We start from the raw sequence: 69,071 nt of genomic DNA, 5'->3' as shown, positions 1-69,071 counted from the left end.
TTGACTCCAAGACTTGAACCCAAGATAGGAATGTTGCCTGGCCAAATATGATCAAAGATGTAAAGAACTATGTAAAAACATGTGAAATCTGCCAAGCAAATAAAGCATCAAATCACAAATCATATGGGCTTCTGCAACCACTGCCAATTCCACAACAGGCTTGGGAAGATATCTCCATGGACTTTGTTACCCATTTACCTCCATCCAATGGGAAGACCACAATTTGGGTCATAGTTGACCGTTTCTCCAAATCAGCTCATTTCATTCCCTTGCCTACCCATTATACGGCCATGTCTTTAGCACCACTGTTTCTCACCGAAATCTATCGCCTACATGGAATGCCAAAAACAATTGTCAGTGATAGAGATCGAATCTTTGTTAGTAAATTCTGGAAAGAGATTTTTAGACTCAGTGGAACCACACTAGCTTTCAGCAGCGCGTATCACCCAGAGTCGGATGGACAAACTGAGGTTGTAAATCGTATATTGCAGACATACTTGAGGTGTTTCGCTTATGACGCACCTAATCGTTGGTTGAACTATCTTCATCTTGCTGAGTTTTGGTACAATTCTTCGTACCAATCTTCCATCCGTATGTCCCCGTTTCAGGCTGTATATGGACGCGCGCCAATGTCTGTTGCAACCTATATTCGAGGTTCAGCCCAGATTGCAACGGTGGATGAAGCTTTAACTCGACGCATGCAACTCTCGAGGTTACTTAAGGAGAACTTGGGAATGGGAATGGGTGTGATGAATATGTAAAGCTGAGGAATGTTTTCACAATGATCACTTTTAAAAGCAATGAATTACTGTATTTGTTTCCTGCATTCATTTTCACGGTGGCTATGTCACTAGATATATTTTGCTGCGCACTTTCCCTACATTACAAGATATAAAAATTATGCAAGCTGGTCTGGATTTTTTGATCTCAGTTGCTTAGATTTTGTAAATAAACATTTAAATTTAAGTTTAACCTAACCCTACCATTCTTCATTATCACCATGCACCTAACCCTCTTAAATCTATACACTTGTTCAATTCACCTTCCATGCCAAGCTTGTCAAGATACCATCATTAGATCTTACCTACATTGCATCAAACTCAATTGGTTCACTTGTTTCATAACGAGTGAAAATTGAGAACACCACTTTTAGGTGTCATTGTCAATCTTCAAGTTTAAGAAGGATACATATTCATATGGACCGGTGGAATGGCAGTGATATTCAATGGGTACAGTCTTTTTAGAGGATATTCTCTCCATTTCCTAATAAATACAATGTGATGTTTTCTATAAAAAAATAGATTTAGGTCATTGTTTTCCAAAAACTAGCGAAGGTATACACCACCATACCGTTCTCATGAGCACTGATTAATAGGTGGAATCTCACAAACAAGTGCGTCAACCAATTTTCTCCTTTTATCCAACACCTACATTATGGACTCAAGAGCCCTTCATTAAACCTTACTTTTCACCCTCATAAACGATGCAATGGACCCTAATTAGGGCATTTGATAATAAATTTAAATTAAGAAAAAAAATATATTGAAATTTATGAATTGGACACATTTTCTTTTATAAGCAAGGAGAGATGACAGACATCAAGAGGCATCATCGACATCTCAACTAGGTTGGAACCCCGAGAGACCTCCATCCTATGCCGCCAAACTCTAAAATTTTTATTCAATACATTGAAATATAAAAATAAAAATAAAAAACAACTTATTTACATAAAAGTTATCGATTTTTTTCATTTTTCAATCATTAACAAGTGTCTTAAGCACACTTGTTAGCAAGACTCATCGATTATCTCAAAGGATTAAAATCCCACTTTAAATCGTTGAGTGTGTGTCTTTTCAATGCAATTCTACATGGGAATCCAAGCATGCCAATAATAGTTGAGAAACATGCATTTAAATCTTTGGGTAGTGTTAACTTACAAGTTAAGAATCTAAAAATGGAATTAAATCACAAATTATGTCTTGAAAAGATAAGATTTTAAATTTCTAGAATATTGAATGCACAATTTCCATCAAAATGTTTCTATCTTTGGTTCAACTCCCACAAAGGAATTTTTTTTTTTCCATAAAGCTTTTTTAAGCTAATCAAAAAGGGCGGGATTAGGGTTGCTTGCAACACTGTTTAACATTTACATATGTAAAGATTTATATGTTTTTGTGTTTACAACATTTTTCACTTTAGGCAACAACACAATTCCATGGTTAAAAGCACCAAAACCGTTGCCTAAACATTCATGACACGTTTATAGGCGTGGAGTATGCGGTCGTTGCCTAAAGGTTTATGCCACGGATTTTGTACTTCCTGCCATGGAATTGAATAATCGTGCCTGAAAGCATTGATACGCTACGGTGTTTGTGTCAGATTTAGGCCATGCTTTTATCTTTGCCACGCTTGCAAATCCGATGCCTATTCTTTAGACCACGGCTGTTTTTATCAGTTTTTGACCACGACACTCTCCCTTCCTTTCGTTCAGATCTGGGCTACGTCGCTCCCTCCACCTTCCTCCTCTGCGAAACTGTTTATCTCCGCCGCTCCCTCCTCCGTTCTCCTCTCACATCACCACCACTTCGTCACTGGTCTTCTCTCTCCCGCTTCTCTCTTCTCTTAAAACTCCGCCGTCATCAGACCACAAACCTTCTTTCGTTGTCCTCTCTCCCACAGATTCGCGGGTCACCGTCTCACCGGAATTGATCTGCCGTTTGGATCTCGTCGGTTTCTGACCAGACCATTTTGAATCTCGACGATGTCATTGTTACCGTCGCGAATCACGGCCTCGTCGCCTTTCCATTTTGATTCGCTTAATCTTGTTTATGTTTTGGATTGCCCTTTATTTGGATTTGAGAATGGGAGATCAGAAACAGGGAGGGAGGAGGGAGAGAGGATGGTTAGAAGAGGGTTTGTGGCTGGTCACCCACCGTGACAGAAGGCAACGGAAGGGAGAAGGAGGAGAGGAACAAACAATTGAGGGAAAGTTTCAGAGAGAGAGAGAGAATGGTCTGGTGAATGAATGAATTAAAAAATAAAAAAAATAAAAAGGTGTATAAATTTACTAAACTATCCCTGCCACAAGGGGGGGTGTATGAGTGGTACAAGGAAAAAGGTGTACATGTATCTTTACTCTTAAATTAAATAGGGTTAATATAGTAAAATTAAGCAGAGAAATTAAGTTAAATCTAGGAAATTTTTTGCTTACAGGTTAACTTTAAGTAATAAAAGATAAGAGATACAGATAAAGATTTATATGTTTTAGTGTTTCTTAAGATTCTTGATCTTAATTAGTCATATGAAGATGTTTCCTTTTTGTATTCTTAAATTTGAAGCAAATAGTTTAGAAAAATAAGAATTACCCTATGAGCGAATGATGAATTTTATTGTTAAATCATCCAAAATGGCTTTGGGCATCGAAGTCTAAATTATAGAATTCCTCGTAAGACTTGTTACTTAATTATACCTAACTTAAGAATGTACCATGAATTGAATTGTGTTTAAACACTGATAGTGTTTTGAAACTAGAGATTGTCCTAGATTGGTGTCTTTCACACATGAAGGATTTCATACACCAAACCTACATAACTTCACCCTTTCCAATTGAAAAAATCTTCACAAATTCCCCAATTTTATTGCCTCTCTCACATCTCTCCTCACATTATTTGTACTTAGATGTCCACATATTGAATGTTTTCCACATGGTGGTTTGCCTTCAAGCTTAATTCTACTCTCTATTGCATATTGTGACAAACTTACATCACAAAAGGAATGGGGACTGAAAAATCTCAAATCTCTGACTACATTTAATATTGAAGGTACCTGTATAGGCGTGGAGTCATTTCCAGAGGAGAACCTACTTCCCAGAAAGAATATCTCTCTACATCAGCAAATTTAAGAGTCTCAAAAAGCTCGACGAAAAGGGGTTTCAACAACTTAATGCTCTTCGTACACTTGAAAATTAATCGTTGCGACGTGTTGCGGTACTTTCCAGAACAGGGGCTTCCTTCTTCCCTAAATCAGCTATGTATCAGGGAATGCCCAATGTTGACTCCAAGACTTGAACCCAAGACAGGAAAGTACTGGCACAAGGTGGCTCATATCTAACATATAGAAATTGAAGACAAGAGAGTTTGGGAACCTTCTTATAGATATTAATGAGCAAAAAGCTAGGTGTGACTTATTTACTCTAAAGTTCATTTTCTCTACACAACTTTGTAGACTAACATTCTCTTCACTTTTTACCAATAGCTCTAATATTTTTGTGCAATTATATAGCATAAAAAAGAAGGATATGAGTTAAACTTATCACTTACTATATAACAAGAATTGATTTGTATAGTTGTATCTAACATTTTCTTCATATTCCATTATGAGATTTTGTGTATGTCAGGTATATAATGTTATGTGTTCATTCTGATGGAAAAGAAAATTGTTAGAAAGCCATAAAACTAAATTGCTACAAAAATTAATGTTGTGCCTAGCTTAGAAACTGATAAATTGTAGCGAGGAGGTACCTTTGTTAATAAACAGTAATACTAACGTTTTGCAAAGGCAGAAGCATATAATAGAAGATATAGTGAGAGTAGCAGCACCGTATCAAGAAGTAACAAATTTAATTCAAGCTGCATTGAAGGTTTCAGAAAATTGCGCTGAAATGTCAATATTTGGGGAGGAACTTGATCAGTATAGTCCGATACCACAATGCCATTTATATTTATTCGTGTTGATGGGATAAAACCACAAGTGCACGGTTCTATCGAAGTAGTTAAAGTAGAGTATCCGACAGGGAGTTATGAATTCAATTAACTTTAAATAATGAGTAGATTGAAAGTTTAGAAGGTAGAAAATTGTATTTTTGTTTGAAAGAAAATAACAATAATAATAAAAGAGGTGTCTTGGGATTATTGGTTCGTCATAATGACAAACCCTTCACAAACCAAACTATTAAACCTAGAACCTTATGTTAGACCTAACTTCTAAAGAAAAGTTTCTTTTATGTTCCTCTAGCAATGAAGTCTATTTCGCTGACTTGATTACTATTAGATTTTGGTTCCTCTAGCAACCAAGCCTATTTCGCTGACTTGACTACTATTAGAATCCTTGAAGTTAGAAACTTATATGTCTCAAGGATTGCAAAGACTATTTCGTTGCCTTTGCAATCCTTGTCTAAATTCACTTGTTCAAATATCAAAACTCCATTTTCGTTTTATGAATTGATATTTGAGATGATGGATTCACAATTATCAAACCCTCCACTTTCGTTTCCACAGTTTGATAATTGTTAATTCTTGTTAAAACGGTGAATTTGATTAGAAATTAGGGTTACATAAGATTAGGGTTAAAATTTTGTTTGATTAGGATTATGTCATTAGACTTATCCAACAATCCCAAGACAGGAGAAGTCCACTCACAAACGTTCATTATAGACATAGAAGAGAAGAAAAAGAAGAAGAAGAAGAAGAAGAAGAAGAAGAAGAAGAAGAAGAACATAAAATAAAGGTTGAACTTTTATTCAAAAGATGGATATTTGTGATGGCTAGCTACTCTATTTATAGTTTACATTCGACTTAGAATCTAAGCAATTACATCACTAGAATGTTCCACAAGCAACTGCGGGCTTTTTGGTAAAACTAAAATAGAGTAGCTTAAAATCTAAGCAAAAGCAGCAAAAGGCTGTCCTGGGAGGTGGCACGACCGTGCCAAGCATCTGACTTGGGGGAGACATATTTTTGTATCTGAATCTTCGTATTTTTGCTCCGAATCAGCTCCAAAACCTCTTTCTTTCGCTCCAAGACTCAATCCATCAAATATATATTCCTGAAATATAATAATATGCAATTGAAGTAAAATAGCTCTAAAAAAAATAATATTTAAATAAAATAAATTTAAATTTAAATAAAACGAAACTAAATATTATACTAAAATATATAATTAATGACTCATCATCACGTATGATTGACCATAAGAAACACACGATTCTTCAAGGTAGAAGACAATAACATTAAACTCTTAACGGGACTTGATGAACAATATCAAGCGATGAGATCATAGGTTCTTCTTATAAAACCACTTTGGACCATAAATGAAGTTATTTCAATGGTAGTGCAAGAGAAAAGGCAACAATAGTATTGATTACCTAAATCAACAAGTAAGGAATCCCGTGTATTGGTAGATACATCATATGTAATGGTGCATTGTTAGCGGCCAACATTCGGTGGGATTTCGTCTCACATGGATATATAAGATTTTTTAGAAGAGTTCATAAAGATGAGACACTCTTCATCGTACAATCTGATTTTGTAAGGATGAGTTAGGTCTCGATATTTCTTACATGGTATCAGAGCCTATTAGGTCCATCGCTGGGCTTCCTGCATTGTCCACGCTTCAGGCCCATTGGACCGGGCTGAAGCGTGAGGGTGTGTGTTATTGTCCTCACTTTTTCATATTCTCGATGCAAAAAATATAAACTTTTATCATATTTAATTATATTGTTTTCATAAATGTTCTTTTCCAAAGGAATTTTCAATGCAAAGTGCATTCAATTTGCTTTCTCTTTCATTTTTTCAATAACTAATAACCAATGAAAATTGTTTTTACATCTTCCTATAAAACTTATTTCAAGGATAACACAAGAAACTGTTGGAACAAAATGTGTTTTACATTACCCTTTAGAGTTTTGATGATAACAAGGTATTAAAAATTGTCAATTGGATATGCTAATATTTTTTCAAGTGTACAGGACCATAGACAAAAATTTGGTATCTTTATTAGGTTCCGGAAGAACAAAAGAGAGCATTGGAATCAACAAAAATGAAGCTTGAAGCATCTGAAGAAAAGTGCTCCTGAAGTGATGTGATGACATCATCATAAGCAATATCACCCGAAGTTGAAGTCATCAGAAGATGAGAGACTTAAAGCTTCAAAGGTTGTTCAAAGGATTTAATCATGCCTATCACTGCAGAAGACCAGGAGAGTGTATCAACGACTATTTTGAAAGGATTTGAAGGCATTGGATGCTTGTTCTTTGAAGAGCATTGACAAAGTACAATTGTACGAAGTGTACAACCACTACCTCCACTACTCTGTTTTTGTCTCTGCTACATGACAACAATAACAACTATGCCTGCAACGATGTTCCTTCATACTTGAAATGGATTTGAAATTGATCCTTCATAGGACAATGACCATATCAGGCAAAAAATCATTGGTGATTTGAAAGTGAAGACTTAGAGAATGACAATGACTCTACAACAATTTACAAGTGCCAAAACACTGTCAAAATTGTTCTGCATGAAAAATTCACTTAGAATTTCTTAACAAAGTTCATATCTTAGAAATTTTAGAGTCTTAAGAGTTTGTATCTGATTTGTATTGTGAACACCACTGATTGTATATCAAGTGTTCAACCTCAAACAATTTTCTTTGTAATTCTGTTTGAATAGAAGTCTCTTGCAGTTGTGCTTGAGCATAGGAAGTCTCTTGATTGTGTTCAGGAGCATAGGAAATCTCTTGCACTTGTGCTTGAGTAATTTGAAGTCTCTTGCTAGTTTTAGCAGTGAGCAGTTGTAATTAGATATTACATTTTTAGTGAACTCTTCTTAGAAGTGCAAGGGGACAAGACTACTTTCGGTTTGTGGAAGGAACCTGTATAATTGATTTATGTCTTTCTTCTTCTTCTTCTTCTTCTTCTTCTTCTTCTTCTTCTTCTTCTTCTTCTCTCTCTCTCTCTCTCTCTCTCTCTCTCTCTCTCTCTCTCTCTCTCTCTCTCTCTCTCTCTGTTTTATCCACTGCAATTAGATCCTGAACATTACTTCAGAAGTGGAACTCTATTTGCTTCTGATCAGTAATTTCAGCTTAGGAGAAAAAGAAGAAAAAGAAATCACAATTCAACCTCTCTTCTTGTGTTTTTCTCACCTTCGATTGGTATCTAGGGCCTTGGTCTGTTGTCTTAACACTTAACGGTGTAACATAAAAAAGATATGAGAAAAACATGTCTGGTGATGAACCTCGTTCCAATCAGAACAACAACAATGCTGTTCCATATGATTATGGTAACAACAAGAAATCTCACTCTGGTAAAGTTCCTAAGTTCAATGGAGATCCTGAAGAATTCTCTTGGTGGAAAACCAACTTCTACAGCTAGGTCATTGGTTTAGATGAAGAACTATGGGACATTATAGAAGATGGTGTTGGTGACTTAGTCTTTGATGAAGAAGGCAATGACAAGAAGAAACTCTACAAGAAGCATCATACATTCAGAGGATCACTTGTCACTGCTATACCTAAAGCAGAGTTGTCATACCCCAATTTTTGACCTAAGGCCCCACTGACACATGTCACTTGACTCTGATCGATCTCTGATTGATTCCGAGTCGGGCCCTCTTTTCTCTTTTTATTTTCTTTCCATCTTTTATTAATTTTAATTTTAAGATTAGTTACTATTTTTATATTTAATAATTTTTATTTTCCATCTTTTAATTTTATTTTTCTTTACATAATTTAGTTTAATTTGTTTTTATTTTATTTCGTATTAGATTTATTTTATTTCTTTTTAATTAATTAGTGTCCAAAAAAAACAAAGTGTCAATAGGTCCAAAAATAAAATGTACAAGGTCTAAAAAATTTTCAAGTCAAGTGTCAACTTTAACATTCCTTTTTCAAAATTCATCATAATTGTCCATCATTTCCATTAAACCAATTTTCCTTTTTTCATCAAACTCCTCACCTATAAATAGAGCCCTCATTTCACAAAATTTTACACACCAAAAGTTCACTTGAGTTGTCAAAGAACTTTTCTCTCTTCTCCCTATTTAGCTTGTGTTGACGAGCTATTCTTTTCTTCTCCCTCTTTTTTCTGTCCCTTCGGAATTTTGTCCCTTCGGTTGTCCATTTCTTTTATTTTCTTGCATTTTGTTTCTTTTTAGCATTTTTGCATTTTTATTTTATTCTATTTAGCATTTTAATTATTGTTATTTATTTTCCAGCAATTAGAATGTATTTAGGTCCAATGTAAATATATATGAGAAAAGTGTGTGGGTGTGTGTGTCCTTTTATTTCTTTACCGCCTTATATATATCCAAAAATGCAAAAAAATTAGATTAGGGATTTTGTGGTGATCCAACGTCACTACAAAAATCCACGCGCTTTTATTTTTATTGTTTCGTTAGTTTAATTTTCATTTAATATTCTAAAAAACAACAAAAACATGCAAATAATCAAAATCACAAAAATATTTTCATAATAAACCTTGATCCAAATCAAGTGACCGCATTTTTATTTTCTTTTCTTAATCAAACTTCAATCAATTTGACTTTACTTTAAGTCTTTTTTTTTCAATATTAAAAAACACAAACAAATACTCATTTGCCACTTGACTTTTCATTTTAAAACCTTTTTTAAAACTAATAAAAAACACTCAACAAATCAAACGTCAATTTTTACCCCGAACTACGAGGTTTTGATCCCTCATGGGTACGTAGGCAGAGGACCATGTCCTTCCAAATCAATAAAAAATGTAGATAATTAGGTCTTTATTTTTCCACTTTAATTCCCTATTTTCAAAAATAAAAAGCAAGTTATAGCACATTAATTAAATAAAATCAAGAGGTTCCCGTAGAGTACTACGGACATAAAGGGTGCTAATACCTTCCCTTTATGTAACTAACCCCCGAACCCTAAATATTTTCAAATGGGTTAGTTTGAACTTTTTTCCCCTTTTTCTTAAAAAAATTAAATGTTCAGTCGTGAAATAATTAGTGAGTCAAAAGCTAATCAAATAGCCCTGATCTCCGAAAAATGACGCGACAAGAGTATATGAAGATGAGTGACAAATCTAATGCTAAGGCAATGTTTGCTTCTCTATGTGTATACTATGAAGGCAACAAGAAATTCAGAGAAGCAAAGGCTCTCGTGCTTGTTCATCAGTATGAGTTGTTGAAGATGAATGATGAAAGTATTGAGGAAATGTACTCAAGATTTCAAACCTTAGTCTCTAGACTACAAATACTGAAAATAAGCTATGTTGCTTCTGATCATGTGAGGAAGATACTAAGAAGCTTGCATGCTAGATGGAGACCTAAGGTTACTGCTATTGATGAAGCTAAAGATTTAAACACTTTAAGTGTTGAAGATCTTGTCAGCTCTCTCAAGATTCATGAGGTAAGTCTAAATGAACATGAACCTGCTAAGAAGAGTAAATCCATTGCTCTACCATCTAAAGGGAAGTCATCAAAAGCGCTTAAAGTTATTGAATCTGAAGAAGAGTCACCTGATGGAGATTCTGATGAAGATCCAACTAAGAAGATGGCTATGCTCTCCAACAAGCTTGAGTATTTGGCAAAGAAGAATAGGAAGTTTATGAGTAAGAGAGGTGGTTACAAAAGCTCCAAGAAAGAAGATCAGAAGGGATGCTTCAACTGTAAAAAGCCTGGACATTTTATTGTTGATTGCCCTGATCTTCAGATGGAGAAATTAAAGTACAAGTCAAAGAAATCAAGCTTCAACTCAAGAAAATTCAGGAAGCAGATTAAGAAGAGTTTAATGGCAACCTGGGAAGATTTAGATAGTGAATCTGGGTCTGAAAAGGAAGAAGCAGAAGATGAAGCAAATGTAGCTAGAGGGTTAGTGGCTACAGTGACATCAGAAGCTGAACCTAACTTAGAATCTGAAGATGAAAATGAGGTATACTCTAAAAATTTCCACAGAAGAACTTATTGAGTCTCTTAAAGAACTCCTTACACACTTTGAACATAGAATCAATGAAAAGATTAAAAAGAAATATATGTTGATTTAATGAAACAACAAGAATCAACATTATTGGATCTAAAAGCTTCTGAAGAAGGACTTAGAGGCTTAGACTTCATTTGTAAAACTTATGAAGAGAAACTCAAGTTTCTTTGTCAGAAGCTACAAGAAAAGTGCAATGGAAAATCTTTAAGTAAACATAAAATTGCTCTTGAAGATTTTATTATATCTAGTATTGACATAAGCAAAGTTGCTTTAATGATTTATAGCATTTACAGAAACAATGGTAAAGAGATTGGATTTTCAGAAGAGAAACCTAATGAAATCAGTCTTAAAGCATGTTGTGAATGCATCAAGGAGGGATTGAAAACCTTCTTTGTACCTGAAGGTGCTAAGTGTGGAACTGTAGTTCAGTCAGAACCTAAAGTTTGTTGCTCTAAGACTGAGAATATTTCAAAGTCAAAGAACACTAAGCCTAAGGCAATCACAAACTCTGATTCTAAGACTTCGAAGATCAAGATTCTGAAGAGATTAGAACCTGTTCCTCAGTGTCTGTTGAAATAAGAGTCTGGTATCTTAAAGTCTAAGTTTCAGAAGAACAAGACAATTACTGCTTCTGGTGAATCAAAACCAAAAGGTGTTGAACCCAAGGTGGTGATTAAACAGAAGCTGTCAAACTTACAGCAGAATGTATAAGAAGTAAAGAGTAAAACTAAAAGTACTAACCTCAAAGGACCTATAAAACAATGGGTACCTAAATATGAAATTGTCAATGCTGCAGATATGTCTAAGAGCAAGATAAAAACAAAAATCATGGTACCTAGACAGCGGTTGCTCAAGGCATATGACAGGAGAGAAGTCTATGTTCCTCACCCTCATAATGAAAGAAGGAGGAAATGTGAAGTTTGGAGGCAATTAATAATGTGTGGTTGGTAGATGGTCTTGAACATAACCTTTTGAGTATCAGACAATTTTGTGATAATGGTTATGATGTGATGTTTGAAAAGACCAACTGCACAGTAATCATCAAAGATAACAAGTCCATAGTATTCAAGGAAAATAGGATAGAGAATGTCTATAAAATTAACTTCGCTGAACTAGTTGATCAGAAGGTAATTTTCTATCAGTGAATGATAAGAAATGGATGTGGCACAGAAGGTTGGGACATGCTAACTGGAGATTAATCTCTAAGCTTAGTAAGTTACAACTTGTTAAAGGCTTACCTAACATTGACTATCATTCAGATGCACTTTGTGGTGCATGCTAGAAAGGGAAGATTGTGAAATCATCTTTTAAAACAAAAGACATTGTCTCAACCTCCATACCCTTAGAACTACTTCATATTGATTTATTTGGACCAGTTAGCACTGCATCCTTATATGGAAGTAAATATGGATTAGTCATTGTTGATGATTACAGCAGATGGACTTGGGTAAAATTCCTGAAAAGTAAGGATAATGCTTATGATGTATTCAATAACTTCTGCACTTAAATACAGTCTGAAAAAGAAATGAAAATTTTAAAAGTCAGAAGTGATCATTGTGGAGAATTTGAAAATGAGCCATTTGAAACTTTTTGTGAAAAACATGGAATTGTCCATTAATTCTGTTCTCCTAGAACTCCACAGCAAAATGGGGTTGTAGAAAGAAAAAATAAAACTTTACAGGAAATGGCAAGAACCATGATTCCTGAAAAAAATTTGGCTAAACATTTCTAAGCAGGAGCAATGAATACAACATGTTATGTCCAAAATAGAATCTATATCAGACCTATCTTGGAGAAAACAACATATGAACTCTTTAAGGGAAGAAGACCCAATATATCTCACTTTCATCAATGTGGATGTACATGTTACATTCTAAATAGCAAGATCTACATAAAGAAATTTGATGTCAAGGCCCAAAGAGAAATCTTTTTAGGTTACAAAAGATTTGATGCCAAGGCCCAACAACAACTTCAGTGCCAATTAGTACTTAGTACTTAAGGTTACAAAAACCTAACAAAACCTAAAGTTGGTATTCACGTGTTAAAAGATTTACATTTGATGCCAAGGCCCTAAAGTTTTGTCATTGGTCTAGACTAACTACATTATTTTCCATGCTTTGGAGCATCTTAAAAAGTTATCAGCAGTTTAAATAGTTTAGTTAGGGTCAAGGAATTTATCTGAAACCACTCCTTTCAAGCTCTTTGCAAAAATTGTGTTCCCTCCAGACAAAGGAAACATGAGAAGTCTAGAATCTTTGATTGAAGATATGCTCAACTCATCAGCCCAAAAATTAATATTGCTTTCAAAATCAAACTAAAGATGAAATGAACAATGAAATTATAAAATAATATCATGCAATGAAGTCTTCTAAACAAGATGTGTAAAATATCATTGTTTTCTCAAAGTATTTCAATATCTTGCATCTTCTTTAAAAGTCCCTATGATCAAATGTATTACTTGGATAAATTCATAAAACTTTTTTATGTACAGCATGAATGAAGTGAATTTATCATAGTTATTATACTCATCACTGTGAATGTGAATGTGAATGTATATCTTATTGAACTGTTGTATTTAAAATATTAACTATAATACAAGGCTCTTATTTTACGAATTGGCAAGCATTTCAAGGATTTATTGAGTTGTATCTGATGCTTTATTGTAAATACATCTTGATAGGTCCTAGATATAAAAAAAATTGAGAAAAAAAAGCTGGAAAAATCATAGGGCTATTATTATACTCTTATTAACAAAATTAAAAGAAGTACTTTGTGTTATACTCACACATGGATTATATATATCCATAACAGTACTATTTTCATCATACATGCATATCTATTAGAAGAAAGGTTTCCTATTTATCTAATGGCAATCGAATAAGATCACTCAACAAAAGGATTGAGTACTTGCCCTACAAAGAGGATTGTTTCGGTTAAATCTTCTCTAATTAGAAATAAGAAAGGGTGGTCAGCTACAAAATCTACTCGAGGACTTACACCCTTGACTCCGAATACAGCAGCAGTGACTGCAGCAACTTCAGTTCCTTCTTCATTTACTTCGATGAAAGATTTGTGAAATATGCGAGAAACAAAGAGGTCTTGATGTTCAAGAAAGTCCACCATTTTTGTCAAACCTCCAGGAGAGAAAGGTAAAACTACTCCAAGCTCCTTCAGCATATCAGAAGTTTCAAACCCAAATGAAACCTTGAACCTTGGAATTCTGAAATCACCTACTCTCTTTTGAGAAAAACGCCGAAGATTTTGGTGTAGTACCTCGGATTGAGAAGCCACCCTCTCAATCAAAGCAGACAGTCCATCTCTTTCATTTGGAAGAAAAAAATACATTCAAAATTGACGCTTATCTTCACCTTGTCTGTATGGAAGACGAAGTACTTTGAAATCATCGAAAGCACAAATAAATTGATCCTCGTTGCTGGTCATGAAGGGAACTTTGATTACGTTGCCATTCAGAATGTGAAAATCATAGTCTTTTGTTTCCGAAGCATCAAACTGTTGATCCCACACCCCTTTAAAGTAAAGTGCATTAGCAAATATGAGTTTCGTTAAGTTGTTGACAGAATCTGAAGGTAGAATTTCCTCAATAAGACCATTTGTCTCCTTTTTAGCCCATAAATTCACATCATTTGTCACTTCAACTGCCTAAAATTAAAAATAAATTATACTTCATCGAATCTTAACATAAACTATGCAAGTAGAAACGGATCAGTAAAATTGCTCTATAAGTTGCTCTATAATTTTCTTAAACTATGCAAATAGAAGAATTGAACTTTTTGTTAGTATAGCCGTATGCTAAAGGATCATTAAAGTTGTTTTCTTTTTAGAACTATAAAATTTGAAGAGGTTTCTATTCAATTTTCTTAAACTATGCAAATAGAAGAATTGAACTTTTTGTTATAGCCGTATGCTAAAGGATCATTAAAGTTGTTTTCTTTTTAGAACTATAAAATTTGAAGAGGTGTCTATTCAATTTTTTTTAGGGTTAAATAAGTTATTCGTCCCTATAAATATATCAAATTTTGATTTTAGTCCCTAAAAAATAAAATGAGATGTTTTCATCCTCACATATTTTTTTATTTTATTTTTGGTCTCTAATGAATATAACTTTGACATGTTTTAAACATAGTATGAATATATGAAGGCCGAACATAATATGATACAATTTGATACACAATATGATACAATTTGAACATAAAAGTGTTATAATTTTGAGATTCACAAAAAATTAAAATGACCATTAAGGACTAAAAATAAAATCATTTTTTTGTGAAGATGAAAACATTCAGTTTAATTTTTTAGGGATTAAAATCAAAATTCGCTATATTTATTGAGACGAAAAACTTATTTAACCCTTTTTATTTTTATTTTTATAACCTACTTTTTTACACTCTTTATTGATTGATATCCTTCTAGAAGAACAGATTAACATGTATAGGGTAATGCGTTTGAATAACACAAAGGTTCACCACATACATGGATTTTAAAGCGTGTTAAAGCTGTGTTGTTATCATAATACAAAGCAAATACTTGGAAGAAACAAAGGTTATAAAACAACATGTCCTCCAAATTATAGGTTATGAAATAAAATAAAATAAATTGTTTAAAAAAGGGCATAGATATACAATACATACCTTGTTCTGAAAATCAACAGAATCTAAAGTAGCCTTGTAATCATTGGACACAATTTGTTCGAAGGAGGGTTTAAGAGAAAGGGCTTGATCAAACCACAAACCATTAAAGAATGAGAGGCGAGGACCACCAGCAGGAGCGGCATCAGAGAGGGTTATGGAAACGAGTTTAGCCACAAAGGAGTTGAGATTATTGGTAGATTCGGAGCGGAGGAAGTGGAGAAGCTGTTGTTGTGTCGGTCCCTCGGATCCAGCAGCGATAAGGCTGAGAACAACTTGAAGTGATAGCGGAGAAAACATGATGTTATTGTCTGATTGTTTTGAAAAGAGATGTTTGACGATGTTGAGGGATACGTTGGTTTGGTTGGTAATGGTGACTGATTCTTCTTCTTGAGGTATGTATTGAAACTTCATTCTTTTTCTTTTTCTTCGTGACGGGGTTGCTTTCTTCTCCATTCTTCTTCAAGTAATTGCGGCAAAAAAAGATATCGCTACTGAGAAAGTTTCAAGTAACTACCGAAAACCTAATTTGAGTTGCTTTCTTTTCCAATTCTATGCTATTCTATCCTATATGTAATACTTTTTGAGGCGACTTTTTATATTTCAATTATATCTTTCAACAAATTTGCCTAATGGTATATTGTTATGTTAATTAAAAAAGATAAGAATTGTGGTTATATTGTTTATCAAAAATGTCAGATGAAATATTTTTTTTTTTTTTTTTAAGAATATTTAGTACTCAAAATAGATGATTTTGATTATTTTTTTTTAAATAAAATGTAAAAAAAATAGGATGATTATTAGAAAATGTTTTCTTAGTCCCTGAGTTTTTTGCTAAAATATTTTGGAACGCAATCTGAAATATTTTGGTCCAGAATCTGAAATATACTTGTATGCAATCTAATATATTTTTGTACTCTATAATATATTTTTGTATGCAATATGATTTATTTTGGTACTTAATTTGAGATATTGTTGTACTAGATCTAATATGTGAATTACTTGTTCCCAAAGTTTGTCACATATTAGTTGTGAATTTTCTCTATAAATAGAATTCACATAGTGCATTCTACACAACAAAAAGTATTATGAAACATTGAATTCTTTTCGTCTCTCTCTCTTGGACTTGTGTTGACGAGTCTTTCTTGTAACACCCTAACCCCGAATGCAATAAATCAATTATTTGAAAGAGTTTAGATGGTACGTCATCATTTTCTCAAAGCATGCATAACCTGATTTTTACAAAAACTCGCAGTGGAAAACAACATCATAAAATATCTCAGCAACATATAACAAATCTCAACAACCATGTCTTAGGTCTCATAATACAACACCAACAATATCTCAAATCTTAAACATAATAGACAACAAGTCTTGTGATGTGATCCTAATATTATATCTTTTGACAAGAATAATAAAGTCATTGTGGAATAAAAGAACCAAATTAATTTTGGGTCCAAAGTTTTATTTTCGTAGGTCATGATATGTCTGTCTTGTTTTGGCTATATCTGAAGCTCTGGATGTCCGTTTGAGGTGGTCTTTAACTCGTTGGAAAGCTTACGAAGTTCTCTACATTTCGTCTGTTTGACTCAAGATCAAATTCGGAATATTTAGTGGTGTAGAATGAGCAATAAGTAGAATTTTGATAAAAAATAAAAATAAAAAAATACACTTTGTGTGTTGTGAAGCTTTGGTTCTTTATGGTTCTGGATTGAACCAAGTTTATCGAATCTTATCAATGGCTTCCTTACCATTGTGGTGATTCCTCAAGGCTTAGCATTCCTTCTTGGATTGGAAGTGAATGTGACGCATTCTTTCACCATTTCTTTCCCCAAATCCATCTTTTTATTTTACTTTTATTCATATACAAATTCTGTCATTCATCAAGTGGTAATCAGAGCAAGGTTCTTAAAAGGGCCAAACTTTGGTAAAGTGTCTTTCTTCTTGTTCCTTATTGTTTTTTTTTTCTTTTGTCCAATATTGATATTCATAAAAAAAAAAACGAAACAAAAATATATTAGAAATAAAAAAGTGCTCCTTTTTGTGTTTTTGCCACACTCTAATTTTTTTTTTCTTTATTTCTTTCGTTTCTAGTTAACCTTTATCTTTTGTTTCTTGTTTTAGTGTCTTTCTTTGTGTTAAGTCTTTGGGATTGTTGATTGTTTTTGGTTTCTTTAAAGAACTAAAAGAGCAATTTGAGTGGTAAGGACCATTTTAAACACTTGTCACTAATTTCACAAAATTTCACAATCATGTCTGATCCACCTTCACCTAGAACAGCAGCTATGACGATTCAAATGAGAGCAATGCGTGAGCATTTTGAGAGGCTGTTAAGAGAACAAGCTGAACATTTCCAACAAAGAGTTGATGAGTTAGAAAGAAGGTCTCAAAAGTCTAATGATGGTAGTGGTGATGAGGATGAGAGGATGCATAGAAGGAGACCAAGGGAAAATCATTTAAGAGGCATAAAAATTAAAGTCCCATCTTTTGTTGGAAAGAGTGACCCGGAAGCATACCTAGAACGGGAGACTAAAATTGAACAAATTTTTAATTGCCATAATTACTCTACTGTTGAAAAGGTGCAGGTTGCTTCCATTGAGTTCAAGGAGTATGCTTTAGTATGGTGGGATCAATTGATCAAAGAAAGAAGGAGGTATGGAGAACAACCGATTGATACTTGGGATGAGATGAAGAGAATCATGAGGAGAAGGTTTGTGCCTTCCTATTACCATAGAGACTTGCACAACAAATTGCAAAGACTTACTCAAGGTTCGAAAAGTGTTGAAGAATATTTCAAGGAGATGGAGATTGCGAAAATTAGAGCTAATGTGGAGGAAGACAATGAAGCAGCCATGGCTAGATTTCTTCATGGTCTAAATCGTGACATTAGTGACATAGTTGAACTTCATCACTATGTTGAAATGGATGACTTGGTACATCAAGCTACCAAAGTAGAACAACAACTCAAAAGAAAAGCCCAAGTTAGAAGAAACACTTCTTCTTTTAACTCTTCAAGTTGGAAGGATAAAATAGAGAAGGAGGGAGCCTCGTCTTCAATTCCAAAGGAGTCCATGGCTGATCCTAAAGGTATACAAACAAACCCTTCTCAAAGTACTTCTACTAACAAAAGTGTTAAGTGTTTCAAATGTCAAGGTCAAGGTCACATAGCTTCTCATTGTACAACAAAGAGAACTATGATGATTTAGGAGAATGAAACGTTGAGGTAGAGAATCATGAGGGGTATGTTGAAGAGGAAGCTGAAGAAATACCAAGTGGAGACCTTTTCATGATCAGGAGGTTTTTGGGAAATCAAGCTAAGGAGGAGGAATCAAATCAAAGGGAAACTCTTTTCCACACAAGATGCCTTGTTCAAGGGAAGGTATGCTTTTTAATTATTGATGGAGGTAGCCGTACTAATGTTGCTAGTACACGCTTGGTGTCTAAAATGGAATTAGAAACAAAACCTCACCCAAAGCCTTACAAACTTCAATGGCTTAATGAAAATGTAGAAATACTTGTTGATAAACAAGTAGAGGTCTGTTTTAAAATTGGTAAGTATGAAGATGATGTTTTGTGTGATGTAGTACCAATGGAGGCTAGTCATTTGTTGTTAGGGAGACCTTAGCAGTTTGATAGAAGTGTTCTTCACGATGGTCGAACCAACAAGTACTCTTTTATGCATTCTGGTCAAAAGATTAGTCTGGCACCATTGAGTCCTAGTGAGGTTAGAGATGATCAAAAGAAAAGGAAAGAAAAATATGAGAAAGAAAAAAGAAAAATCAAAAGAAAAGAAAGAGAGTTTGCTTGAAAGAAAAAAAAAAGGAGAGTTTCAAGAAATAGTCATGAACAAACAGCCCCTATATTTACTACTTTGCAAAAAAGTGGCTTTGTTGACTAACACTCAAAATTTTCCAAGTTGTACTAAATTTCTTTTGCAGGAATGTGAAGATGTATTCCCAAAGAAGGTACCACAAAAATTTGAAACAATTGTGTTTGAACCTGGAGGTTGTATAGCTTCAAATTCGAGGACGAATTCTTTCGAAGAGGGAGAGTATGATGAGGGCCACAATGGAATGGAGGGAGGGCTTGCTTGCTGCCCATTTTGATGTTTTTTATTTTTATGTTGTAATAAAAGTGTAAGGGACCAATTCTGGCCAAAAACACTAATTTTGAATTTCTAGTGTGTTTTATCCATTTTAAAGCTTTCAACAGCTTTAAATGGTGTGCTTGCTTTATTTTAGAAAGAAAATAATACGTTGAATCAAGTACAGCGAAAAGAAATCAAGAACATTAATGGGAGGGAGAAAAATAGCACATGACATGAAAGGAAAGAATGAAGTGGTGCTGCCACACATTAAAGCACAATGAATTGTTTTCTTTCAGCCCACACATTGAGGAAATCAGATGGACACGTTTTGAGCATCTTGAGAGCCGCCCCAACATCAATTATAACTGCACAAATTCATTCTAAATCAATTTGTAACCATTTTTGCAATTATTCAGCACTAGGCATTGATGTTAGAATAATGGTTGAATTCTAACAGTTTTCATGAGTTATTTTCTTTGATATTCCTTGTATTACAGCATGTGACCTCTTTCATATATATAAGGGGCGAAAATTATCAATAAAAGAAGACTATTTTTGAGTGAAAAACTACACTATCTGTATTTTTGAGCAATTGCTCTTTGGTTCTGGATTTGACCAATTTTGATCATATCAAGAATCCTTTCTTGTGGTGATCCTCAATCCCAGAGACTTATCACTTTCTTGGATTAGAAAGTGTAGTGTCCCTTTCTTTCCATTCCATTTCTCCATTTTATCCATAAAATCTGTTTGGGTCAAAATTCTGTCATTTATCCATTTTAGCCCAAATATCCATTTCCCATTCTGTTTTATTACATTTTGAATCGCAAGAATTTTAAAGTTCAAATTATCAAAGCAATTTCGTGAGTTTGGAGGAAAAATGACCATTTTTGGAATATTGGACTCATCATCTCGACAATAATATAAATACATAACATAAAATGCAAAAGTCCCGACACTCCTAGTCAGAGCCCTATTTATACTCCTACCAAAAGATAAAGAGGTAGCTCCAACTAATCCTCGAGCACTCACAAACAACAAGAACTCAAACATGCACGTCGTCCACACCATTTATACAAATGGGTAGGTGGTCAACCAAATGACCATTGTGGTTTATATAATATTCCATATAATAAAACATGCATAAAATAGCATTCAAGGATTTCAAGTAATACATGTGTACATACTTATCATTCCTAGAATACAAACATCATGTGCATATTAAACTAACAACATCAATTCAAGTGTACAAGCATCACCAAATCGAATATATCGCAAAAACACACTTCACATTAATCACCAATCACATAAATCATTGAGTCACATAATTCACCAAATCACAAATTTCACAAATTCACCAAGTGACATAATCACGTATGACACTTTTCACATAACTCATATGCATGCAATGTTCTAGGAACGCTCTACATGCATGTGGTACCATTTTAGATTCCGGAGATAATCATACCGAGTGATCCACCAACGTAATCCTCACCAATTACGTTCTTCACAAACTAATGTAAACCCTTATGAATTTTGTTCTTCACCAAAGACTCAACATGATGGACTTTTAAGTAAAAACTCAACAATGCACAAATCACAATTCTATATTATATAAATTACACCATCATATAATATCTTCACCAAAATCCACCATTTGCATTATCAAGTATTTACATCCACACATAAACAAGTCATCATCACCAAAATCATCATCAAAAATCATCATCAATAATCATCATCATAATAATCTCAACAAAGAAGCAATGTCACTTCATAAGCATAAATTGCATAATAGACGAACAATCATCCACATCATGGTAACCAACAAATTGAACACTCATCAATCATTGCTTCATTCTTAATTCAACTTACTATCATGATTACGAAGTCATTTATAAGTTATCAAATCATAATTACTCATTTTATCCAAGTTTGTATATTTTCACAAAAATCGTCAATTTTAACATCTTCACACAAACCATCATATCTCATGCATATTAATCCTCAATTCAATCATAATCTAACATATTATCATGAGCATAAAGTCATTTGCAAGTTACCAAGTCATATTTAAACATTTCACCAAAGTTCGTTAGTAAAATCCAAAGTTCATCTATTTCTCGCCTTTTTACCAAAAACTAAGTTACATGCTTTTATAGTTCTTTATCAATCCCACATGCTTTATCTAAGTCCATTATCTCATAAAGAAATTCATAACATCATCATTTCACTTAAAAAAATCATTATTCGTTTATTCCAATTTCAAGTTCGTCTCTTATTTCAAAGTCAGTCTCCATTTAACAAGACCAATATAAGTCCAAGCAAATTATGTTCCAGCAACTATTTTAATCAAAACAGCAAATTCTTGCACTGTCAGGGGCGCCGAGTGCCAGGGCGTGCAGGGCCAAGCGCTGGCTCTCTGTAACTGGGGGCCTAGCGCTCCAGTGCAGGTGCTAACGCTGCGAAAAGGGTCTTTTATGTGTGTTTGGCCTCAAATTTTCATCAAAAATGGCCCAAACGTGCTTATTTACATTCCTCATTCATCCAAAGTGCTTAAAATAATTTCCCTAGGCTCAAATACATTAATTAAACTCTTTTCACAACAACAACAACAACAACTTAATTCATCCTGTCATACCACAATTTTTGACCTAAGACCCCACATTCATACGCCATTTGACCCTGGGTCAGTCTCTGACTTTTCAATTGTTGGTTTCAAGTCGGGCCCTCTTCTCTCTTTATTTTTCTTTAAATTCCATCTTTTCATTTTTTGTTTATTGCTGTTTTTTATTATTAGCATTATTGTTATTTGTATCCTTTTTCATTATTATTATTTATTATTCCTTTTTTTATTATTATTTTTGTCCAATAATTGGTGCAACTGGTCTCAAATTACTCTCAAGCCAAATTTTTGCTCAAACACCCACTGCTATATTACAACAGCAGCACCACACGCAAAGGGGAGGGGAATTTTTCAACACAGAAATTCATCAATCAAAACCTGCAATTCTCCAATACGAAAAATTCAATCGCAAGAAAAACCAGAAAATAACAACATCAAAGTATCCAATTTCTCAACAAAACAAAATCCAATTTCAAATAAAGCAAACACCATCATCCAAAACCGTACATATCATTCACAAACTGAATCCAGCAATCACAACCAATCTCAAACAATCTAAACCATATTCACAACTAACAGTCCCACACCATCAAAAATCAAGACCGATCCACAACAAACCCCAATCGGCCAGCAAGCTACAAAAACCGGCCGAAACCCTTTCAAACCCATAAAAACCAATCTCCAGAGCAGTCTGGTCCTTGTTAATTAAATTAATCCAGAGTGCTCTGGTCCTAAATTAACTGTTAATATTATCTTTTTGTTTAATTTAATCATTCTCCAGAGTGCTCTGGTCCTATGCTTTTAATTTCATTACTCCATTAGTTTAATTTTCATCTATCATTCAAAAACATTCAAATATAAAAAAAAATCACAAAAAATATTTTTATAACATAACTTTCATCTATTATTCAAAAACAACAAAAACATTTAAATATCAAAAAATCACAAAAAAATATTTTTATAACAAACCTTGACTTTCAATCAAGTGATCGTTATTTTTATTTTCTTTCTTAATCAAACTTTCGAATCAATTCTAATTCAACTTTGAATCAATTTTCTTCAATCTAAAAAACACAAACAAATTCCAATTTGCCACTTGGCTTTTTATTTCAAACCTTTTTCAAAACTAATAAAAAACACAAAAACAAATCAAACGTCAATTTCTACCCCAAACTATGAGATTTTGATCCCTCACGGGTACGTAGGCAGAGGACCTTGTCCTTCCAAATCAACTAAAAAACAATTTTCTTTTTTCTCTTCAATTAAAATCAATTTTCTTTTTCTTTTCAACTCATCATTCAATTCTATTTTCATCTCTTCAAATGCAAGCAAGTTTAAGAACAAAAAGTTAAATAAAATCAAGAGGTTCTCGTAGAGTACTACTATTATTTAGGGTGCTAATACCTTCCCTAAATATAACCAACCCCCGAACCCTAAATCTCTTCAAAATGGGTTGTTTGGAACTTTTTCCCCTAAAAAAAAATTTGTTCAATCGTGAAAAGAAAAGCGAGTCAAAAGTTAATCAAATTGCCTTGACCTCCGAAAAATGGTGTGACACACCCAAACACAACACAAAACAACAACAACTTGTACTTATCATTATCATAAACCCTATCACTCGACTAGAACATACATAATGAATTCAACAACATTCAATAAGAACATCACCATTTTCACCAATTTAAGCTAGAATCTCAAAGTCATCGACTCATCTTATATCAACAATAAAATTCATGCATCAACAACAAGTTTTCAACAATTTTCACATACCCAAAATCACCACTTAATTTCAAGCACGAAAATTAACATCCAAAATCATCAATTTCACAATTTAACATAAACAAACATGACCCAAAAGCTGAAACATGATTATAGCTTATTATGAAAGAACCTATCCCCTTACCTCAATTCTCCTTAAGCTTAAGCTACTTCACAAAAATCTTCACTCCCTTTGTGAATCCTAGCTTTGCTCTTCTGTTTTCTTCACTTTGTTCCTCCCTTTTCTTCTATCTTCTTTTTTCTCTCTATTCTCTATATTTTTCTCTAGCGACCTTTTTCCACTAGTGTTATCCTAATATACTCCAACTAATGGGCTAAGTCATCTTATCTCATATTGGGCCTAGTAACTCTTACCAACTAATATACTCCAACTAATTACCTCAAGTTACTACTAATCCTTATTTATTAGTTTTGTTAGGTCTACGGAAATTTAACCTAATTTTTTCCCGCTCATTTGCTTTATTAGGTTAACAATTATTTAACCTAACAAATTCTATCTAAAAAAATGCATTGCACGTTTGGATCACCACAAAGACCTTCAACCTAAACTATAGAGCATAAAAATAAGACATACACACACACACACACACATGCACCTAAAGCTATTACATTAAACCTATTATATATTCTAAAATCTGCGGAAAATAAATGGCAAGAAAAATAAATATGCATGATTTACATTAATCCTATATTTACATTCTACATCCCATGAAAAAAAAAATGACACAGAGAAAGAAATAGGTAAACAAAATACAGAATAATGAATCTAATCCTAAAATATGCATGAGAAAAAGAAATAAAATGCTAGAAAAAATAAAAATGCATGAAGAAGAAATTAAAAAAAAAATGCGAAGGGACCACAAGTTCTCTTTATGATGGAATCTCTTTAAGTTTGGAGAGCAGATACGACCTTGCAATTGGAATGGAATAGAACAGCCACAACACACACATGTTAAAATTTGCTACAAAAGAATTAAACAAACAATAACAAGGTGCAAACACAGCAGGGTGTCTGCAACTTCAGTAGCAGGAGCTGAAAACAGAAATTAGTAAAAGAAATAGGAACATGTATACAAAGAAAACAGACAGAACAAAACAGTGTTGTTATGCGCCAATTGTGTTATGTAGGTTTCAATTTATAGTGAAGGGATTTGGGTTTAGGGTTTGTTAAAGGAGCATAAAAATTGGTGGCTTGGTGAAGAGAATAAGCAGTGTTGTTGCTGGATTGATAAGGCTGAGAATTGGATTCGAATATAGAAAGAAAAGAAAACCTGTGACAGAATGTTTCTTTGGATGAGGACCATTTTTTTTTATCAGATAATAACAATTAAAATAAAAAAGAAAAATAATAAAAGAAAAGATTATACAGACTTGATCTTTTGGACTTATCTAAAATAAATGAAATAATTAAATAAATAGATAAAGACTTAACATAATAAAATTAAAATTAAATGATTTAAAAAAAGAATAAAAGATGGAAATTTTTACTAAAAACAAAAAATAAAATTAAAGAGAGAAGAGGGCTCGACTCGGAACCTAAATTGAGGTATTTTAAAATACCCCTCTGCCGAATTTTTCACTGAAACAACAAAGTTCGATCAGGGTCAAAGGGCGTATGAATGTAGTCCTTAGGTCAAAAATTGGAGTATGACAAGTATGATCTTAAAAGTATAGTTCCTTTTGATATTTTCTTCCCTTGGAGAATTTATAATTAGAATGGTGATAACAATATATTTGAGTGGTTGAAACTTGAAATACCATATTAACGTTTGCAGATGTTAAAATTTAGAATGGTGGTAACATCATATTTGAATGGTCACAATACCATAATAGAGTGGTCATAGTACCATAATTGATTGGTTTCAATATTAAAATATGGTGTTACTACCATATTGGAGGTGTAATTCTCGAATGATTTTCAATAGTGCATCTACACAATTGTAGATGAGCTTATTTTATCCTGGAGGCGGCGTGGTGGATAGTCTATCTTGCACAATTTTTAGATAGTGTCACGAAACGTCTTAAAGAGAGTGACTTCGGTAGATGAAAATTCTTTTTCGAAATAGACTTTGGAAATCCAAATACAACAGTTTGGAAATCCAAAACCAACAATTTTAAGAAGGAGCAATTGCTAAAGCAACATATCTTTTGGTGATATTTTTCCTAAATCTTTCTTAATCAATAATTCCTTGTCATCTAAATAATTTACTTTAATCATTCATCCATTGTTCTCTCTGATCTAAAATACACTAATGCCATCAATGTCCCCAAAGACAATATCACCCAATTGAAACTCGTTATTTCCAAAGTATTAAAAAACATACTGGTGAATGAACCAGTGATACTACTGGGTCAATGAGCAATCGGTTGAAATAGAGATATGCATAATTAAATATGAGGGTTAAGTATGTTTTTGGTCCCTATAAATATACCAACTTTTTGTCCTTATAAAATTTTCAATCACTACTTTTGGTCCCTATTTTTAAGTTAATTTTAGTTTTTTTTTTTAATGAAACTGTGCAAAAAAATGTAGAATATTGTAAAAATATTTCCCCAAAAAAATTAAATTTTTTAACAGAACATAAGTTAAATATGAATTTTAACCGTCAAAAATATAAAAATTCATAATAAATTTATGTTTTATAAAAAAAAAAAATCTATTTTTTTAAATTCTTATAATATTATGAATTTTTCTGCAAATTTTTCTTTAAAAATATGAATTCTACATATGAGTTTACTTTAAAATAGGGACCAAAAGTGAAGAAAAATTTTTGGGGGACTAAAAGTTGAAGGAAAATTTTAGAGGGACTAAAACCAAAAATTGATATATTTATAGGGACCAAAAACATATTTAACCCTAAAAATAAAAATAAATACATATTTAGATTAGGCCAAGCCCATGAGTAACATACACAAATATTTTGAGAAATTGCTCTTACTTGAATAATAAACTATTTCTTTTTTAGTTTTAGACGACTCTCTGCATCATGCGTAATATTTGGGCTAATTAAGGCTAAAAATGAGTCGAGTTGAGTCGAACTTGATTCAGCTCAGTTCGACTTGATAAAGATTTGTTCGACCTGAAACTCGATTTGAATTAAATTCGAACATGTTGATTAACTCGAACTCGATTCGATTCAAGTTCATGAACAACCCAGTTCGACCTGTTGGCCCGAGTCACATAATTCAAAGGTAAAAAGGGATAACATAATGATCAAAAGCAAAACAATATAATAAATACCATTACTAACATTGTAAGTAAGAACAATTTAGAAAACCAATGCACATAATTCCCTTAAAATGATGTTACAATGAAAAAAGAAAGGAAATAGAGCTTTGTTTTTCATTACCACCATGTAAGATTCATTGAGAAAAATCACAGAAATAAATAGTGAGAACCAATATCAATAACCAATTAAAAACTAGAAGTCTTTTCTATATATCAAATATGAGCTAGGTCTTACGGAAAATAACACTTGGATTTTGATATAATAATATTGAGTTTGCATATTGCCATATTTTGGGAATGAACCCAACCCAATATGGTTTTTTGTATTCTATTTCTTTGTCTCAACCCTGTATAAATTGACAAAGCTTTCTGTTAGAAACTAGCTAGATGAGAAAATTAAAATCCTAATAATTAATTTTAGGAATTAAGTTAATAAGGACATGATTTATAGATAAAAATAAAGGATGAACTATCATAATAATCTTATTCTTAATTTTCTTTGTTGAAACTAAGATCAATAATGCAGTGTCAATCACTATCACATTAAAAATCTATCACTGTAAAATAACATACTTTTTTATTGCATCCGAGATCCACTTTGGAGGTGGCCATAAGAATAAGTTAACATAATCTGGATAATCAGACAAAGGTGAAATCCGACCTTGATCCAAGTGAAAAACACTCATATCACCTGCACAAAAGATTACACAATTCCCATTCGCTACACCCAAATCCGAAGCAGAAGCAGAAAACGAACAACCTTCCCCTAAATTAGGCAATTTAACCCAATTCTTCTCCTTCTCATCGAGCCCAAACACATCAATCCTTACATTACCACTACTACCATCACTTTCATATCTATCCACATGCAACAACCGACACTTACTCTCTACCAAGAATTTAGTATCGCCACCAAAACAAGGTTCAGCCGCCAAATGAACAGTCAAGTCTGATTCGATCATCATAGTCCGACCGGTTCTATCTATTACACAAGGCCTCCCTTTAAAATTGCAAATATCTCCATGTGATTTTTCCACATTTGGGACATCGGGCATATTTGTCCAATGATCATCCCCGCAACGGAAAATAATTAGCTCACCAGAGTACTCGCATGTGACAATAGCTAGAGGTTGTTCCCCGACACCGATAACCTTTCTAGGATAGACATAGCTACCAGGACCACTGTCGTGGATGTAAAACACATGTCCGAGATCGATGATGGAGAGTTTGTTTAAGTCGAGGGCCAAATTTAAATGTATTTGTAAATAAAAAGGTAATGTGTAGTAAATGTCTCTAGGGTCCCAGAGATGAGTTTTGCCGTTTAATTTTGGACCGACTCTAATCAACCAAGGGATTGAGTTTGTAGGTGATTTGATGAGAAACATATTGTGTTTAATGAGGTAGTTGTTTTCGATGTTTGAGAATTCTGGAAGCTTTAAGGGTAAATGGTTTTGATGGTAGTTAGGGCTTGAAGAAGAGCGCCACGAGGAACAAACTGAACGAAAGCGAAGGCGATAGAGTTCACTGTCTAGTCTTTCGGATATTAGTTGAAGAAGTTCCTTTGCAAGTTGAGACCAATCTGGTTTTTTAGCCTTTTTCTTTATTTTTAGCTTGTCGAGAATAGAAACAAGAACCTGGATGAAGGAATTTGAGACCAATCTAACCATGGATGTTGCGGGGTTTAGAGTGTTGTGCAAGAAAAGAATGAATGAAAAAAAACTTTCATGATAAAAAAGTCTTTTAAAATCCCTTAGAATTATGATCCAATACACCCCCCTAAAAAAAGAATCAATTATAATCATAAGGTAACTTTTAATACTTTTAATTTTTATTTAACTATAGACATGATTACATTAGAGATCCTTTATCTTATTTATTTATTACACTTGGGTCTTTTATCTTTATTTTTTTCCGTTTAGGTTTTTATCTCTTATAAAAGCACATATACATCATTTTTCTCATTTTTTTTATTAAAAAAATACATAATTTTATTTTTTAAAATATATTTTTTTTAAAAATGAAACAAATCCATAAATATGCATGAAGATGTTCATCATCTTCATCTTCTTCCTTTAAATCTTCATCATCTTCATTGAATCAAAAAAATTTCTACACAAATATATCTCCAAATATCATGAATTAATGTTATATTCACCTCAAATCTTTTTTTAAACACAAAAATCAAACCCATATAGAGAAAGAGATTTAGTTTCATCACAAAAACAAAATAGTTATATAAATTGTCACGCTGTATATTATTATTATTATTATTATTATTATTATTATTATTTAACTCAATATTCAAGCCCGGCATAAAAATAACCCCAAAATTGATAGCAACTTTACACATCAATTTTGTTGTTTCTAGAACAATCTTAACTTTCGTAAAGCCTAAGCCTTCCGCCAGTGACTAAGCCTCCACCATCCGCCTTGCAACATTTGTGAAATTAAGGTTTTGATTTTTGTGTTTAAAATAAGATTTGAGGTGAATATAACATTAATTCACGATATTTAAAGATATATTTTAGTAGAATTTTTTTTTATTTAAAGAAGATGATGAAGATTCAAAGGAAGAAGATGAAGATGATGAACATCTTCATCATATTTTTGGATTTTTTTCAGTTTTAATAAAAATATATTTTTCAAAAATAAAATTATGTATATTTTAATAAAAAAAAATGCGAAAAAAGATGTATATGTGCTTTTAAGAGAGATAAATGACCTAAACGGGAAAAAATAAAGACAAAGGACCAAAGTGTTACAAATAAATAAGATAAAGGACCCATAATGTAATATCGCCTTAATTATATTTAGATGTTCAATCTTAATTAATTTACACTACAGGACTGGCTTAGAACAATTAAAATTTTACATCAAATTTCTTTCATCTGAATGTCCTTAAATTTATCAGTTATATTCATAAAATTTATTCTTCCCATTTTGATTGTTCAATTTTGTCATTCCCAACTGCCGCATTTTTCAATTTTTGAGAGAATCGTCATGATTTTAAATATCGTGAGAATTGTTGTTATTTCTAGTACAACGTCAGGTATGATGACTTGATTTTTCTTTTTGATTTGATTTTTCTTGGTTGTGAGGTAGTTAATTATAACAATTGAGTAAAACATCCATTGTACTTTGAGGGCTGCTAGCAGGTGTTGCCGCTGTGATGTTGTGGGTGTTTGCTAATATTTTTTTGGTTGTTGGTGAAATGGTTATGTGATGAGGCTTTTGTTCTTTTATTTGGACTTAAAGGCTTTTGCTGATAGTGAGACATGTCTATGCGTGTTAACAGATTTTATTAGGTTGGCTGCTTAAATAAAAAAAAAAAAGTCACGATACCTGACACGGTTCTAGAAACAACGAAAATTCTCACGATAATTGGAAATTACGGCAATTTGGAACGACAAAATTGAACAATCAAAATGGAAAGAAGAATGGAAAAGAAACAAAAATTGATCAATATGGAAGAATAAAGAAGAAGAAATTTGAAAGAAGGAGATGTTTTTGTTCTCACGTTCGGGGTTCTGGAATGGAAGAAATTTTATGAATGTAAATGATGAATTTAAGGACATCCAGATGAAAGAAATTTGATGTAAAATTTTATTTGTTATAAGTCTTGTAGTGTAAATTAATTAAGATTGAACACCTTAATATAATAAAAAATTAAATCATTTGTTGTTTCAAAAAAAAAAATTAAATAAAAATTAAAAGTATTAAAAGTTACCTTATGATTAAGATTAACTCTCCTTAAAAAAATAATAATTAAGATTAACTCTTTTATTTTTAGAAAAAATCAACTCATTTATTTGACATTTAATGTTACCTATATATATTACATTTTGATTGGATCATGAGAGGGTAACGTAGGCTTCACCTTTCTTTTAAGATTTTATTATCTCTCTCTCCTCCCTTATCTCTTACTCTCTCTTTTCCTCTCCTCTCCTCTCTCTCTCCCCTTCCTTCTCTCTCTCTCTCTCTCTCTCTCTCTCTCTCTCTCTCTCTCTCTCTCTCTAGCTCTCCCGGTAAAAACCTCTTTCTCTGATTCCTTCACTCTCTCTCTCTCTCTAGCTTTAGCTCTCCCGTAAAAATTAAAATAAAATAAATTAAAGAGTCTTTATTGAGATTTTGTAGCTCTAGCTCTCCCGTAAAAAATAAAATAAAATAAATAAAAGAGTCTTTATTGAGATTTTGTGAAAGAGAGTGTGTTATGATATTTTTTTCAATTATTTCTTAAAATTCATAAAATCTGTTGAAATCTCTTGAAATCCATAAAATCATTTCAAATCCTTTAAAATCTTGTGAATTAAATCCATTGAAATCCTTAATTGTCTTTTAAAATCATCAAAATCTTGCAAAGTCTTTTAAAATCCTCAAGACTTTTTTAAACAAAAATTGACCTTTAAAATCCTAATCCAATACGCCCCCCTAAAATTATTTTCTAGAACTTATTAAGTGATATTTGATTGAAATTATTGTATTTTTTTTTTCCGAAAAAAATAGAGCGTGAGTATTTTGAATTTTTTCTTCTCATTGAGAATCTATAATTTATAATCAGTATTCCTTAGTTTCTTTCAAAAAAAATAAAAATAGTACTCCTTAGTTTTTATTTAACCGTTGTTTGAATATCAATTAATTTGAAATACGAAAAATCAATTAATTTTGTTATTTAGTTTTATAGAAGTGAGGAGGGAGTGGAAAACGGTGTTATGCTGGTCGAAGGGGAAATGGTATTGTTGAGGATTTTCTATTAGCTATAGCTCCCTAGTCGTCAACCACAGCAATGATCTAACCCAACGTTCTTCATCACCGCTCAGATCGTCCATATGTTACTTAATTTTATCAAGTTTATGCCTTCAAACTTTTGAAAATGTATCGTTTTCTATGCTCAAATCGATGAAGATTTCATCGGTTCGGACATTTTTTTGATTGGAATCCAATCCAAACCGAACCGTTACACCCCTACGACCACCTACACTTAAGGTTTCAAATGAAGGTGCGCACTACGGGTGGTATAATTATCAACCAGTCTAAGGCTAAGTGGACCAATGAAGATGCAATTTTCAGTAAGAATTTAAATGTACATCCGGTTAAAACATAAGGTTTGTCGTATATCAGAATTCAGAACAAGGTTACAGTTAATAGTGGCTTACAATTTAAGTTTAACTTGTGTAGGAAATGGCATCTCTAAGTACATTAGTTGAAAAGGGTAAGGACTCAAAGTCTGATACACAGGTAAACATTTAAGTATTTTTCTCTTTATATTTATCTGCAGTTTTTGAAAATATACTGATGATGCTGCTACTGATTTTCTGTGTCTAATATATAACCTTTATTCTTAGGAAATTGATACTCTAAGTGGAAGCCTTTCACAAGGAAAAGAGAAGATTATTGAGGGATCAACAGATACAATTTTGATGATCTAAAATCTCAAACTCTGATTCTGATCACAATCACATTTAATTCAACCTCATGATGTTATTGTGAATCTGGATGAAGTTGAAATCCCAGTTTAAGGAAGGGGAAAGGGTCTTATGGCTGAAGTTGAAGGCAAGGAAGGGGCATAATGGCTGAAGTTGAAGGTTTAGGTTTAATGAATTATAATTATATTTTTATTGGTTAATTAATTGTAACTCATAGCACTTGTGGCAGATGTGGATTTTGAGTTATCCTTAATGAATTATTATATTATTATTAAGTTTTTATTTGTCGATTAATTGTCTCAACATCTCAATCCAAAAAATTTTTTGTCAGAATTCACCTTTTTTCAATGTGAATAGATGGGATGTTTGGGGTTCGAACCTCGACCCCCTACATATAATAATGCATGTCCCTTCCAACTGAACTATGTTTATGGGGACAACATCTCAATCCAATCTATTAATTAATATATTGTAATATAATATGTATAAAATATAGTCCCGTGAGCATAACTCAGTTGGTAGAACAATGCATTATAATATGCAAGAGTCGGGGTTCGAACCCCAGACACCCCACTTATTCACCTTATAAGGTGAATTCTAACCACTAAACTATCTGGAAAAAAATATATATATATATAAGTATGGCCGACTTGACCCGCCAGGGATATCTAATATTCAGAGTTTGCCTCGATTTGGAACCGCTCCCGCGGCCCGTGCCGAAACAATGCTTTACCCCTAAATGTCCAGTCAACTGCTGCGCCTCAACGCATTTCAGGGAGAACCAGCTAGCTCTGGGTTCGAGTGGCATTTCACCGCTAACCACAACTCATCCGCTGATTTTTCAACATCAGTCGGTTCGGACCTCCATTATGTGGTCAAATGTTATTCAACTTACATATGTTCCTAACAAAATAAAAAATAAAAAAGCATACATATGTTAAAATTGGAAGTGCACGTGTAATCAATTTTTAAGAAATTTCAAAGTCAACTGAACCTTGGTTAATTAATTGGAAGTATTAAACAATAAGGTAATTTTGTCCCACTTAAACACAAAAAATGGGTTCACAATCATACTTGAACTAACCATCACATTCACCATATCACCTGAGCAATACACATATGGACCAAACCATGAGTACCAAAATCAAAGGGAAATACTACTATTCAACACTTTCTATGTAGCCTGCACAAATATCTCTTGGGAAAGAAACTAAAGTAAAGTCATGGCAAAAATATCAAATCAAACTTCATCTTGTTCAGCCTCCAGATTCTGTGCAACTTCTTCAGCTTGTTCTACCTCAATATCATCAACCTGTGCATTTTCTTCTGCCTCAAGATTTTCTACAACTTCTTGTGCTTGATTTGCCCCAACAACATGTGCAATCTGTGCATTTTCATCTTGAGCAAGTTGACCAGCTGCTAACCCATCATGCATTCCTCGCATTATTTCATAAGCACCCTCATATGGAACTGCATTTAGGCCAGCATCGAAACCAGCATGATATGAATCAATGTAACCATTCACATACACTTTAGAAGAGATGGCACACCCTTGTGCAACACGGGGAAGAACTTCATCGCCTAAAATTCAAGGGGAATAACAAAATCATAAATCGTAAAATCGCAATCAAAATCATGAATTTTGGGATTTAAGTTGGGATAGTTAAAACCTAATATGCAAAAATCAAAGTACCTCTTCCAAAAGCTTTTGCATAACCGATTTCATATCCTTCTTCATAAGCAGCATCGTTTCTTTGAGAAGTGGTATTAAGTCCATCTTGGTAACCAATCAAGAACACATTTTGTTGATGATCATTCATCTTGAAACAAAATTTTTAGTTAGATCAAGAACTAACAAGAATTGAAATGAAACACAGAAGTTTTACAAAAACTAACAAGAATTAAAATGAAACACAAAAATTTTACAAAAACTAACAAGAATTAAAATGAAGCAGAGAATTTTAACAAAAATTATTAACGTACCTTTGGTTGAGGGGAATGTGTGTGTGTGTGTGTGTGTGAGAGAGAGAGAGAGAGAGAGAGAGAGAGAGAGAGAGAGAGAGAGAATGAGAGAGAAATTGAGATCAGCAGCGGGAAAATAGTTTCGGAGGGAAGAGTGATTTGGTTTCGTTTTATATACGAAGTTCTATAGCTCTCGTCTATTGAAGCGTAGTGTTTAGCTAATTAATGTGGATTCACTTCATCTAAAAAATTTAATCATCGGTATTTAAGAACGATTTTTTTTATTAAAATAAAGCTATATATATATATATATATATATATATATATATATATATATATATATATATATATATATATAACAATTATATATAACAATTAAAGATTTAGTGTGTTTGGTTATGCGGTATTAGAAATGTTAAAACAAATGCATCTTACATAATCTCATACAAATTCACCATACCATAAAACATAGAAAATTCACGATTCTTACCTAATCCAGACAAATTCTTGAAGTAATATGTTCATGAACAGTAGTTGCCTTGACTAAAGCCAATCCTAGCCAAGTATAATTTCGTACCAAATTTGACCCAAAAAATCACAATGCGAAAAAAATTGATCAATGTTCTCTTCAAAACCACAGCCGCATGAACAAAGAGATGTATTCAGTTGCAGTACCTTTCTCCTAATTAAGTCGTCTGTTGTTGGAAGTCGGTTATGCAATAAACACCATGCAAAAAAGAGGATTTTTAGAGGAATCTCCTTGTGTCAAATGATTGAAGCATGATCATTATTGAAAGTTTGATATCTTGATGTTGTAAAGTTGTAAACACTAGCAACATTGTATCTTGGAGAGGCATGCAGTTGCAAAACAATTGGTAATAAAAACGCACAACATTCACTTCCCAATTCTTCCTCCCAAGCTATTAACCTACGCCGATATTTCCACGCCTCACCGCCCTCTCCCTAGCCTAAAGAAAACATGTCTACCACATTTGCCATTTTATTATTTGAAAGATAAAAAAAAGACGACTTAATCTATCCTTCAAAATCCCTCCGTCTAACCAAAGGATCCCACCAAAATAAAGTTCTTGCACCATCTCCCACCTCATGTCGTATGTGATCAGAAAACTAATCTCCAACCACCTCTCCAGCGCCCCTCTGAATGCTAAGTAAATTATTCTACCACACGGATGCTAATGTCCCTCCATTGCCTATAGTTCCTCCTTCCTCACCATACCTCACAACTAAGACTTTATAGACAAGCAACTTTTTTCCTCCATTAACCTCCAACACCATTTGTAGTAACGACATATTGAATTCCCTAATCCTCCTGACCTCCAAACCTCCATCCTCCTTTTTGAGAAAGATGGTGTACCAATTAATCTAAGAAATTATCCTAGATTCCTCAATTCAAAAAAAAAAAAAAAAAAAACAAGTGCCCTCAAGGCACTTGATAAGAAGTTTAAAGTGGAATGTTTATACTGGAAGTTTTTTCGTCGTCCTCATCATCATCGTCGTCTCAGACCTATTATATTAATTAGGACTAACAAACGACAAATACCCCAAAAGCTTACTGCAAATCCAACTCCTATGCCTAAATACAACAATTCTCTAATAGAGTCGCCATCTTCGTTCTCCATAGACGGATTTGTACGCTTAGAATTTTCATCTTTTGTAATGCACTTTTTAAGCGGAGCTCTACATAGTTCTCGATTTCCAATATAGCTAGATGCATCAAAGCTTTGAAGATGAGTCTATAATGGAATTTTCCGAGTAAAGTCATTGCAAGATAGGTTCAAAAAAACTTAGGAATGTTAAGAATGCCATGCTTTGAGAAATTTCACCAGAAAACATATTATTGGAGAGGTCAAAAGATTCTAGATTTTTCATGTCTTTAATCATCTCTAGTATTGTTCTACTTAAATTATTATGAGATAAATTGAATGCTTGAATTTGAATAAGGAGAAATATTTCTAATAGAATTTCTCCAAACAAGTTGTTTGCTAATAGGTAAGAGTTTGCCTCAAGAAATAGGATTCAAAGTCACATTCTTCGCCTTTTGTAAATAAATTAAGTTGGAAACCTGCAACATAACCGGTAAATACCTGTAATCATCGGAGTCATGTTACAGAGACTCCGAGGTATAGATCAAGAAAGGTTATTGTGGGCAAGATCGAAGTGAAAAAGAGAAGATAGATTGAACAATTGTGGTGGAATTTCGCCTTCAAATTGGTTATCTCTTAATACAATCACTTCTAACTTTTGAGGCAAATATCAAACACATTAGAGAAGAAGATAAATTGGTGAAAATTGAATTATCGATCTTTTTTAGAAGGAAAATTGAATTATCGATTGAATTAGGAAGCGATACAATAATTTTGCCTTCAAATTGGTTATCTCTTAAATACGATCACTTCTAACTTTTGAGGCAAATCTCAAACACATTAGAGAAGAAGATAAATTGGTGAAAATTGAATTATCAATCTTTTTTAGAAGGAAAATTGAATTATCGATTGAATTAGGAAGCGATACAATGTGAGAAGACAACTCATCATAACTGCTCTAACTAACTACATGAGCACGAATGAAATGCAAATTACAAAATGAAATGTAAATGTGGAAGTTAACTTCCACTCCAAGCTAAGTGAAGCAAACCTATACTATGTTCCTTATATCTCTTCTGTGTTTAATGCCAATGACTTGTTTCTTTTGTTGTGCTTAATATTCCTTCTACAAAATAAAGTCCTAAAATTTTTTTATATGTGAAGGAGACAAAACAAAAGCTAGCATGCAATGTGTAGAATGGCACAAATGCACGCATATAATAGGAAAATAAGCCAAAATTTCTGAAACATAATGTTATCTCCTCTGTTGCTGCTTGAAGAAAAGCCTAGTTTCAAAGGCTAGCATGATGAAATACATTGAATATAAATCAGTTGAACAAATAAATGAAAATCAAGGAGTCAATAAAATAGAACAAATAATTATTTTAACACAAGAATTAACCAAAAATCAGTTGATTAAGTATCAGTTGATATAACCAACTGATTTTTTAGTATATCAAATTATTAATGAATTGAACTCTCTCTTGTGTGTTAACTAAAATGTCACTCTTGAGCTCCACCTGAGCAGAAGCTTCCATTTTGATACATCATAGAAACAGATTAATAACAAGATTCTGCAAATGGGGAATAAAACTACTAGAAAACCTATGACAGATCCATATCCGACAGAAAACTTTAAACATAAGATCAGACAGTAAGTAGATTAATAGGGATAAACGTAGTGTTGTTACACATATGATGCAGTAATGCCAAAATGTATGGCTCATCGCTCGAACTTGGAAATCAAATCAAGCATGTACTTGCTCTCTGCAGAGTAATTCACCTTATCTGCCTTAACTACTATAATCTTCACCTTCTGTTCTTCACCACATAATTCCTTTTGGATTTTCAGCCTAAACACAAACTGATTGAAGAGTATACTCTTGATTATATCTCTGAACCTCTCATCATCCTCCTGCTCATACTTTAACACATACAAATCTTTTGCAGAGTACCCCATAATGTCTTCCCCAGCTTCATTGAAAGCAGTTACACATGTTAATCCTGTATGATCCACGATTTGAGCTTGGAGAATGTACCGATATTCACAAACATCAAACTCCTGGTTGCATGTATCGCACTTCCATCTTGTGTTTACTGTCTTGGTCACTTTCTTAGAGCAACGTTCACCGGACCTAGTCACTTTCTTATTGCACCGTCGATCTCCAATCATGACAGGGCAAGCTGTGTAACAAAATACATCAGTCTTCATGAATGATATGGTTGCCCTCGTTGTTATCCAGTCTGGCTTGTCTGTGCACCCCAAACCTTCATCTTTGATTTGAGATACAGTTTTGCGTAGCTCATTCTTTGGTCCTCCATAAGAAATGTCTTTAGAAATGGACGAAGAAGCAGAATCTTTCCCGTCTTGATCAAACCAGAGCCTTAAGCTCTGAGCCTCAGGGAAATCTGGATTTACAAAAAGCCGTGAAATAGGAATAGCGTTTATAGACTTTCCACGGAATTCAATAACCTTCCCAGCCTTTACTGCCAAAACAGGAAAACCCCCAGCATCCACAATATCTTTCAGCTCTTGTCCTTCCCTGTTGCATAGCTCACCCCAAAGTGTTAGCTCAACACTCCTGCCAGAATTGTCCTTTAGATTCAAAATCCTTTTACGCATTTCCAATGCATTTTCCCTTGACATAAGAACTGAAGAATTCACAGATGTCACAACCCCAATAACATCAAGGATAGTGTTACTCTCTATATTCTCAATGTCACTGATAGACCTGAAGGAGAATTTATGCATAGGTATAGAACCATCCTCATCTGGGCAAAGCTCAACGGTTGAATTTGAATTCAGCATGATTTCCCAATCAATCTTCAAATGTTTCAAATCTTTTGAGCCAACAGGTATCAAGCCAGCTTTGGATATCAAGTAAACTTTACCAACCTCGATCACTTCATAGAAACTGTCAATTACATCATTTAAACAAGTTACCTGTACTTCACCTCCATCAGAATCAAGTACATCAAACGAGAAGGCCTTTAGATATCCTTCAGGACTGTTATAGTGGCGCAAATGCCCTTTTGAAGTAACCCTTGCCTTGATGGCCCACTTACCCTTATAGGGATGTAAAGCAGCTATAGGTATTGGTTCTTCATTTTCTACCATTGGTAATTCTGGATCCACAAATGACTTTGGATTCCCAATGATTTGAGAATCAAGGACAATGGTTTCCATTTTATGCACTATAATAATCCTGTACAAGGAAAAACAAACTCAGAAGCACATAAATCTTTTGACTCTTCAACATCCACATGCTAAGAACTTAGATTCTATCAATTATTATGCTTTATTTCCCAATTTTCACACTAAAAATTAAACCAAGGGATACAAAGAAACTAAAACTCAAGTATCATTATAGTCCATAACCAAAGTTAAGTTTTAACTTCAAATTTATGAAGCACGGATACGGACACGGACACCGAACACGACACAGACACTGACACGCCGACACAACTAATAATTTAAAAAAATAACATAATTCAGTGTAACTACAAGTGTCGGTGTCGGACACGTACACGACACGTGTCCGACACCGGGACACGCCTAATCCAAGGAGTGTCCGTGCATCATATAAAACTTAAGTTTTAATTTCTTGTAATCTGTGTTATTATCAAGATTCAACAGTAAAAGAAAGATTACATAATCGATTACCAAAATTTAAAACTTCTGTAAAATAATCATCAAAAGGACACAAAACTTAAATGCATATAAAATTCAAATCGCAACAATCATAATAAACTATGACAAGAAAAGACGATTAAAAATTACAACATGGATTTCAAGAAGTAAAGAATTACAACACTTGAAAACTGAATCAACTATCACATTTCATTTTTACAAATGCAACAAAATTGAAATAGAAACAATCATAACAAGAGTATAATCAATTAATCACATAAATAACGTACTTTTGAAATGCAACAAAATAAGAGTATAATCATAATAAGAGTACAATCAATCAATTAATCAAGAAATACAACACTTGAAGAAACTGAATCAACTATCACATTTCATTTTTACAAATGCAAGAAAATTGAAATAGAAGCAATCATAATACATAGAAATTACGTACGTACTTTCGAATCACGATAGTAGGGCAAACGTAATCGAGAAGCTTAACGATGGAACCTTCCTTAACTCGTCCGGTTCCGACTCCGTCGTTGAGTTGAGCAGCGATTGTGGCGGAGTGAGAATAAACTCCGTCGGAAAGTTTCAGATAATATTTTCGCAGCAGAGAGTCGTCGCTGTCTACGAGTAATGTAATGCTGATAACTTGAACCAACGGTTTTGCATCAACGTCGCCGCTGGTTATCGCCGGAATAGCGTTCTCCGTCAGCTTAATAGACATGGTGGTTGTTACGTTACGAGTGTATGAAAGAAATTTAATACAGTTAATGGAAAGAGAAATTGTATATATAGCAAATACTCTGCGTCCCAAATTGTACCTCACTTTAGAAAAAATATTTGTCCCAAATTATATGTCGCTTTACAATACCAATGAAAAATTATGCTACTTTTCCTATTATATCCTTAATCATTTATTACTCTCTCTTCTTTCAATTCCTTCATTTATCTTTCTCATATCATTTATTGAGTACAATTTTGTAAAACAACTCATAATATCTTTTTCCCACACAATATTAATTACATTTCCTAATATATGTGAAATGCTCAAAACGTGATACAATTTAGGACAAAGGGAGTATATATTGTTTCAAAATATATAAATAAATATATATATATATATATATTAAAATCCACGGTGTGGATGGGTTGGGTCGATCCGGATAACCCGGTCAAAACCACCTAAGAAATTTTAAAAAGTGGGTTTAATTGGTAATCGGGTGGGTATAGTTTTGAAGAAAAAGAAAACATGTTTTAGGTAAAATGACGCTCAAACTCTATAAACCAACTTACGCAATAATATGAGCAGGGTCGTCCTATGAAATAGGATGATCGACTCTCTTTCTAAAATAGGCTCTCAGTAAAATAAAAACGCAATTATTTTTGTGTAACTAAACTTCATTAAAAAAATCATAAGAACTTCTAAACATGAAACGAAACAGAAAAATTAAGTGAAAGAGATGTGAAATTTACCTAACGGTGTGTTAGCCCGTATTTGCTATTTCGCGGGGCAATCCACATCGATGTAATGAAAGTGATGGACCTACGACAATAACAAAACGCCCCGAATAATCAACTCGTTTTCCAAGCAGAGTCTCTCGAAATCTTCCCTCTTTGCCCTCAATTATATCTGAAAACGATTTGTAAACATTATTATGACCGTCCCTCATTGGTTGTCCGTGGATTCCATTATCAAGGAGTGTATCCACGGCTTCTTGTACCAATTTTTCTTGACACATTACTAATTCCCCTGGTGTAGATCTGCTTGTTGTTAATAGGTCAATAAGAGTACTATTCTGATAGATAACTCTTCTATAGAGTTCATTAATATCCGAACTCATTAGTTTCCCTCCATCTATTTGAATAATCGGTCTCAATTTGGAAGGAAGAACTGGTAAGAGATATTAAACCATCCATTCTGACGTCAGAGTGCGTAGTGAAAACATCGTGTTTTATTTTAGTTGACGTCAGATGTTTTATTCGATTCTTAAATTTGATGATTTTTGGTTATTTTTCTGAATGATTACATTACATTAATTTTACATCTTTTGAAAATCATTTTAAAATACTTTGGCCGAATTTTTTTTTAAAGGGTTGACTGGTTTTTTGTTTTTAATGCCTATCCTAATCCTAATAGCTTAATTACTATTATCTAGTTTCGGGGCGAAACTAATTTCTGGCAGGGTTTAATGTAATACCCACAAAAAATTATCTTGATATGTAGATAAATACTTCATTCTATTCTTTTGTTAGAACATTTGACTTCATCTTTTAAAACGTGATTTTGACTACCCTAAGATTTTATATAAATAAGGGAGATCAACCCTAGTTTGTTTTAGGACTTTCGAGGACGAAACTATTTTAAGAGGGGAATAATGTAACGCCCTAATATTTTATATACGTATTTTTTTTAAATTATTTCTTGACTTGTCACTTAGTTGTTAAGCAATTTATTTTATAAGTGAGAAATTTCACAACATCTTGGTATTCCTTACTTTAGTTTATTAATTGAATTTGATTCCATCTATTTCATTTTTATTAATCAATTTGGTGTGACAAAATAAATTATCATTCTTTACATAATTTATTTTATTCTAGTTCTAATCATTTAATGGTGTATTTTTATTTGTAATTTATTTTAAAGTTCATTTTGTGTTATATTAATTATTGAGGAACTTCTACGGTACACTCATAAGATGAGGTGTACCGGTACTCTCGCATCTTAATTTTATAAATTAACGATTATTTTTTATATAGTAAATAGCTATTTGTCAATATTTATATTTTATAGAACATTTCATAAGAAAAAACACCATTTTACTGTTTATAAGAATCATAGTAACTTTTTTTACATATTATCGTAAAAAATAATAAATATTCTCAATTATGAGTGATAGAAATTAAAAAAAAAAAAAAAAAATTATTTCGTTGACACTTTTGATGAATAAAATTTAATTATTATAATTATAAATGATAAAAAATAATATTTTTCTTCAAAAAACAACTCATTTAACTATTAATTTAAAAAATAGATGTACCGGTACACTTAAATATATTGGGTGTACCATAGAATTTGCTTAATTATTGTACTACCTCCGTCCCTAATTATAAGACCCTTTTGAAAAAAAAATTTGTCCCTTTTTATAAGACCCCTTTGCTATTTCCAACTACATTAATTATTTCTTTACATACATGCCCCTATTAAATATACATATTTTTCTTCAATCAACAATAAATAACATGTTGAAAACATAAATCATCTCTCTCTTAAAGGATAAAATTGTAAAAACAATACTAATTACAAACATATTTAATACAAATATCCACTATCTTAATTCCCGTTATTTTTTCAAAAGGGCCCTATAATTAGGGACGGAGGTAGTATTAATTAGTTTGCACTACAGCCAACATGTGTATATTTGTGTCCTCTCTCTATGTCACTTTGTTTATCTTTCTTACTAAAGCTTGTCTGATCAAGCTATTGTTTACCCTAATTCTAACCTAATTTTTCCCTGCATTCAATTCTTCTAATCAGCATTCGTAGTTACACCTTTTTCATTTTCAAGGTTAATAGTAACTCTCATTTTCCAATGTCTTCTCTGCCATTTCCCACATTCATCTTAAACTCTCTCTCTCTCTCATTGTCTCTCACGTAGCTCTTCCTGCATTGGGATTCTCTGAAATGGCATCTCCTTCATTTTTCGTTTCTTTCTCTTTGTTGCCCTATCTCTCCAATCAGGAAGAAGATAACCAAATTCATTGTCGCAGGCAATCTCAAAGCCATCGATGTTGTCTCTAGCTCCGACTTTGAAGCTTCCGTCGGAAAAAACATTGTGGTTTCTCACCGGAAGGGTAAGAACGTGTAGCTTCAGCTCGATTCTCCTTCATTTGTTGCCAATTCGGTACTCCCTCTTTCTTTTAATTATCAAAACCAATTCATCATAAAGACTTTATACAGTAAGAATTTAGGGGAGTTTCATTTCTTATTTTTGTTCACAATAATATGTTGTAAACTTTTTAGGGTTCTCTTTTATATTTTACCTCCCTGTTTATTTAGTTTTTATTTTTATGCTATTGTTTCATCATCCCTCATAATTTCAATTTTAATCCTTATTTATAATCTTTTGTTTTGTAAAGAGAGTTGCTGCAACGTAGCAGATTGCTTAAGAAGGAGGTTCAATTAGATTTTTGTAAAGAGAGTTGCTGCAATGTAGCAGATTGTGGAGAGTGGATTTTGGTACTTTTGTAGCTTACTTTCACAAACCAAGGTGATTGTTGTTCGTATTTTGATTTATTGTGAGTTTGGTTTGTTGGTTTTGTAGTTTGTGAATTTACAAATAGGTGTTCTGACTTATTTTGATTTGGTTTTTTTTTTTATTTTTTTTATTTGTGTAGGTTTCTATTGTAATTTCTTGAAATCATGAAGGTAAGTGTGATAACAATAAAGTATTGATTCTCTTTAATTTCAAGACTCCTATTTCTTACTCTCCTGTAGACAAATGTCTGTTCTTAATGTCTGTTCTATTGCTACTGATATTAATGGGACATAAACACAACACAAATCTCACATACACATATGCAGCGAGAGAGAGAGAGAGAGAGAATTGTTGTCAACACTGTACTTGATTCTCACAAATTGATTTTTAGCATAATACAAGAATGCATTATTTGTAGGCCTCCATACTTAACATATAAGAAAACTAATTCTTATGAACTAAGAGATCATAAACGTTGTTGTTAAGAGATAAGGTGGAGTGATGCCTCTTATCTTCATGTGGTCCAGTCATAACATTTAACGGTAACCAAGTATCATCTACTATACTTGCTTCTCAATTCTTCTACTTGCTACTTTATTTATCTACTTCCAACATCTATTGTTCCTGTTGCATACATAATTGAAGTTTCTTTGTTTATTAATTGGTTCGATGTATGGGTATCAGTTACGCATCATTCCCTTTGATGAAAGCTATTTTGCATTCTTAGTGTTTGATAGGTCACTTTTATTCTTATTCTCTTTCACTTATTTTGTCTTTTTATTTTGCTTCTAATTCAGTTTTACTGATTTGCTTAGCTTAACTAATCATTGCTTTTGACATTAAAATTTTAAATAGAATGATCTTTGATGTGAAGAGACAAGCATATTTAATTTAATGAAAAAGACCATATTAGCATACTTAATTCCCTCCCATAATCTTTCTGGTTTGATGAGCATGTGGTTCTTTGAAGTTTTATTGAAGTTTGTCGAGATTAAATTGGATCAAACATGAGGCCTTTATATAAAATTATATTTCTCTGCAACGACAAATGTTTGCTGAATTCACACTGTGACAACTTGATGAATTTTGTACTGTCATCAAGAATGTTTTTATATGTCGCTATATGTGAATGATTTGAGGCACCTTGCGTTATCTTGCAGCATGTTGGGTATTGATGTAGCTGAGGAGGATGTGCGCTTGAGGTATTCGAGTGTGTTTTTGATTGCAACGCCAGGACGATGTCTATGTTAATGTATTTCCCAAAGGCTATTTAATCTTGAAGGCATTTGGTGATTAACTTTCTGCATAATTTTTGCAGTATAGTCTATTCTTTAATTGCTTAATGTTTGCTCTATAAAATGGTTATTGCTACACTCATCTTATGCTCATGTAGGAGCGGCTGGTTTTGTTTTTGTTTTGATTTTATTAGCCAATGGTTTGGGATCTTGATATGCACAAAAAATTCTAACTGAAAAAGGCACCTTAATGCAATGAAGGTGTAGAGGACTGAATGAAATTATTCAGTTGTCTTCCATAAACTATTAACATATGCACACCTGATGATACTATAAAAGCATTTTCGACCCCTGGTCAAAGCTTATTAGATGCAGGGGATAGTGCAACATATCAACAAAATTCAAAAAAAGGAGAATTTAATAGTTGAATATCATATATTTTTGCTACTGAGTATATATTGATTACTTATAATTGATGTGAATTTAATAGTTATTTATATATGATTCTTATTGGCTCTACGGGAAAATATGTTTAATCCATCTATGCTCTTATGTGTTCTGAATTGATTACTTTTTTTTTTTTTAAGGGAACTTATAATTTCGCTAAAGTGAGTACTTATGTATATATGATCTGTTATTGTATACACGTGAACATATGGACATCAGTATAGCATTATGTGATCAAGATATAAATTCTTGACTTTGTATTAATTGTGTTGTGCAGATTTTATTTTGACAGAGGATCAGTTGAAAATATACGCACTAGCAGATATCGAATTGCTCCCGCTGAGTGCTGGCAAGAGTTTGGCCGAAATTCCTCCAATGCCAAGAGAAGATCCATCACTAATACCTGATCTAGAAAACCGTTTAATTCATGATGAGATGAACTATAACAGGGGAGTGTTAGATGAAGAGCATTCATGTTTAATGTCAACGATGACAGATGAGCAACAACAAGTGTATGACAAGATAATGAGTAGGGTCAATGCAAATACTCCAGACCTGTTCATTGTGACAAGTTTGTATTTTCACATGGACAATTATATGTTCCTGTCTCAAGAATTACATCCAGAGAAGGACTGAAAATATTGATAAATAATGAACATGGTGAAGATATTGATGCGACTTCTAACGTTGTGTACAAAGAAGTATTTCGAAATGTGTAATACTCCCTAATATATACTATGTTCTCTTTAAAAACTGTATATATTTGTTGTAACATGTTTTGTTTGTGATACGATATTTCCCGTAACTTTGCTGACTCCGATAAATTTTGTTTATGTATTCTGACTTTTTAAATTCCATTCCAACATATTTCCTTTTATTGTGTATCAATTATTCCGGTTCATAAGACCCGTGCGGCGCACGGGTCAGTGTAACACCCGATTTTCCCAATATAAAAATTTCTAAACATTTATCAGAGTATTTCAGCATAAACGAGATATCACATACAAGACATAATCCAAAATTAGTTAAATAACAATTTAACTTTAACAAATATTTCAAACGTTGCAGCGGAAATTAGTTCGTAATCCATAAATCATTTTGGCACGTAGGCCCCATCAAAATATCTCAAACGAGTTAATTCAATTTCACAAAACATCGTAATTGTTCAACATCATAAAACATAAACATGATAGTCACGTAAGAGAATGAAGCATGCAAATAACCCCATCCCGTTACGTATCAGAGCGACCTAGACGACACAGTGAAGGCAAGGCCACTCACGACGGCAACTGCACACTAAGCACGATCACCTGCAAGTTACTCATACGAAGGGCAACATTTTCAAGCAGAAGGGGTGAGATTTCATAACAAAATAATGTTAATCAAAGTACTTCGAATCATAATTAACATTAACTTCATAATCATTCTTAAATAACTTTGCATATTCAAATGACAAGTATCACGTATTCACATATTCAATCGTCATCAACAACATAGCATCATGGACATGACAATGTGACAATGCACTTAGACTCCTTATATGCATGTGGTACCAATCGTCATCATAAGTATTAATATACTTTAATCGTGCGGAGGACAAAGCTCCTATAAATCGTGCGGAGGACAAAGCTCCTAATAATCGTGGTGAGGACTAAACTCAATGAAATGCTATGCATGGACTCTTATGAACAAATCACCGTAATCAACATATCAACATGCATCCAATAATTTGGAGCTAAACGTCATCAGTTCATCATATAAATACACTATGCACTTAGTTAAATAACAGCAGCAGCATAAACAAGTCACATAACAGGATGATATCATTATATCAATAGCACATCAATTGTATCATAGTTAAACCTTCATATCTTACATAATTGCACAATACATTAATCATACTCAATTAATATCAACATATCTTAAACAGCTTTACAGACTGCATTAAACGTCATCATTAGGTCTCATTATCATAAGGGGGTTCACTCTTGATCCAAACGTGCGACACAGATCGCACAAACATTCAAGACACTCAAAGCTGGAAGTGCTCGCGAGGCGAGAATCCTTACTCGCCATGGCGAGTACCAAACAATTCCCAAACTAAAGTTGTTTTGGGTCCAATCTTGTCCTACATTCATCCCTAATCATTACTAGGTATGTTCAGGCACTCAAACGCACTCAAGGTCCAACTAAAAAGGTCGAAACACAAAATCTAACATGCTCTCTGCCTTAGCTCGCTATGGCGAGTAAGGTTGCTCGCTATGGCGAGCGATACCAAAAGAACTCGCGAGGCGAAGGGAAAAGCTCGCGTGGCGAGCAATGAAGATCATCACTCGCGAGGCGAGGTTCATAGCTCGCCGTGGCGAGCGATGAATGTCGCTACGGCCAGGCTTCCTATTTTCACAAAAATCCGACGATTCTCAGGGTTCTAAGCTTTAGTATTGATTCCAAAGTTTGTCCTAAACATTATCTAAGGTCCAGGAACACTTTCTACACCAATTTAATCAATTCCTACCGTTTAATCATCAATTTTAGGGATTTGACCTAGTTTTCGTTTTCTCCAATTCAATCCTAATTCTTGCTAACTAATCATCAGAATTACATTCAATTAACAATACAGAGTTATTAGTCTCACCCTTACCTTTAATTGCAGAAAATCGCAGCTCTCCCTCTTGGTTTCTCTTCTCTTGGCTTTTTCTCCCTTTTTCTCCAAAAACGTACGTACAACAATGTTTTTCTAAAACTAGGTCTAACTCTTTTATATCACCTCTTAATTACTTATCTTATCTCACTTTCTCCCCCAAAACTATCTAAAATATCAAAATAGCCCTCAACTAAATATTTTATATTATTTTCAAATCTTTATTTTATTTAACAATAAAATAAATCCCTTAATCTTATCAAATCTTCCAAAACTCATAACTTATCACAATATCAACCAAACCATCAATATAGTCGTAAATCATTCTAATCATATCAAAATCATGCATATATTATATAAATATAATATAATCGCCTAAACTCGATTAAATAAGCAGTTAACAAAAGTGGGCATTACAGTCGGCGTTCTAGTTTTGTTCCTAAAATCAAGCCACACATTAACCACCTATCTGAATTCTCTCATAGGTATTTTTTCCTTCCACTAGTTTAAATTACACGAGCCTTTCCCCTCCAATTGGATTGCATCAGTTTTGTTCCTTAACTGCACAAGTGTGTTATACGAGCCATTTCATATAAAATCATTTGCATCAATTTTCTTCCTTTATTCAAGCACCCAACCATTATTACTTCTCCTAATAGCTTTAGGTTGTAACCCCATCCCTACATTCTGGTACGACTTATATATTATTAGATTAACATAATTTTAGTATATAGATATTAGTCTCACACATGCCATGTATCACTTTTAGAAGAAAAGAATAATTAACCCTCTCAATTCTCTATCCCTCTAATGGTCACATAAGATTTCATATGTCGATAAATATATCCACGCTCTTATAGCCTTGAACGCATGGGATAAAAGCATGTTTTCTTGTGATCGTCCTGGTCGATTCGAGTTGAGTTAGCAGAGCGAAGAGTGATGCGTATAGATTTAAAGGTTATTCGACTAAGAAGGAGAGCATCTAAGTATCTAAGGTAAGGGCTCTAGTCTTGACCATGATTTAACTGAAAATGATAGATTATGACGTTGAATTTGATATGCTTCTTGATTTAATGGATGAGTGAAAAGAATTATTATGTTTTATTAATTTTCTTGTAGTTGATAATTATAAGAATTGGTGGGTTGCAATCTTGTTAAAGTATGTGATTTGATGAATGTGTAAATCTTGATGTTTTCTTATTTGTGCAATGAGAAATGTTGTTGAGTTAAAGTGATTTTCACTATGTATGTGGTTGCAATTCGTGTCAAATGGGGCGATTATTACTATATGCCAAATGGGGCGATTTCAATGGATTTTTAAGTGCCAAATAGGGCAATTATTATTATATGCCAAATGGGGCGATTCATTATTATATGCCAACTGGGGCGATTAAAAAACTATTATGCCAACTGGGGCGATATCCGGATCATGGTCTACTTGCATTGCATTCCATGCATCTGCATCAACATTGAGTCTTGTGTTTGTTCTTGTAGTATATTTTAGAGTGATGAATATTTTAAACTATAAAGAAATGTTTTAGCACAATTCCTTGATGATGGTGTTATATTCTCATTCGATGTTGAAATGGAGGTTATCCTTTATATTGTTGTTGAATATTATGAGGTGATTTTTCATTGTCGAGTCTTTGCTTGTATGTCCATGCATCATAGCCATGTTGAGTCCTGATGTTGTAAAAGAGGGTTACTCTTTTCGGCGATAATGTAAGAGGAGGTGTACTCTTACATAAGATGTTCTGTTGGCATCTTGAGGTGACGACCTTTGAGGTGATTTGGTACCACATGCATATATGTATCGTGTATAGGCACATATAATATTGACACGAGTCTTAGTTGTTGCATGTAAATGATGATTGTTAATGATAAGTGTGTTTGACGAATACATACTTTTGACATTTGGAATTGATTGGTTGATGAATTGTGTCATAATTGAATATGTGACTTGAAGAATTGGTGCATTGGTGAAATTTGTTGAATGTTGTGATTATGTGGATTGGTGTATATGTACATTGATAGATTTTGTTGACGGTTGTGAATAATTGAATTATGCTCTAATTGCATGTCTTACTTGCTTGTGCTTATACACTTAGTGAATCAAATTGATGATAATTGTTTTGATAATAATGATGAGGTGAGAATTGTATATGTGTATATTTATGATTCGGTGATTCCTTTGATTATGATGATTGCTTGCTTATAACTTTGAAATGAAGAATAAGGTGGGTAACCCTTCTTTGATTGTTGTTGATGAATGATGAGCTTATGTCGATGACTTGATTAGAGATTGAATATGCTTGCTATGTTATGTTAGTAATTTGATAGCTTGAAATGTATGTGATGGGGGATAATAATCTTGTGATTATAGTATTCTAGGAGGGATGGTTATGTATATGTGTTATGCATGAATCCTTGAATGTTTATATTTGCTTATGTTGATTATGATTGATGTAAAGCTTACCCCCAGTGGTTTTGACCGCCTACCTGTTTGTATGAATGGGTAGACGAAGTGCAGGATTAGTTTGCTTTCGGTGAGTTTCTTGGTGATTGCTTGGATAGTGGGAGCTATCTCCGTTATCGTTTTCTTTTGAGTCATAGGGTAGGCTCTGATCTAGGATGTCTGCCTTTATGATTATTCTAGATTGTTTATGCTGGATTTGTGTTATGGAGATTTTGCCCATATGACGGGTTTTGGAGATTTCATGTATTGATATATTTGGAGTTATGACATGTATTTTGGAGATGTATGATATATATCCGCTGCGACTGTTGAGAATTTTTATATATGCATGTTGATTTGGTTTTTATTGAAGACGTAGCGTCTATTTCTTGAATAAATGTTTTATTCGCGTGTTTTATCGCTTAAATAGAAATAGGCGTTACACTTCCTACTTTTCGATCTTCCCATTCATTTTCATTGTCAGTGGATCCCTCTTCTCCCAATTCTTTCCATTCTACCAACGAAGAATCCATAATAATTCTTCAATCCAGATCAACTAATTGTTCTCGTATAGCACCTGCTCCATTAGAAATTTCTATATTTCAAAATGTATCGAAACCTTATGTAGCAAAAAAGAGTGGAGTACTGTATTTCCAAGATTGGATTTCGTATTCGAATGAACCTCGTAATCGTAGCAAAGTAGGTTTTTTAACTACGGGCCTAGCAAACGAAAAATTTGGATAGGATCTAATAAGATGGATCTCCCCATTTGAAAATCGGACGTAGGGGTTTCCTCTCATCTGGCTAAAGTATTTACACACAATAAAGATAAAGAAAGGGGTTTTCGTTTTCAAATTTTTGAAAACCTCTAAATCTAATGTTTTTCGACAGGTAAAAAGAGGTTTGAGGCTATAATTTTTTTTAAGTCTATGACTAAAGTTGCTGAGTTTGACAGATGCTGAGAAGGTATTCGACAGAAGCCATAATTCGACAAAGCATTGGAAGTTTTCAATAGAAAGGTGAAAATTAACAAGGAGTTAGTTCAGCAAAGAAGGTGGTTTCAAGTGTCCAAACATGTGGAAGAAATGCAGTTTTTAACAGTTTAGGTTCTGCTGTTATTTTCTAATATATTTATATATAATAGTTTTTCATAAGAAAAAAGAGTCGTAAATCACTTAAAGAATTCTAGCACTCAAAATACTAGCGTCGAGAGAAAAAAGTCATACAAAATGTATGTAATCTGATTTGTCGAACCACATTTACATTAATGCAATGCAAAATACCTTTTCTTAAAGTTTATGTGTTCTAAACTTTTAAGTCTTTTACTTGCATTTCCTTTACTTTTCCATGTTGAAAGACAGTTATTTACATAACTTCATCTTGTTCATAAAGCAACCTATGAAAATGATGAACATTCATATATTTTATGGAAAAAGATTGCACAACATGTCCTAGAATTTCTAGTTTGATCCTACTTGTAATAACCAAAACTAATCTTGTTGTTTATCCAAAAACCCACGTAAACACGGTGTCATTTGAATTTGTCACTCCTCCGTTGTGGGAAAGGGAAAAACGAATGGTTTATGCGAAAAATAAATGATAGTTGTAATTCTTTTAATGAAATAACTTTCGAAATTGAATGATTAAGTGATTATACTTGATAAGAAGTTAAAATTTATTAACGTAAAACTTTTTAACTTGATAGGTTAAGTGTCATGATAAGAAATTTATCAATGTAAACATATAAACCTTGTTATTGTTAGGTTCCGTTAGGGTTTCCTTACAATTTGATGGGTTTCCGTTAGAATTTTTTTAAAAAAAAAAATTAACTCCTAGACACGTGTTACCTTGTTATTGACTCTGAGAGTTTTTTTTACAAAAAAAATAATATATTTTTTTTAAAATAAATATACATTTTTTTGAAAAAAATCCCAAAGCCAATGACAAAGTGACACGTGTCACCTTAAAAATATATATATTAAAAAATATTTTTAACTTTTTTTATATATTAAAAATAAATAAAAAATTATTAAAAAAAATTGTAAAAAAAAAATTCTCAGAGACAATTACAAGGTGACACGTGTCCACACTTAACATTTTTTATTAAACCTAACGGAAACCTAACAGAAGGACCAAAACGAGACTAAAAAAAACTTAAATACTCAAACAATATTTTTTGGCTTAATTAACTTTTTGGTCCTCTAATTATTTAGTTGGTATCGGATTGGTCCTCTAACTAAAAATTGATTTATTTCGGTCCTCTAAGTTTCTCACCGTTACTACATTTAGTCCTTTCAATAAGTTTTATTCAAATAAACGTTAGGGTTTGTGTTATGTAGGTACCTGACCTCCTGTATCACACATACATATGAACCATAATAGTTACCAATAATATCAGTCACTATTTAATCATAATACCTTAACACGAATAGGACCAAAATGATACTAATAAATAAAGTTAGAGAACCCACATAACACAAACTCTAACATTTATTTGAATAAAACTAACAGAAAGGACTAAATGCAGTAACGGTGAGAAACTTAGAGGACCGAAATAAATCAATTTTTAGCTAGGGGACTAATCCGATACCAATTAAATAGTTAGAGGATCAAAAAGATAATTTAGCCATCTTTTTTTTAGTTAAAGGATCAAAGTAATACCAATTAAATACTTAAAGGAATAAAAGAACATTTAAGCCAAAATAAAATAATCAAGTAATAATTTAAAACAAAGGCATATCATAATTGATAACTTCATTTAATGTCCTTTTTTGTACGTAGCATATACATATAACTTCAAGCAAAAACCAAGAAAAATGAAGCCTTGTATCTAATTTCACCAAATATCAAATTTTTCTTATCACAGTTCTCCATCAGCCTAAATTGATTTGAAATTTAGGTTAGGAATTATGTGGTGATTCAACGTCACTACATAAATTCACACGCTTTTATTTTTATTGCTCCGTTAGTTTAATTTTCATTCATTGTTTAAAATAACAAAAACATGCAAATAGTCAAAAATCACAAAAATATTTCATAACAAACCTTGATTCTCAAATCAAGTGATTCCATTTTATTTTTCTTTCTTAATCAAATTTCAAATCAATTTTAATTCTACTTTGAGTCATTTTTCTCTTAATATAAAAAACACAAACAAATTCCCATTTGACACTTGGCTTTTTATTTTAAAACTTTTTTCAAAACTAATAGAAAATACAAAACAAATTAAACGTTAATTTCTACCTCGAACTACGAGGTTTTGATCCCTCACGGGTCAAATGATCCTGTCCTCCCAAATCAACTAAAATCAACTTTCTTTTTCTTTTCAACTCATCGTTCAATTCTATTTTCATCTCTTTAAAAGCAAGCAAGTTTAAGCACAAAAAGTTAAATAAAATCAAGAGGTTCTCGTAGAATACTACGAATATTTAGGGTCCTAATACCATTCCTAAATATAAACAACTTTTTTTGTTTTGGTCTTGCTAACAAGTGCCCTAAGGACACTGGTTAAAGATTCAAAAAAGGAAATAATTGATAAATTTTATGTTAAAAAAATTACTTTTTAATATTTCAATGTGTTGAATGCTCAACTTCCCATATAAACCTTTCACTTTAAACTTCTTATCAAGTGCCATGAGGGCATGGCACTTGTTAGCATTTCCCTAATAATAATAGTAGTAATGAAATACTATTAATTAAATTATAAAAACAAGTTTGAGGTCTAAAGCAGCTAACATGCTTGGAGCTACCTTGAGAGAGGAATAAGTAGAGATGTAGAATCAAATTGTAAGGAAAATAAAATAATCAAGTAAGAAAATAATTTAAAACAAAGGCATATCATAATTCATAACTTCACTTAATGTCCTTTTTGTAGCATATAGCATATACATATAACTTAAAACAAAATCCAAGAAAAATGAAGCCTTATATCTAATTTTCACCAAATATCAATTTTTTCTTATCACCATTCTCCATCAGACATCTGTACAAAACTAACACTCACCAACCAACACACTCCATCCTCTTTGCAAATATGGTGTGTAATGAATGGTCTTAATTAATCCTTAATCATCCAACTGAGCTATCATCTTTTATATAATTCTCTTCTCAGATGCAGCAAAAAAGTTTTTTCAACACAAACTTGTGATAATGGTGTTTGGATTGGTTGCTGAAATCAGCTCAAAGCCAACTTAAACACCAAGGTTAAGTCATGTGGTTCTCAATTCTACACTTGAGTTGTCTCATGTGCGCATTCTTCAGAACCTTTCGTCTTATCAGCAGTATCAGAAGGACTAGAGATATCCTTCAGAGATTCCACAATGTCTATGCTGGCGGTGCGGCTTTTTCTATACCTTCGATCCTGAAAGGGATACCAATTACATGTTTAACTTAAATTGGGTTAACACGTGAATATTTAGTATATTGTATTAATCATGACAAAAGTCATGCACACTACTTCAAAGGATGAGTTTTGAGAAAGAATTAAATTTGGGAAAGCAAAACAGGTTAGCCATCATCATATTAGTCTTTCAAGTTCATCAATAATCAATAACTCCACACAAATGGAAGCATAACATAACAAGCATTAAAAAGAAATGGGTCATGCTATAACTAGAGCCCTCGGGGTACTAGTTAAGGAAACAAAAGAGGAAAATTTTGCATTAAAATGAGCACTTTTTATACTTTTAAGAGTTTGAGTACACATTTTAGCATTTCCAAAAGAAATCAAGCATTCTTTTTGCAATATGACAATCATTATACTATCATTTACCATTTTGCATGAGTGTAAAGTGTGACTAACTACTCATGAAGGCACGTTCAATCTATGTAGCACCTACACTTGAGATTCAAGGTGTGTCCGAGTAACTGACATGTGTCAGTGTCTGACAGCGACACCATACTAACACTTGTGATTAAACACAATCACATCTATTTTGTCAAATTATTACTGGTGTCCGTGTCATGTCCGGTGTCGGTGTTAATGTAGTGTCGATGTCATTGCCAATGCTTCATAGCATTTAATTCCATCCCAAATACTCAACGATGAAGACGTACCAATACAATAGCTCATCACATTAGAATGTTATGCACAGAAAAGCTATGTAAAAAGTATGCATTCGCAGTGATGTAGTATAACAAAAGCAAGGAATCGATAGACAAGATAAGATAATGAAAGGAACCTCTCTGAATGGATATTCATCAGCTTCAAGCATCCTCACAACCTGACTCATTTTAGGTCTCTTCTCTGAATCAGGATCAACACACCTAAATGCAACAAGAAGGGCACGTTTTAAAGCACGAGTTGGTGGTTTCACTTCAAGGCTAGAGTCCACAACTTCCTCAGTTCTCCTTGACCCCACCATCATCTTCAGCCACTCAACAAGATTCACCTGTCATCAGAATAATCAAAATCTTATCAGCTATATGAAAGGCGATTGTATCATCGCTTTCGATGGAAAACAAAGAAATATATTTGAAACCTCGTTGGCAGGACGTGTATAGTCTACAGGGTCCCTTCCGGTAATCGCTTCTAGTAGGAGAACACCAAAGCTGTAAATATCACTCTTCTCGTTTAACAGGCCAGTATTAGCATATTCTGGTGCAACGTAACTGAAATGGAAAACAGAAGTTAGTTTCCATTTGTTAAATCTTTCAAATAAATTTGAAAAATAATGAAAAATTTCAGCATACCCAAATGTTCCCATTACTCTGGTGGTTATGTGACTTTCTCCGGAATCCAAAAGTTTGGCTAAACCAAAATCAGAAACCTTTGCATTGAACGCACTATCAATTAAAATGTTGCTCGACTTTATATCACGGTGAACAACTTTTGGTTCTATTGCTTCATGAAAATAAGCAAGCCTGCCACATGTCACGGTAAAATGGGGATTTTAATTAGTCGGAAATTTAGGTCTAAAGCTGAAACTAACATAGCAAGTACATACGAAATAACTTAAACAAATTTGAGGACGTATAGGAAAAGACTTAACAATTATTGTCATAAACTCTCAAATGACAGGTCACAGGACTTCGATAAGAATATCATAAACATCTCAAATTATGGAACATGAATTTCAGACGATCGTGATTTAACAAATCAATTTTGCACAACACAGCAATGGAAATAATTGACATCGTTCACATTTCCAATTTTTCAAATTGAACTTACGCTTTCGCTGTGCCGAGAATAACTTTCATTCGAGCTTCCCACGTAAGTACTCCATGTTGCCTCATTGCCCCATGTAACCATTGTTCTAAGTTACCATTGTTCACATACTCATACACAAGCAACCTGAAAATCAGTTAGAAACTAAATTAATTATGAAACAGAGAGGCATATAATATAATAAACAGAAGAGCTTCTGTTGAAAGTTTACCAACAGAAAAGATTGTCACAGACACAAAGTTTGAAACGTAATCGAGTAGCAATTTCGATCCATTTAACGAACACAAAGGTTACCTGTGAACTCCTTCTACGCAAAATCCAAGTAAGCGCACAAGATTTTTATGTCTGACATGACCTATAGCCTCGACTTCAACCCTGAATTCTTTCTCTGCTTGTCCCCTATAAAGAAATAAAGGACATTGTTTAAGAATGAAATATCTCAATAAGATAAGTGCCACAAGAGAAAACTAAAAAGGGTATCAATCAAAGCCTAAAGTGCCCTTACAAGTTGTTAAGAAGTCGCTTCACTGCCACCTCAGATCCATTGATCAATCTTCCCTTATAAACAACTCCATATCCGCCTTCACCAATAACATTCTCAGCCGAGAAGCGGTTAGTCGAAAATTCGAGATCTCTAAGTGTGAACCAATGACCCCATCCAAGATGAGAACCTTCAGACAAGCCAACCAGAGGAGATGCAGTTACCATATACTGCTTCTTAACAGTTCCAAAGTTTCCATCCTCTGCTGATATTAAACTTAATCCTCTCTCGTGGTGATAAATCGAACTACACTGACTGATATTATCAGGATCACTGGATTTACTCAAATGAACAAACAACTTATCCGAATTCTTATCGCTTGTCATGTTGTCGTGGACATGAATAGACACACTATCTACTTGATCGTTAGAAGGTTGCACTTCAACCCTGTCAACTTTGATATCCTTCGAGACGTGTGGTATTTGAGATAACGAGTACTTGTCTACAGACCTCCTTGTTTTTCTCCAAAACGTTATCCATATAGATAACAAACAAAGAATCAGAACTATAAATGCAAAAACACCAATTCCTATCAAAACCCATAATCTCAAACCCAAAAATGAAGTCTTCTTCGACAATTCCATTTTCAAAGAACCGTTGGAAGACATAATTCAATGCTAAAATTCAATCTTTATCCTCCAAATTCTTCTCACAGTATAATCAACACATTCTCATCTGAGTACAAGAAAAAAAACTCTAGTTCAGTACTTATCCACAAACCAGAACATTCAAATTTACAAACAAATTTTCAGTTCTTGCATTCATAAACCAAAAATGAAAAACAAATTCAACAATTCTACTACATAGTAACTATATTAATTGATTTTGCAGCTATATCAAAATCAAAATTCAATACAATCTGCAAGTAACATTCGGAAAAATTTCGATAATTCAGGTGTTCCAAACCATAAACTAATGTGATGCTTCAAACATTCAACAAATCAAAAACCCATTTGCATTTGCATCCATATCACTCCAATAAGAAAAGGCACAATGAATTCAACAGCAAAATCACAAGCAATAATACAAATCACAAGCAAAAATCCAACAACAAAATAAAGTAAACTAGTGTAGCTGTAGCATCTCTTTTGAAAATAGTCCAAAAAATGATATACAAAAAAACAAAGCAATCACCTTTGTATTGATCTAAGTTACCCTCTTTGATCTTCTTCCTGCAACACCTATAAAAACCAAAAGGGTATTGTTTCTAACCCTCAAATTACTCATATAGGTGAAGAAAAACGTGAAACAAAAACTACAAAGCCTTACACAATTCAGAAACTACAAAAAGATGCAATTTTTTCAAAAGGGTCAATGAGAAAAGAAAAATGAAAGCAATGTCAGACAAAAAAAAAGATATTTTTAATGCAAATAAATGCAGAAGAAGAGAGAGAAAATGGGTTGATTATGAAGAAGAAGAAGAAGAAGAGAAGTGAGAGGAAAAGGGTTTGGTGTAGTGTGGTTGAGGAAGATGAAAGTGGGACCAAAAAGAAAGGTGGAAAGGAAGCTTGGTTTGTAATGGAGGAAACACAGAGAAAGAGAAAAAGGTGAAAGAGAAACAGTAAAGGTAAAGCAAAAAATGTGAATGTGATGAATAGGTGTATGCATTTATAGCTAGTAGTGGAAAAGTGTACTTGATTAAGTTGACACAAAAAGTAATAAGATGTGGAGAGAGAGAAAGAGAAGTGAAGTGAGAGAGTCAACCTCAATCCAACAAGAATCAACTCCAAACCAAATCTAGTTTGTCATGTGTTTTACAAGATATTTTTTGTATTTGCAAAAATGGTTCATTTTAAAATCATTTTAAATTTTATATTAGTTGCCATTTTTAGATGTATTTTTAATTTAAGAGTTTGTCGTTTATTTGGGTCCCACAAAATCTCGAGAGATTAATCGTCGAAGTTGCGTATGTGGAAGATATCTGATTTACACTAAAAAATCCATAAAAAAAAAATATATTCCTAATTAATATTATGTATGTATGTATGTCATTTTGATGATAATAGTGAATATACTTAATTGTGTTTTATTTGGTAAATTTAAAATTCTATTTATATTTTTAAAAATGAGTGAATGTGAAATAAGTAAGTGTGATAATGATTGGGGGTGGTGGGAGTAATAGTATATGGCATACTATTGAGTACATTTTTTATTAGTTAAAGTTCAAATTAATTTTTGCTATTTTGAAAATAATTTGATTAATTATATGGATTTTTTTACCAAACATTGAAGATATTTATATAAAAATTCACGTGATAAAATAGAATGTGTAAAAATATGTATTAAAGAATTTATTAGTGGTTATTTACTTGCTGAATTATCCTTTTGACACGAAAAGAAAAAAAATAATGTTTACAAATGTTGAGATATGAAACATAATTGTTTTCTTTGTACATGTACGTAATGAATTTGAGATTTTTCTATTGTACCAGTTACATGAGATAAATTCATTTAGGCTAAAATATGGTTTTGGTCCCTACAAATATGTCTCGTTTTGGTTTTAGTCCCTGTAAAAAAAATTGTTGTTTTTGGTCCCTGCAAAATATTTTGTTTTTGGAAATAGTCCCTGCAGGGACTACTTCCAAAAACAAAATATTTTGCAGGGACCTTTTTCAAAATCAAAAGATTTTGCAGGGACTATTTCTCTAATAAATGGTTCAGTCATCATGTGACACGTGTACAAATTATCACAAAAGTGGAGCCAGGGACCAAAACCAAAATGAGACATATTTGCAGGGACCAAAAACAACAAAATTTTTTTGCAGGGACTAAAACCAAAACGAAGCATATTTGCAGGGACCAAAACCATATTTTAGCCATTCATTTACTACCGACCAAAAGACTTTAACACAATAATGAACCAAGACAATTTTTATTATGTGAACGGTATAGTTTAAGTTCCTTTTGGTTATGATTTATAGTGGCAGCATCCCCTTGTTTGTTTGGAGATTGATTGATTGGTGTTTTTATTTTCATTTCTAAACATTTGACTCTAGACGGTTTCTTGTAACTTTGTTTTGCTTCTTTACGCTTTCTTTGTGTTGGGGAGCAAAACTTTTGTTTGTTAATATATATCTCATTTTAACTTGTTAAAAAAAATGAGTTAGACACCAAATACTCGTCAGAGTTAAGGTGCGGATCAAAAAAATTAGGCTTAATAGTAGTTTTAGCCCCGTAACTTTTCTAAAATTGCGATTTTGGCCCTATAAAAAAAAACTACAAAACCGCCCCCTAAGTTTTGCAACTATAGCAGTTTTGGCCCCAAGACAAAATAAAAAAAAAAAAAAAATAACACGTGGCACCTCACTTAGGGTGCCACATCAGCGTTGTAACGCCCTCTTTGAATTATTTGTTTTATTTAATTGTTTAATTGAGTCTAGAATTTATTAAGAAGAGTTTAAAATATATTATATGATTAATGGTTTATTAGGTAGCTTATTATATTATTTAATAGAATAAGATTTGAAAATAAAATAATATTGAGTTTAAGGGTTGTTATGAGATTTGAGAGAGTTTTGGGGAGAAAGAGAAATAAGATAAAATAGAATAAAGGGTTATAAATAGGAGAAACATAGTTTAGAAAAAAAACATAACGTACGATCAATTTTGGAGAAAAGGGAGAAAAAGCCAAGAGAAGGGAGAAAGACCTAGAAAGCGGCGATTTTGAGTTATAAGGTAAGGGTGGGACTAACATTCAATAATCTTAAGTCATTGATTCTGAAAATTGGATTTAACATGTTGTAGGTTTTCGTTTTTGAGAATTTGGGAATTAGGGTTAAAAGTGATTATTTGATGATTTTCTAAAATAATGTTTTGGGTCAAGTTTTATATGGTTTTGAGTCTCTTTTGATCTATATAAATGTTTAGAGAAATTTTGGAATCAAATTTGGGCATTGGGAAGTCAAAATTGGGATTTTTGGGTGAAAAATTGGTTTTTCCCGAGAGCTGCACAGTGACAGCATCTTCTGTTTCATGTTCTTGCGTCTTTTTCACACGTTTCCGTTTTGAACTGGGTTTTGGTGTAAAAATGAAAGTTGTAGATAATTTTGTTAGCTTTCCAATGGCTTTGGTGGGGCGTAAAAATGAGTTTTGGTTTAGGAGTTATGATGAAAATACTCCAAGGAGGTCTTAGTGAATTTTTATGAATTTCAGCACAACTTTGTCCGAATTTGAAATGAAAACTGGTATTGATTGGTACAGAATTGGTCTTAGGTGTAAACACGAAAGTTGTAGGTATAAATGTTAGCTTTCTAATGCCGTTGGTTTGACTTCAAAAGAATTTATAGAACTTGAGTTATAGTCAAATTACTGCACGTAGGTCACAGTGAATAATTGAATATGATTGATGAATTAGTATATGAATGTATATGTTGTGAATACGATATTGTCCATGATTGATAAAGTGTTATATGTATATATGATGTTTTAAGATGTTGGTTATTATTTGATGTTGTTATATATGATGTTTTAAGATGTTGATTATTATTTGATGAATTAGCATATGAATGTATATGTGAATAATTGAGACGTTGTTGACTTGCATTTGATATTATTATGTCATGTTGTTTTTGTATACTATTGTGTTGCTGTTGTTATTTAACTAAGCTGCATGAGTCGGTCTAAGTTGATTAAGATGATGAAGTTCCAAATTATTGGATTATACAAGAGGTTGTCGATTTTTTAAGATATTAAGAGGTCGAGTCCATGCATTAGCATTTCATTGTTGGGGGCTTGATGCCCTGGAGCCTTTGCTCAATTAAGTTGAGGGCTTGATGCCCTGGGAGCCTTTTTACGCTCAAATAAAGTTGAGGGCTTGATGCCCTGGGAGCCTATTTATGCTCAAAGATTGGTACCACATGCATGATTAGAAGATTAAGTTGCATAGTCAAGTTGTCAAGTTGTCGAGTTGTCGAGTTGTCAAGATTGCCAAGTTGTCGAGTTGATAAGTTGTAGAAGTTGCGTTGTCGTTGTCTTTGAGTTGTCATTTGTCAATGAGTTGTTAATAAAGAACTAAGTGAAGTATTTATATTTATTAATCATTGTTGTTTATGTTGTTGTTATATCAATATAAGATGATGAATATGTTGTTTGTTTACATGATTATGATTAAGATGAATATGTTGTTTGTTTATATGATTATTATCATTAAGTGATGATTATGTCATGCTGTATATGATTATTATTATTATTATTAACTGATGATTAAGTTGTGTTGTTATGTTATTATGAAATGATGATTAGAAGTTGGTTGAACTATTAAGAATTATTACATGAAGAATTATTATTACTAATAGATGAAGTTATTTATGTTGTTAAATATAATTAATGAATTATATGCTTGATATTATTGTTTTGTGAAATCTCACCCCTTCTGCTTGGAAATGTTGCTCTTCGTATGAGTAACTTGCAGGTAACCAAGAATAGTTGATGTCGTGTGAGCTTTCTCTCTCGTGTGTCCTAGGTGCTCTGATACGTAACGGGATGGGAACTTTGTTATTGCTTTTCTATTCCTTACGTATTGTTTTAGAAGATTTATGACTATGTTTTTAGATTGGATTTTTATGAGACATTTATGAAGAGACCTTCGTGCCAAAGACTGTTTTAGTAATTGAATAAATTCCGCTGCGAAGTATTAAAGATCTTGTATTTGAATTTTAAAGGATAAATAGTTATTTATTCAGTTTATGATTTTAAGAAAAGAATGTGACATTCCGTTTTATGTGAATACTCTGATTATTTTTATGAAATTTTTATGTTGGGAAAACGGGGTGTTACAAGCGTAGGCCGAGTCAAAATTGGCTTTGATGGCCAAAACTGCCACAAGTGCAAAACTTAGGGGACAGTTTTATAGTTTTTTTCTTAGATGTCCAAAATTACAACTTTAAAAAAATTAGGGAGCTAAAACTGATATTATACCAAAAAACTAATATCATCAATCATTTTAAGTTTCATATAGACATAGTCATTTGAAACATTGCATTGCATCCCTCTGCGGTTGTGTGCACAATATTACTCCCTCCCTCTCTTTTTATTGACACTTTTTTTTCTTTTTTTTTATATTAAGAAAAATTGATAATGTAATTTATATGTATATTTTGTGTATAGCTATTAATCTACTATATGTAATATTTAATTTTTAGGGTACTTATGTTTAGAAAATAAAAGTAAACATAGATAATAATTTAAAAATTTGCTTATATATTGAAGTGCACCTTTTTAAAATGGTGTTAAAGGTTAGAGACAAATGGAGTATTTTCCTAAACTGAGAGTGGAATCAAGTTTTCGATAACCATTGAATATATCAAAGGGTACAGAAAATGTTAACATTTTTTTTTTTGTATTTTTCATTTGCAGCTGGCAGACACATTTATATATTCTGGTTTTTTGTTCAAGGAAGAAACTTTCAAAATTGTTTCCAACTATTGAATGTGATGGCACTGGTACAAACTTTCACATGCTTATACTAATTATTAACCAATGTATAAACTAATTGATTAGCACATGGAATTTGAAATTTTTAGTACTTGTAAGTTGTAAAAATAAACACAACAGTCCACATTCATTCATAAGTCTTGATTAATATCAAAATATAGGAGTACTCTAACAAACAGATTGAGCATATCATTAGTTTAATGTCTAATTTAAAGCAGTTTTAAATGAGAAAATACTCACCGTATACTAATAGTAAAGAAAGTAGTTTAAATTCCCGTGAGCTTAGCTCAGTTGGTAGGGATAGAACCCCGAACACTCCACTTCTCCATAATTAAATTGTGTGAGCTCTAACCACTAGGCTACTTGACCAAAAATAAAAAAAAGCAGTTTTAAATGGGAAAATATTCACCATATACTAATAGTAAAGAAAGCAGTTTTTTTTTTTTTTTCAAGTAGCCTAGTGGTTAGAGCTCACACAATTTAATTGTGAAGAAGTGGAGTGTCCGAGGTTCGAACCCCGGCTCCTGCATATAATATGCAATATCCCTACCAACTGAGCTAAGCTCACAGGGATAAAGAAAGCAATTTTAAATGGGAAAATATTCACCATATACTAATAGTAAAGAAAGCAGTTTTAAATGGGAAAATATTCACCATATATTCATCATGTTAACAAATGTTCTAAGCATATTAGTTAAGAAAGCAAAAAAAGAAAATTTTATATTGAAAATAATTAACAAATATTGAGCTTTTAAAAAGTTTACTTAAGTTGAATGCACGATTTTTCCAGATAAAATTTCTAATTTTGCTTGCTTAACAAACTTTATAAGAGTACTCTTTAACATTTTTCTTTTTCTTTATTATAAAGAAGGCTAAACAGATTGAAGAAAAACAAAGACTACATTGAAATTAGACAAAGGATAGATAATTCAATTACATCATCAAACAACAAATGATCCAAATGAGTCGGATAAGACACAAAGAATCTAATTTCATCATTCAAGGCACACTCAGTTTTTTTTTTTTTAAATAAAAAGAGGTGCAGATGGAGAACCAACTGCAACACTCTATAAATATATATATATGAAAAGAAACAAGAACAAAAGGAGAAGGGGACATAAACCAAAACCTTCTCAAACAAGGAAAAAGAAAAACAACGCAAGATAAGAGAAGGGGGACATAAACCAAAACCTTCTCAAACAATAAAAGTTACACAAAAATGGGGAGCAAAACTCAAACCCAGGAAAACGAAAATAACAATAAAAAGAAAGCAAAACAAAGGGAAAATGAAAAGAACAGAAAAAAGAAGTGCAAGCAAACGAAAAGAACTCAAATCAATCTGGCAATCTACCTTTAGAACGAGTATTATGCACCTCAAAACCCTTCCGCCTCTTCTTTTTCGTGGCTTTAGACACCACCTTAGTGAACTCTGTAACGCCCTCTCTAATTATTTGAATATTTTTAATGAGTTTAGAATACACTTATATGATTTGTATAATTTATATGATTTATTTTGATGAGTGATATTTTGTTATGATATATGTTGGTATTTATTAGTATAACATATATGTTATTTGGTTTAGAAATATAAATGTTATTTGATTTAAAAATATAAATGTTATTTGATTTAGAAATATATATGTTATTTGATTTAGAAATATATATATGTTATTTGGTTTAGAAATATAAATGTTATTTGATTTAAAAATATAAATGTTATTTGTTATAGAAATACATATGATTTGTTGCAGAAATAAATGTGATTTGTTATAGAAATAAATGTTATTTGTTGTAGAAATACACATGATTTGTTGTAGAAATATATGTTAATTTGTGTAGAGATATATGTTATTTTGTGTAGAAATATATGTTATCTGGTGTAGAAATATATTTCTTATTTGGTGTAGAAATATATATATGTTATAGAAATATATTTGTTATAGAGATATAATTGTTATTTGTTGTATAAATATTTTATATATATATTAGAATAGAATATTGAGATTTTGGTAGGCAATCTAATATATTTTTGTACTGAATAATATATTTTTGTACTTAATATGATATATTTTGGTACTCAATTGATATATTTAATTACTAGATCTAATAGGTGCATTACTTGTTTCTCACTTATTAGTTGTAAATTCTCTCTATAAATAGAGAACTCATACAGTGCATTCTACACACCGAAATTCACAGTTGATACTTCCTGTGCTTTTCTTCTCTTCTCCCTCTTTTGACTTGTGTTGACGAGTCTTTCTTCTTTTTCTACTCCTTTCTGTCCCTTCGGAATTAAAAGTGTTCTTAAGACTATAATCCCTCTTCGGTTTAATATCCTTTTAGATAAGAGAAAGCAGTAGAGTCCTTCGTCGATCAATCCAAAGGTAAGGGTGAGACTAACTTTGCAATTCTATTAAGTATGTGAATCAATGGTTAGGTTTAACATGATGTATGATGAGTTTTTGAGGAATTGAAAAGTAGGTTAAAATTGTAGAATTAATAAACGGTGGAAACTTGTTAAAAAAATGTAGAAACTGTCCTTAGACCTTAGATAATGATTAAGATGATTTGATGATATTTATAATGTTATATAATTAGATATATATTGCATGAATTATGTTTAATGATTGAGATGTTGATGACGTGCATTTGTAATTGTTATATATGATGATTATCATTATTGATTGATGCTATTTTGTTGTTGTGATGAATATGATTTACTTTGATGATATGATTAATGAGAGAATATTATATACTGTGAATTAATGATTAAATGCATTACTTGAAATATTATTGAATGATCAAGATGTTGAAATGAATTGTTATTAAGCTTGATATGAATTGATTATGCTGCAATTGTTGTTAAACTAAGTTGCATGAGTTGTTGTTGATTATCATTTGATATTGTTATATCTTGAGATGTTTACGTGTCGCCTATGTTGTTGTTGTTGGTTATGTGAAATATTTATATGACTTATGTGGAAGATGTATGATGTTTAAGTTGTTGATACTTTATATTAATATTGTTTTGTTGTGAATTGCTTGTGCTGTTTCTGTTGCTTTTATGAACTGCTAAGTTGTTTATAATGTGATTTAATGATTAAATGCATTACTCGAAATATTATTGAATTATATTAGGAGCTTTGTCCTCCGCACGATTATTAGTATCAATAAGTTGATGATGAACTCCAAATTATTGGATGTATAAGTGATAAGTTGATTAAGGTGTCTTGTCGATAGAGTCCATGCATTAGCATTCATTGAGCTTTGTCCTCACCACGATTAGGAGCTTTGTCCTCCGCACGATTAGGAGCTTTGTCCTCCGCACGATTAAAGTATATTAATACTTATGATGACGATTGGTACCACATGCATATAAGTGTCTAAGTTGCATTGTCGCATTTGTCGAGTCAAAGTCGTTGTTGATGAATTATCATCCATGAGTTGTTAAGTTGTCGATGAATTATCATCTATGAGTTGTCGAGTTGTCTTCTACCCATGTGTTGTTAAAGAAGTACCTACGAAGATTATACGATGTGAATTATATGATGTTGACTAAAATATTGCTATGTTGTTTAACATGTTGATTATGATACTGTTATGTTGCTACGTTGTTTAAGATATTGATTATGATATTGTTACGTTGCTATGTTGTTTAAGATATTGATTATGATATTGTTCTATTGTTATGTTGTTATGATGTTGTATATGATACTGATTATAATGTTATGATGTTGTTTACGATGTTGATTATATGATGTTATTATGATGCTATATGTTGTGATGTATACAAGTGTTATTATTAAGTGATGAATATGTTGTTCTATATATGATTAATATTATTAAGTGAATATTATGTTATGTTATTGATGATGATCGAATGTTGTGATTACTTGGTAATTGTTTATCAAAGATGCTATGATGTTTAAGATGATATTGTTTAAGATGATTATGTTTAAGATGATTATGTTTAAGATGTTTATGTTGAAGATTTATGATGTTGATTATGGTGTTAGTATGTGTTGATTATATTTTGATAAGATGATGAATATGTTGTTGTTGTTATATTATTATATGAAGATGAATATGTTGTTGTTATATTATTATATTATGACGAGATGATGTATATGTTGTTATTATATAATTAAGATGATTAATATGTGTTGTTCATGTCGTTATAAGATGATGATTTATGTTGTATTGTATATGATTATTATTATTAAGCGATGATTATGTTGTGTCATATATGATTATTATTATAGTGAGATGTTGATTACATTGTGTTGTTTTAAAGTTATTAGTGATGATGATATCTATGAGTTATTAAGTGTACTTGATGATGTTTATGTTAAATTAATAAGTTGTCTTTTATTCATGAATTGATAATGAGATGTTTGATGAATAAGTATTATTACGAATTAAAGATGTTGTTATGTTGTATATGAACTATGATGTGATGATCTATGTTGGTTATGATTTGGTTATTATGTGTTATATGATGATGTTTATAATGTGATGAATATGAAGTAAATGATAATTAGAAGTTGGTTTGATTATTAAGAATTATTACATGAAGAATTATTATTACTAATAGATGAAGTTATTTATGTTGTTAAATATAATTATTGAATTATATGCTTGATATTATTGTTTTGTGAAATCTCACCCCTTCTGCTTGAAAATGTTGCTCTTCGTATGAGTAACTTGCAGGTATTAATGATTAGTAGAAGTGGTGGCTCAAGTGTCTTTAGGTGCTCTGATACGTAACGGGATGGGAATTTGTTATTGCTTTCTATTCCTTACGTATTGTTTCTGAAGAGTTATGACTATGTTTTTAGAATAGATTTTTATGACATAATTGTAAAGAGGCTTTAGTGCCAAAGACTGTTTTAGTTATTGAAGAAATTCCGCTGCGAAGTATTAAAGATTTTGTTATTGAATTTTAAAGGATAAATAGTTATTTATTCAGTTTATGATTTTATGAAAAGAAGTGTGACATTCCGTTTTTGTTAATTACTCTGATTAAATAAATGAAATTTTCACGTTGGGAAAACGGGGTGTTACAATTGGTATCAGAGCTGGTCGGTCTGTCCGGCCAATTAGAAGAGTCGTGTCGAGTTTTAGTAATAGTTATATTACTACCTTTATGCTGTTTGATTAGTTGTTGTTGTGTT

At 32.5% G+C, this 69,071-nt stretch overlaps 4 protein-coding genes, 1 long non-coding RNA gene and 1 pseudogene across 8 annotated transcripts; 2 read left to right on the top strand and 4 right to left on the bottom strand.

The window, feature by feature from the left end:
• The first annotated feature begins 9,969 nt into the window (after positions 1–9,969).
• LOC112420122 (uncharacterized) lies at positions 9,970–10,722 on the top strand. The gene has a single exon (XM_024778760.1). The coding sequence runs from the start codon at positions 9,970–9,972 to the stop codon at positions 10,720–10,722; it is 753 nt and encodes a 250-aa protein (XP_024634528.1).
• Positions 10,723–13,617: 2,895 nt separating this feature from the next.
• LOC11406406 (serpin-ZX-like) lies at positions 13,618–15,794 on the bottom strand (annotated as a pseudogene).
• An 11,858-nt stretch (positions 15,795–27,652) lies between these two features.
• On the bottom strand, positions 27,653–28,765 carry LOC11430198 (F-box protein SKIP23). Its single transcript, XM_003599802.2, has one exon. The coding sequence runs from the start codon at positions 28,763–28,765 to the stop codon at positions 27,653–27,655; it is 1,113 nt and encodes a 370-aa protein (XP_003599850.2).
• An 8,681-nt stretch (positions 28,766–37,446) lies between these two features.
• On the bottom strand, positions 37,447–40,470 carry LOC11407150 (replication protein A 70 kDa DNA-binding subunit A). Its single transcript, XM_024778557.2, has 2 exons — positions 40,177–40,470; positions 37,447–39,293 (listed from the first exon to the last, which is right to left on the bottom strand). Exons 1-2 carry the CDS (start codon positions 40,446–40,448, stop codon positions 37,811–37,813), a joined length of 1,755 nt encoding a protein of 584 aa, XP_024634325.1. The 5' UTR covers positions 40,449–40,470; the 3' UTR covers positions 37,447–37,810.
• Positions 40,471–43,164: 2,694 nt separating this feature from the next.
• On the top strand, positions 43,165–46,499 carry LOC11407952 (uncharacterized). Of its 4 annotated transcripts, none has more exons than XR_005645131.1 (4): positions 43,165–43,576; positions 43,862–43,992; positions 44,120–45,269; positions 45,940–46,499. It is a non-coding gene; the product is annotated as an uncharacterized lncRNA (long non-coding RNA). The 4 variants fall into 4 exon arrangements; XR_003010184.2 differs by having other exon boundaries at positions 43,167–43,576; positions 44,120–44,150; positions 45,141–46,499; XR_005645132.1 differs by having other exon boundaries at positions 43,165–43,626; positions 44,120–46,499.
• Positions 46,500–54,575: 8,076 nt separating this feature from the next.
• On the bottom strand, positions 54,576–59,130 carry LOC11410715 (probable receptor-like protein kinase At2g42960). Its single transcript, XM_003599795.4, has 8 exons — positions 58,600–59,130; positions 57,430–58,140; positions 57,219–57,323; positions 56,928–57,050; positions 56,450–56,620; positions 56,239–56,368; positions 55,939–56,148; positions 54,576–55,118 (listed from the first exon to the last, which is right to left on the bottom strand). Exons 2-8 carry the CDS (start codon positions 58,071–58,073, stop codon positions 54,984–54,986), a joined length of 1,518 nt encoding a protein of 505 aa, XP_003599843.1. The 5' UTR covers positions 58,074–58,140; positions 58,600–59,130; the 3' UTR covers positions 54,576–54,983.
• Positions 59,131–69,071: the final 9,941 nt, after the last annotated feature.

The sequence above is a fragment of the Medicago truncatula genome, chromosome 3 (genome assembly GCF_003473485.1).
Source record: "Medicago truncatula cultivar Jemalong A17 chromosome 3, MtrunA17r5.0-ANR, whole genome shotgun sequence".
NCBI classification, from domain to species: domain Eukaryota; kingdom Viridiplantae; phylum Streptophyta; class Magnoliopsida; order Fabales; family Fabaceae; genus Medicago; species Medicago truncatula.
This window is presented reverse-complemented; position numbering and strand designations above follow the sequence as displayed.

Excerpts from the sequence above, each read along its gene's own strand:
- LOC112420122 (XM_024778760.1), top strand. The coding sequence starts at position 9,970 with ATGTACTCAAGATTTCAAACCTTAGTCTCTAGACTACAAATACTGAAA.
- LOC11430198 (XM_003599802.2), bottom strand. The coding sequence starts at position 28,765 with ATGGTTAGATTGGTCTCAAATTCCTTCATCCAGGTTCTTGTTTCTATT.
- LOC11407150 (XM_024778557.2), bottom strand. The coding sequence starts at position 40,448 with ATGTCTATTAAGCTGACGGAGAACGCTATTCCGGCGATAACCAGCGGC. Across the intron at positions 39,294-40,176 it reads CCTACTATCGTGATTCGAAA|GATTATTATAGTGCATAAAA; the intron begins GTACGTACGTAA and ends TTCCTTGTACAG.
- LOC11410715 (XM_003599795.4), bottom strand. The coding sequence starts at position 58,073 with ATGTCTTCCAACGGTTCTTTGAAAATGGAATTGTCGAAGAAGACTTCA. Across the intron at positions 56,621-56,927 it reads ATTCTCGGCACAGCGAAAGC|GCTTGCTTATTTTCATGAAG; the intron begins GTAAGTTCAATT and ends GACATGTGGCAG. Across the intron at positions 56,369-56,449 it reads AGAGTAATGGGAACATTTGG|TTACGTTGCACCAGAATATG; the intron begins GTATGCTGAAAT and ends TTTCCATTTCAG.